General features: G+C 42.1%; 5 protein-coding genes across 9 annotated transcripts in view; all 5 read right to left on the bottom strand.

The window, feature by feature from the left end:
* Positions 1-12,263, bottom strand: part of LOC129862734 (ADP-ribose glycohydrolase MACROD2-like) — a 917,737-nt gene extending 905,474 nt beyond the window's left edge. The window contains exons 1-3 of the mRNA XM_055934653.1: positions 12,013-12,263; positions 9,582-9,689; positions 4,715-4,813 (exon numbers count right to left, since the gene is read on the bottom strand). Of these exons, the coding sequence (XP_055790628.1) occupies positions 4,715-4,813; positions 9,582-9,689; positions 12,013-12,049 (244 nt within the window). The 5' untranslated portion in view covers positions 12,050-12,263. The remainder of the gene's footprint in view (positions 1-4,714; positions 4,814-9,581; positions 9,690-12,012) is intronic.
* Positions 12,264-26,495: 14,232 nt separating this feature from the next.
* On the bottom strand, positions 26,496-33,527 carry LOC129862716 (ADP-ribosylation factor 4-like). 2 transcript variants are annotated; one of them, XM_055934621.1, is made up of 6 exons: positions 32,955-33,527; positions 32,680-32,760; positions 32,449-32,558; positions 32,009-32,080; positions 31,559-31,687; positions 26,496-27,893 (listed from the first exon to the last, which is right to left on the bottom strand). In XM_055934621.1, the coding sequence occupies exons 1-6, from the start codon at positions 33,019-33,021 to the stop codon at positions 27,807-27,809; spliced, it is 546 nt and encodes a 181-aa protein (XP_055790596.1). In that variant the 5' UTR covers positions 33,022-33,527; the 3' UTR covers positions 26,496-27,806. The 2 variants fall into 2 exon arrangements, with proteins under 2 accessions (XP_055790596.1, XP_055790603.1); XM_055934628.1 differs by having other exon boundaries at positions 26,496-28,183; positions 32,955-33,526.
* A 4,143-nt stretch (positions 33,528-37,670) lies between these two features.
* LOC129862701 (ADP-ribosylation factor 4-like) lies at positions 37,671-40,714 on the bottom strand. Of its 2 annotated transcripts, none has more exons than XM_055934605.1 (6): positions 40,139-40,711; positions 39,864-39,944; positions 39,633-39,742; positions 39,174-39,245; positions 38,724-38,852; positions 37,671-38,165 (listed from the first exon to the last, which is right to left on the bottom strand). In XM_055934605.1, the coding sequence occupies exons 1-6, from the start codon at positions 40,203-40,205 to the stop codon at positions 38,079-38,081; spliced, it is 546 nt and encodes a 181-aa protein (XP_055790580.1). In that variant the 5' UTR covers positions 40,206-40,711; the 3' UTR covers positions 37,671-38,078. The 2 variants fall into 2 exon arrangements, with proteins under 2 accessions (XP_055790580.1, XP_055790586.1); XM_055934611.1 differs by having other exon boundaries at positions 38,072-38,353; positions 40,139-40,714.
* A 4,142-nt stretch (positions 40,715-44,856) lies between these two features.
* On the bottom strand, positions 44,857-47,889 carry LOC129862688 (ADP-ribosylation factor 4-like). Of its 2 annotated transcripts, none has more exons than XM_055934583.1 (6): positions 47,325-47,887; positions 47,050-47,130; positions 46,819-46,928; positions 46,360-46,431; positions 45,910-46,038; positions 44,857-45,351 (listed from the first exon to the last, which is right to left on the bottom strand). In XM_055934583.1, exons 1-6 carry the CDS (start codon positions 47,389-47,391, stop codon positions 45,265-45,267), a joined length of 546 nt encoding a protein of 181 aa, XP_055790558.1. In that variant the 5' UTR covers positions 47,392-47,887; the 3' UTR covers positions 44,857-45,264. The 2 variants fall into 2 exon arrangements, with proteins under 2 accessions (XP_055790558.1, XP_055790566.1); XM_055934591.1 differs by having other exon boundaries at positions 45,258-45,539; positions 47,325-47,889.
* A 3,476-nt stretch (positions 47,890-51,365) lies between these two features.
* LOC129862675 (ADP-ribosylation factor 4-like) lies at positions 51,366-54,380 on the bottom strand. 2 transcript variants are annotated; one of them, XM_055934563.1, is made up of 6 exons: positions 53,834-54,368; positions 53,559-53,639; positions 53,328-53,437; positions 52,869-52,940; positions 52,419-52,547; positions 51,366-51,860 (listed from the first exon to the last, which is right to left on the bottom strand). In XM_055934563.1, exons 1-6 carry the CDS (start codon positions 53,898-53,900, stop codon positions 51,774-51,776), a joined length of 546 nt encoding a protein of 181 aa, XP_055790538.1. In that variant the 5' UTR covers positions 53,901-54,368; the 3' UTR covers positions 51,366-51,773. The 2 variants fall into 2 exon arrangements, with proteins under 2 accessions (XP_055790538.1, XP_055790547.1); XM_055934572.1 differs by having other exon boundaries at positions 51,767-52,048; positions 53,834-54,380.
* Between the last annotated feature and the right edge of the window lie 16,396 nt (positions 54,381-70,776).

Genomic DNA, 70,776 nt, shown 5'->3' with positions numbered 1-70,776 from the left:
CAGTTCGATTTATTGCCCCCATTATTGAAATGGTTGTTCTGGTTTAAATGGTTTAGGTAGTGTTTTTTATGATGTTTCCTAACCCTGACAGTCATTCTGAATGCAGGTTGCGCATGAATAAAAATGCAAACTGTTGGATATCCCAATGCTGGTTGGATTCCAATAGGAATTACACCACTTTGCAAGCCAGGATAATGTGACTTGCAGGCCTGATGTAAACCTGGAGTTTCCTAACACCACTGTGTTGGAGTAAAACTAGGCCATCAACTAGGCCAATAAGTAAGGTCTTAGGATACATGTAATGTATTGTCAGAGTTTAATTTGAATGATAAAATTAGCCCAGAAACTCACTTAGTGAAAGCCACAGGCTTAAAACGAACGACTTAAATAACCATGTCTCTGTCACTAACAAATACAGTCATGGGTGTTGACTCTAGAATTTACTCAAAAAGAAAAGGCACCCTAGGAAATATGCAAATTAGGATTTAGACCATAAAGTGTTAAAACAACTAGGGATGCACCGATATGACATTTTTGCCCGATACCGATATCCAATATTTTCCTTGCCAAAAAAAACCCGTACCGATATCCGATATTTAAAATTTTAGTGGCCTTTTAAGCAATCTAGTACAGTTAAATAGTTAACACACACATAGACGCAGTGGTCTAAGGCACTGCATCTCAGTGCAAGAGACGTCACTTCAGTCCCTGGTTTGAATCCAGGTTATATCACAACCGGCCGTGATTGGGAGTCCCATAGAGCGGCGCACAATTGACCCAGCGTTGTATGGGTTTGGCCAGTGTAGGCCGTCATTGTAAATACGAATTTGTTCTTAATTGACTTGCCTAGTTAAATAAAGGTTACACACACACACCACACTGACCAAAAAGTTATTTTGTCGGCCTTTACATATGTCCCCATTACCAGTAAAACATAATCAAAACCTATTTCTTCCTCTTACTTGCTGTGCTGTTTCGTTGTTCATTTGTTCAGTCGTTTCATTCTCAACCAGGATTTCATCATACATGCCAAGCAGTGAAGTTTCAGCTCTGTCTGTCCGTGGCCTTTCTTCCTCGGTGTGCACTATCATTGTGTCCGTTTCCATCCTGCCCAGCTGTGTATGTAACATTTCACGTAAACCTTGTTTCTTATCTGCATCGAAGTAGTGGTCCTTGTACTTAGCACCGAGCATGGTGGCGACACAGTAAACAGGCTCAGAGAGAATACCACTGAATTTCTTGTTCACAGCCTCGGGTACTTTTGTAAGTTTTAACCCCACGGTCTGTCTGCAGTTTTGTTGAGCAGGCGTTTCAATGCCGTGACAGAGGGTATCACGTCTGCTGCAGACGCAGTTGATGAGCTTATTTCTCGAGTCAGTTGTTCAAATAGCGCTAGGAGTGTGTTCATGTTTCCAAGTTTCAAACATGTTCTCAAATGCCATTGAAACGGCAGCAGCGGTATGAGAACCAGCACATTCTGGAGCATGCAATACGGCTTTCCTCAGTACAAAATCCTTGTCGACCCACTGTGCTGTCAGACTCAGCATGCTCATGGGGCTGACATAGCTGGTCCAAATGTCAGTCGTGACGCCCATAGCAAGCAGCATAATGAATTCCATTATCTTGGCGTTAATGGATTTAGCTTTGAGTTGTCTGGCTGAAATGTTCTTACTCTTTCAAATGACTGCTCAACTTGAACTTGTTTAGTTGTTGGAATTGTGTGCTTAGTATTTTTCTGCTTTTGTTCTGTGTTGCGCTGTATTTTCCGTAGCGTTTTTTACGTCATCTACTTACGTTATATAAGTATGCACATCAGCTTTGACATTGGTTTTGCACATCGGCGTTAAAGCGTTAAACTAGACATGGGGCCAATACTGATGTTGGCATTTTCAGCTAATATCGTCCGATTCCGATATGCTCACCGATAGATCGTTCATCCCTAAAATCAACACCCCAAAATGATTTACTGTAACACTACAGGTGTTAGTTTCTTACACTGAGAAAGTGTACCAGCGTCAGCATTAAGAAAAGTGAGTCCAGTTTACTCTAAATGTTATGTTTTACACTGGAGGTGTTGCGTATGACTCTACAGTGGAGCTATGCAAACACCACAATCAAGTTCATTTGAACACGTTAAGAGTTGAATGGGAAACACTGCAACAGAGTTACATCTCTAACACTTTCAAACGTGTTATTTTAACACCGTTCAGTGGGACTCATATGTTCACTGAAAATAGTGTACATTTTACACTGTCAGAGTTAAATGTACACCATTGAGTTTGCTGTGCAGACAGCACACACACACACAGAGCATACACACAGAGCATACACACAGAGCACACACACAGAGCACACACACAGAGCACACAGCACTATGTCACACAGACATGAAATGTTCTTCTGAAGTTTTTTAATTGTTAGTGAAATTAGAAAAGCCAGAAAGTCAGACAGTCAGACAGGCTAAATGTTTGTATTCCAAATAATGTTTTAGCCTTTGTTTATACAGGTTAGTCTCAAGAGAGACTTGTATGAGTTCAGACTGCATAAAACATTTTACGGAGTGTTTCTTGGTAGTCTTAAACAAATCTACTTTGAAACAAAAGTATACATCTCACTCACACACATGGTTATGCGCTTAAAAAATATATAACATTTTGTGTTTGCATCCCAATATTACACTTTATATACATCACAGAAGGCTGAAATATAACAAAACCATTTGACATAAATTCACTGGATTTTAGTTGGTAATTTTTAAATAATGTTTATTAGTTATGAAAATATTTATAGCATTCAACCCATGAGGCCACTAGGGGGCGATTTGGTAATTTGACTGCAGGAAAGGGGCTACATATTTTAGATGCAACACTTACAGCGTAAGCATTCTGTTTCTTCTTTCTAGGCTGATATAGAACAATAAACATTCCAGCTGGCCATATGCATTCATACATAAAAGACACAGGCAAACCGACACATCCCCTATGCTAATGTTCTGTGTTATTTGGGTCTTGTGAGTGTGAGTACAGATGCTGCTGGCTCCAATAGAGGTTATGTACCAAGATGCTAATGTGCATAAAAACAGCTGGTTACACAGGAGACAGTAATAACCATTGAGATCAAATCTATCAATCTCTCTCTACAGTAATAACAGAATCTTTAAGCACTGCCACTTCCATTGACATATTTTCTTCACATTTAAAATTACCACTAAACCTCTATGATGCCCCCGATGGTTATTCAAAAGTAATATCAATGACGGAACTGTTGAAACTAAGAATGGACTAGAAAGGACTCAAATATTCAGCCGACGGTAGAAGAGTGTGATATTGAAACACAGCGGTTTTGTATTTTGGCCTTTGCTGGAAATTAGTAAAGGTAGCCAATAAAACAACACTGGGGAAAAACACTGGGGAAAAACACTGGGGGAAAACACTGGGGGAAAAAAACTGGGGGAAAAAAACTGGGTGAAAACACTGGGGGAAAAACACTGGGGGAAAACACTGGGGGGAAACACTGGGGGGAAACACTGGGTGAAAACACTGGGTGAAAACACTGGGGGAAAACACTGGGGGAAAACACTGGGGGAAAACACTGGGGGAAAACCGCTAGACAAGGCTACATTTACTTCTGAAACAACGTTTGCTTGACATGATCGCAGTGTGAGGGTACGCGCTGCCGATAACTGTGGGTTCACTATCAAATTGCTCCATTATAAGGGATGGACCAACCATCCTCACAACAATCATTGGAACACAATCCTATCATCAAAAAATGCATGGGTCCCTATTCTGCTATTTAGTAAAATGTTTCATATTGTTCTGGCTCTCTGCCGTACAGTAAGTAGATGGTAAGTAACACAGGCGCTCTGCCATTGGTTGGTGTGAATAACAACAGACAAGGAAGTGAACTACTTACTATTCTGCTAATCTCTCAAACCACCTGTCAGAATAAAATACCAGTAAGAGAACACACACACACAATTAGCGAGCTTCTACAGTTAACGGGCTGTTCATTAACCAGACTACTAGTAACCACATTACTCTTGCCTCTACATTAAAAACATACGCTCATATCATTCACTGTATCCCACACAGGCCCACAAAAAGTGTGGCCCTCAAGGCAAGTCTTAGCAGCCAAATCCTGAAATAGGAATTATGTTTTCTCTCACCCCACAATGAACTACTGCAGAACTGCTCAAAGTCAATGATTCACCATATTTGTTTCTTCGACCCACAATCCACCAATCAATCCAGCAAGAGTCAGCACTTTACACCCACCAACACTAGAGGGCAGCAAACTCATAAATCACACTGCCTGCATGTTGTAAGTTAGTAGCTTGAAAAAACTTTCCCTAGATGATGAAAAACCACAGCTTTGCTGATTTCACACCCTCTGAACTGTTGAAAATTCATTTATAAAGCACCTTACCAGAAATAACAGACACAGAAAAAACATGGTTTTGCTTGTTTCACAGCTTCCTACATTAAACCAGTGTAACTCAATTTTAAAAGCACCTTACCAGCATTAACAAACACAGAAAAACTGTTTGCATGTCACGAGGTTGTAGTGTGAAACAACTGTTCACCATAGGCATGGCTTGTTTCATAAACATCAGCATTAAAGCAGTGCAAACACAGCAAAATGCCTTGCTAATAGCCATTGTTTGACAAACTCCTGCATCAAACCAATGTAAATGAATAACAAAGCATCGTACCTGCGTTAACTATGGCATCGACCTCGAGGATGGTGATGTCACCCTTGTAGAGAGATACTTTGTCTCTCAGAAGGTCCTTCTGCTCCTCTTCCTCTGTCACTAGAAACAACAAGAGCAGGGGTGTATTCATTTGCCACACCTTGCAGGTGCACAAGAGCATGGGTTTGTTCATTAGCTACACTGTACAGGTACTCTTAAAGACAGGACCAGAAATAAAGACAGATTACTCGTTTTTTAGCTTAGTTCTTCTTGTCACTGTCCTTGTGGAATACTGTACATCTGGAATGAGCCATATCGTTGTTGTCCTATAGACTAGTGCATTATTGAGGGTTTAAAAGAGTAAACTTACAGACACAGCCTGCCTGCCAGCAAGCCAGACAGACAAACACACAGACAAACACAGCCAGACACCCAAACACACTAACAGACTAACAGACATACAGTGCATTCGGAAAGTATTCAGACCCTTTCCCTTATTCCACATTTTGTGACGTTACAGCCTTATTCTAAAATGGATTAAATAAAAATGTTCCTCATCAATCTACACGCAGTACCCCATAATGACAAAGCGAAAACAGGTTTTTACAAATGTTTGCAAATGTATTAAAAATAAACAACAGAAATACCTTATTTACATAAGTATTCAGACCCTTTTCCATGAGACTCGAAATTGAGCTCAGGTGCATCCTGTTTCCATTGATCATCCTTGAGATGTTTCTACGACTTGATTGGTAAATTCAATTGATTGGACATGATTTGGAAAGGCACACAGCTATCTTTATAATATCCCACAGTTGACAGTGCATGTCAGAGTAAAAACCAAGCCATGAGGTCAAAGTAATCGTCCGTAGAGCTCCGAGACAGAATTATGTTGAGGTACAGATCTGGGGAATGGTACCAAAACATTTCTGCAGCATTGAAGGTTCCCAAGAACACAGTGACTTCCATCATTCTTAAATGGAAGAAGTTTGGAACCACCAAGACTCTTCCTAGAGCTGGCCACCCGGCCAAACTGAGCTATCGGGTGAGAAGGGTCTTGGTCAGCGAGGTGACCAAGAACCCGATGATCACTCTGACAGAGATCCAGAGTTCCTCTGTGGAGATGGATGAACCTTCCAAAAGGACAACAATCTCTGTAGCACCCCACCAATCAGGCCCTTATGGTAGAGTGGCCAGACGGAAGCCACTCCTCAGTCAAAGGCATATAAAGGACTCTCAGACCATGATACACAAGATTCTCTGGTCTGATGAAATCAAGATTTAACTCTTTGGCCTGAATGCCAAGTGCCACGTCTGGAGGTAACCTGGCACCATCCCTACGGTGAAGCATGGTGGTGGCAGCATCATGCTGTGGGGATGTTTTTCAGCAGGGACTAGGAGACTAGTCAGGATCGAGCGAAAGATGAACGGTGCAAAGTACAGAGCGATCCTTGATGAAAAGCTGCTCCAGAGCACTCAGGACCTCAGAATTCCAACAGGACAACAAACCTAAGCACACAGCCAAGACAACGGAGGAGTGGCTTGGGGACAAGTCTCTGAATGTCCTTGAGTGGCCCAGCCAGACTTCAACCTGATCGACATCTCTGGAGACCTGAAAATAGCTGTGCAGCGACGCTCCCCATCCAACCTGACAGAACTTGAGAGGATCTGCAGAGAAGAACGGGAGAAACTCCCCAAATACAGGTGTGCCAAGCTTGTAGCGTCATACCGAAGACTCAAGGCTGTAATCGCTGCCAAAGATCCTTATCCCTCTCTGTGATTTGAGCGGGCAGTGTGTGTGTGTGTGTGTGTGTGTGTGTGTGTGTGTGTGTGTGTGTGTGTGTGTGTGTGTGTGTGTGTGTGTGTGTGTGTGTGTGTGTGTGTGTGTGTGTGTGTGTGTGTATAACATGTATCTATCTATACAGGTACTGGCTGGCCTACCCTCCTAGACTTTGATTGTTTTTTGTAATATTATCCTATTTATGTATTCATTAATTTTACTACAGTAATGTTTTATTTTATGCACTTTTGAGATTATTCTTGTAATGAAAAGCACCTTACAAATGTAATATATTATTATTACCATTATTATGTGGCCAAACTAGTCTGTGTCAAAGTGTAGTCTAGTCAAGAGTTAAATTGTACAATCTGATATAAAAAGCTTAATCATCACAGGCATTGACAACTCGACGATAACATTTTATTTTCCAAGACAACGCTAACTTTATAAGCGAGTTGGGCAAACTGAAAAGATTACAGGCTTGGATTGATTCCTCTGTCCTTGTCTCTTCCCTTGAAGGGCAGCTGTCTTTTCCCATGAATTAAACATCACAGGGTTGATGGATGGGAGGGGTTGAGGGTAGCTGAATAATGTGACTAAAAACAAATAAAAGATAACTATTGTAAAATATGCTGTGTACATAAAATGTATATAGTATGTATAAGCTGGAAGTAGAAGCCTAAGTGTTGTTGTTCATTAGTTTACTCCAATTAGGGGTGGTAGGGTTAGGGGGGGGGGGGGGAACATACACTACCGTTCAAAAGTTTGGGGTCACTTAGAAATGTTCTTGTTTGTGAAAGAAAAGCATTTTTTTGTCCATTAAAATAACATCAAATTGATCAGAAATACAGTGTAGACATTGTTAATGTTGTAAATGATTATTGTAGCTGGAAACGGCAGATTTTTGATGGAATATCTACATAAGCGTACAGAGGCCCATTATCAGCAACCATCACTCCTGTGTTCCAATGGCACGTTGGAATTCTTGGAATTCTCTCAACCAACTTCATGAGGTAGTCACCTGGAATGCATTTCAATTAGCAGGTGTGCCTTGTTAAAAGTTAATTTGTGGAATTTCTTTCTTAATGCGTTTGAGCCAATCAGTTGTGTTGTGACAAGGTAGGGGTGGTATACAGAAGAGAGTCCTATTTGGTAAAAGACCAAGTCCATATTATGGCAAGAACAGCTCAAATAAGCAAAGAGAAACGACAGTCCATCATTACTTTAAGACATGAAGGTCAGTCAATAAAGAACATTTCAAGAACTTTGAAAGTTTCTTCAAGTGCACTCGCAAAAACCATCAAGCGCTATGATGAAACTGGCTCTCATGAGGACCGCCACAGGAAAGGAAGACCCAGAGTTACCTCTGCTGCAGAGGATAAGTTCATTAGAGTTACCAGCCTCTAAAATTGCAGCCCAAATAAATGCTTCACAGAGTTCAAGTAACAGAAACATCTCAACATCAACTGTTCAGAGGAGACTGCGTGAATCAGGCCTTCATGGTCAAATTGCTGCAACAACAAAAAACACTACTAAAAGGACACCAATATGAAGAAGAGTTGCTTGGGCGAGATGAGCACTTGTTGACTGCGAGATGAGGTGAGGTGAGCTAGGTTCCCAGATTTCTGCTGGGTAAATGGTATTTTTGTCTGATGAGAGCATTGTTACATGTTGCCAGCACTTCATGTATTTTCCTGTATTTATGGCAGTATACTACCTGCCGGTGGAAATCTGTCCTTTGGTCTGATGAGTCCAAATTTGAGATTTTTGGTTCCAACCGCCGTGTCTTTGTGAGATGCAGAGTAGTTAACAGATGATATCCGCATGTGTGGTTCCCACCGTGAAGAATAGAGGTGGTGGTGTGATGGTGTGGGGGTGCTTTGCTGGTGACACGGTCAGTGATTTATTTAGAATTCAAGGCACACTTAACTAGCATGGATACCAAAGCATTCTGCAGCAATACGCCATCCCATCTGGTTTGCGCTTAGTGGGACTATCAGTTGTTTTTCAACAGGACAATGACCCAACACACCTCCAGGCTGTGTAAGGGCTATTTGACCAAGAAGGAGATTGCTGCATCAGATGACCTGGCCTCCACAATTACCCGACCTCAACGCAATTGAGATGGTTTGGGATGAGTTGGACCGCGGACTGAAGGAAAAGCAGTCAACAAGTGCTCAGCATTTGTGGGAACTCCTTCAAGACTGTTGGAAAAGTATTCGAGGTGAAGCTGGTTGAGAGAATGCCAAGAGTGTGCAAAGCTGTCATCAAGGCAAATGGTGGCTATTTAGAAGATATATTTTGATATGTTTAACACTTTTTTGGTTACTACATGATTACATATGTGTTATTTCATAGTTTTGATGTCTTCATTGTTATTCTACAATGTATAAAATATTAAAAATAAAAAAAAAACTTGAATGAGTAGTTGTGTGAACTTTAGACTGGTACTGTATATTTTTTGTATATATTTACAAAAAAATATATATGGGAGGTTGGAAATGATGCAGACAATTACATTTATGGAAGCCACAAAAAAAACGAACAGCAGTGTGACACAGAGGCTAAGAGATATTTACATGTTAGTAATTTAGCAGACGCTGTTACTATTAATGGGAGTGCATTACACAGAGCGGCAAAGTTGCTTTGCTGGTTGTCATAAGCGTAAGATGGTGGCCTTGAAGGGTTATGTCAATCTTATGACAGTGTTATTAAGCTGTTATGTCATGAGCTGACAAGTAAAAGCATTACTTTAAAGGCTAGAGTTGAAGATTGAAATTGGGAAGTTGTTCCCTTTGAATGTCTCTTCAGGTGAACTAGCTTATTCATTGTTCAGATTCATTGCTTAGTCTGATTATTAGTCAGCAGTCTCCACATCAATAGGCTCAGCCTCTGGTGGGGATCTCTGGACCTGTTCCAATACTTTAGAAATGCATCCTTCCTTCCTTGAAGTAAGCACAGATTTTTTAGTGATTGGATAGGTGTAAGGTCACTTTCACCAATACTCTACCAATTCAGACTTGTGATCACTTAAAGAAAGTAAGGAAGGAAGGAAGGGAGGAAGGATTTCTGAACAATTCGAACAAGGCCTCTGAGTGTATCTCTCACCTTCTGTGCTCTGAGACTGTTTCCAGGTGTTGATTTGGTCCAGAGGTACATATTCAGACCGACGGTACTCCTTACGCCTCTCCTCCAATGACATATTCAACACTCTGTCTGAAGGGAAGAATAAATAGACCATTTTAGAACAAACTACTCCATTTTAGAACATAAGTCAATTTTAGAACAAACTACTCCATTTTAGAACATAAGTCAATTTTAGAACATAATAGTCAATTTTAAAACAAAAATGTCAATTTAAGTAACAAAGTAACAAACAACAAAAATTGTCACACAAACAAATGAGTGAGTGTGGAATATCATAGTAGGACAGTCTGGACATCCAGGCTCAGAATATTGTTACAGCACCAGAGAGAGGAGTTTGGCGATTGAGGCGAGATGTGCTGAGGTGAGCTAGGTTCCCAGATTTCTGCTGGGTAAATGGTATTTTTGTCTGATGAGAGCATTGTTACATGTTGCAAGCACTTCATGTATTTTCCTGTATTTATGGCAGTATACTACCTGCCAGTGATGTATACATTTTTTATGTTTTTTAAGTGAAAGCATTAATATAATGCAGGAAGTTGTGTTTGAAAAACAAAGTTTTCAAGTGAGTCTTGAAATAAGTGACATGATTTTCAGGTGTGGCTGAGCTAAGAATATTACAGTCGCTATATAACCCACTCCGTAAGCCACTCCACCTACAAAACAGAGCAGGAGAGAACTTTGACTACAGTTGGTGGGCGGCAGGTAGCCTAGCGGTTAACAGTAACCAAAGGTCGCTGATTCGAAATCTTCGAGCCGAAGAACAAATTCTTATTTTCAATGACTTGGATGACGCTGGGCCAATTGTGCGCTGCCCTATGGAACTCCCAATCACGGCAGGATGTGATACAGCCTAGATTCAAACCAGGGACTGTAGTGACGCCTCTTGCACTGAGATGCAGTGCCTGAGACCACTGCGCCACATGGGAGCCACCCCTTGAGCAAGGCACTAAACCCTACTTGCTCCTGTCAGTCGCTCTGAATAAGAGCGCTTGCTAATTGACTAAAATGTAAACGGAAAGTGCCTTATAGTAACATATTGTAAGCTAGAATGAGAGCATCTGTGACTAGGCCTAACACTTTATAATGGTGGGACTAGGCCTAACACTTTATAATGGTGTGACTGGGCCTAACACTTTATAATGGTGTGACTAGGCCTAACACTTTATAATGGTGTGAATGGGCCTAACACTTTATAATGGTGTGACTGGGCCTAACACGTTATAATGGTGTGACTAGACCTAACACGTTATAATGGTGTGACTAGGCCTAACACTTTATAACGGTGTGACTGGGCCTAACACTTTATAATGGTGTGACTAGACCTAACACTATAATGGTGTGACTGGGCCTAACACTTTATAATGGTGTGACTGGGCCTAACACTTTATAATGGTGTGACTAGACCTAACACTATAATGGTGTGACTGGGCCTAACACTTTATAATGGTGTGACTGGGCCTAACACTTTATAATGGTGTGACTGGGCCTAACACTTTATAATGGTGTGACTGGGCCTAACACTTTATAATGATACAGAATTCTTAGAGATGACGATTGTTTTGTAATAGCCTACTGGGCAGTGGGTTGTGTGTGGGCTACATCTTGCCTGGTTCACATTAGAGTAATAAATATATACACTATAGTTGGATAATCTACCGGACCTGAGGAAAGTGTTTAAGAATGGTTAGAAGAAAATAGACAAATAAAACACACTTAAGCCCATGATAAAATCCTGACAACATTGTAACTATAACAGTTATTATTACCTCTCTATATCTATGTAGCATCATATGTGTTATTCATAATGATAAAATAGTATCATAGGCAAAACATTGGGCTCATATTACACATAAGCTAACTGTTTACAATAGCCCCTTCATGCCATGATAGACTTAGCTACCTACCTACCTATTTATCTATCAGTCGGGCTCTGTCTTGAGAGCCATTGTCATTCATTCTAACAGGTGAACTTGCAGAAATACACGGCCTACTGGACAAGCCTCGAGTAGCTGCTGTATGCCTTGCTAAAGTCCCCAAACGCACCGTGTGTATATATGTGTGTAAACTAAACGTGGGTTACTGTTATGACAGCAGCCGTGTGGTAATTGTGCGTTTGTCTTATATGGTTCGGTACCAGGCTGAGGCACAGGCGCATCCTGCTTAGCGCAACATCTGTAGGCTTCGCGGGCTCGCATATGACGGGATGCTGGTGTATGTAGCCAGCCCTATAAAAAGTGCCTTATAATCAACAGCCGGTGCTCACCGATATCCTGAACTGTCAGATAGATAGTCTATGGCAGACGGTCAAGCTGTAAAGGCATGGGCGACATGGAGAGAGATGATGGTACAGATTCATTGTAATGGTCCCCAACCCCAAAAGAAGTCTTCTTACCTTTCTCTGTCTTCCAGTCCTTTTTCTTTCTGCTCATGGTGCCGTGGTGATAGGACTTGGAGTTCGTGTTTTTTGACTGTGGCAACCCCAGACTCGAAGCGTATGGTAGGACCGGTGAACTGAAAGAGAAAGTAAAACAACCCCGGAGCTAGCAGCTTAACCCACGACGTCTCTCTCACCTGTGAAACTGTCAAGATTTCTATGGACCCCAGTAATGCAGGCTCGATGCAACCTAGCCTGATGAGCCCCGTAAATTACGTTGTTGGAATCACGGCCAAGCGATTGGCTGTCGGAGACAAGGAAGTAGATGTGCGATAGGAGCGACTGATGTGGCAGTCAGAGTGATTGGCCACAATAGTGGAATTTGCTGTTCGCCTTCAAAATAAAGTCCCCCATTGAAACTGATCCAAACGGATACAAATAGTGGAATAATGCCATATTTGGAATAGACAATGCTAAACAAGTTTGGACTGTTGTTACATACCTTACAAATAAATACAATAATTAATTAATTTGACAATGAACTGTCAATGAAAAAAACAGTTATATGTATTAGACTGCATAATTGCAATGGGGGCATACATATATGCACCGTACAGCCTTACCAACTCTTTCCTTACTTAATTTGGAATTGTAATCTTTGGGTGTCACTGAGTAGTAGGCGGATGCCCCATTTCATGAGTGCAAACTTCATAGGTAAGGCTGTACAGTGCATATATGTAGGCCCCAAATGCAATTATCTAATACATCCACAGCAGTGGAGGCTGCTGAGGGGAGGACAGCTTATAATAATGGCTGGAACGGAGCAAATGGAATGGCATCAAACAAGTGTTTGATGTATTTGATACTATTGCATTGATTCTGCTCCAGCCATTGCCATGAGCCCATCCTCCCCAATTAAAGTTTTTTTTTTACTGTTTTTGTCTAATTAATTAATTATTGTAGTTATTTATACAACATACCAACCTTGTTTAGCATTATCTAGTCCAAATATAACATTATTCCACTATTTGTATCCATTCCAATCAGTTTCAATGAGGAACTATTATTTTGAATGCAAACCGCAAATTCCATTATTGTGGCAAATGCTTATTGTGGCTAGCTTCACACAGGTAAGCGCCATGAGGCAGGTTAGGTTGATTCGTCCTACTCCACCACTTGATGTGCGAGGTGGTCGGGTAGCAACGCCAGGCTGTACCTCTGTAAATCTGGACAGCAGGCTTGATGGGGATGGTGAGGATGGGGGCAGGGCCATAGCATAGATATGGAAAGAGGCCTCATCATTGTATCTGTGCCATCTGTACATTAAAAACTGTAATATCTTATGTTGCACCGAGTTGTGGCTGAACGATGACATGAATAACATACAGCTGGCGGGGTTTACGCTGCATTGGCAAGATAGAACAGCTGCCTCTGGTAAGATAAGTGGTGGCGGTCTGTATATATTTGTAAACAATAGCTGGTGCGCGAAATCTAATAGTAAGGAAGTCTCAAGGTTTTGCTCGTGATAAACTGTAGACCACACTATTTACCAAGAGAGTTTTCATCTATATTCTTCATAGCTGTCTATTTACCACCACAAACCGATGCTGGCATTAAGACCGCACTCAATGAGGTGTATACGGCCATAAGCAAACATGAAAATGCTCATCCAGATGTAGCGCTCCTAGTGGCCGGGGACTTTAATGCAGGGAAGCTTAAATCAGTTTTACCTCATTTCTATCAGCATGTTAAATGTGCAACCAGAGGAAGAAAAACCCTAGACCACCTTTACTCCACACACAGAGACGCATACAAAGCTCTCCCTCGCCCCCTATTTGGCAAATCTGACCATAATTCTATCCTCGTGATTCCTGCTTACAAGCAAAAACTAAAGCAGGAACTACCAGTGACTCAGTCAATAAAAAAGTGGTCAGATGATGCAGATGCTAAGCTACAGGACTGATTTGCTAGCACAGACTGGAATCAAATCAAATCAATTGTATTTATATAGCCCTTCTTACATCAGCTGATATCTCAAATGCTGTACAGAAACCCAGCCTAAAACCCCAAACAGCAAGCAATGCAGGTGTAGAAGCACGGTGGCTAGGAATAACTCCCTAGAAAGGCAAGAACCTAGGAAGAAACCTAGAGAGGAACCAGACTATGAGGGGTGGCCAGTCCTCTTCTGCCTGTGCCGGGTTGAGATTATAACAGAACGGCCAAGATGTTCAAATGTTCATAAATGACCAGCATGGTCAAATAATAATAATCACAGTAGTTGTCGAGGGTGCAGCAAGTCAGCACCTCAGGAGTAAATGTCAGTTGGCTTTTCATAGCCAATCATTAAGAGTATCTCTACCGCTCCTGCTGTCTCTAGAGAGTTGAAAACAGCAGGTCTGGGACAGGTAGCAGGTCAGGGTTCCATAGCCACAGGCAGAACAGTTGAAACTGAAGCAGCAGCACGACCAGGTGGACTGGGGACAGAAAGGAGTCATCATGCCAGGTAGTCCTGAGGCATGGTCCTAGGGCTCAGGCCCTCCGAGAGAGAGAAAGAAAGAAAGAGAGAAAGAGAGAATTAGAAAGAGCATACTTAAATTCACACAGGACACCGGATAAGACAGGAGAAGTACTCCAGATATAACAAACTGACCCTAGCCCCCCGACATATAAACTACTGCAGCATAAATATTGGAGGCTGAGACAGGAGGGGTCAGGAGACACTGTGGCCCCATCCGATGACACCCCCGGACAGGGCCAAACAGGAAGGATATAACCCCACCCACTTTGCCAAAGCACAGCCCCCACACCACTAGAGGGATATCTTCAACCACAAACTTACCATCCTGAGACAAGGCCGAGTATAGCCCACAAAGATCTCCGCCACGGCACAACCCAAGGGGGGCGCAACCCAGACAGGAAGATCACGTCAGTGACTCAACCCACTGACGCACACCTCCTAGGGACGGCATGAAAGAGCACCAGTAAGCCAGTGACTCAGCCCCTGTAATAGGGCTAGAGGCAGAGAATTCCAGTGGAGAGAGGGGAACCGGCCAGGCAGAGACAGGAAGGGTGGTTCGTTGCTCCAGAGCCGTTCCGTTCACCTTCACACTCCTGGGCCAGACTACACTCAATCATATGACCCACTGAAGAGATGAGTCTTCAGTAAAGACTTAAAGGTTGAGACCGAGTCTAAGTCTCTCTATTTTATTATTATTTATTTTTTTACCCCCTTTTCCCCCCAATTTCGTGGTATCCAATTGTTAGTAGTTACTATCTTGTCTCATCGCTACAACTCCCATACGGGCTCGGGAGAGACGAAGGTCGAAAGCCATGCGTCGTCCGAAACACAACCCAACCAAGCCGCACTGCTTCTTAACACAGCGCGCATCCAACCCGGAAGCCAGGCGCACCAATGTGTCGGAGGAAACACCGTGCACCTGGCGACCTGGTTAGCGTGCACTGCGCCTGGCCCGCCACAGGAGTCGCTAGTACGCGATGAGACAAGGATAACCCTACCGGCCAAACCCTCCCTAACCCGGACGACGCTAGGCCAATTGTGCATCTCTCACATGGGTAGGCAGACCATTCCATAAAAATGGAGCTCTATAGGAGAAAGCCCTGCCTCCAGCTGTTTGCTTAGAAATTCTAGGGACAATTAGGAGGCCTGCGTCTTGTGACCGTAGCGTACGTGTAGGTATGTACGGCAGGACCAAATCGGAAAGATAGGTAGGAGCAAGCCCATGTAATGCTTTGTAGGTTAGCAGTAAAACCTTGAAATCAGCCATTGCCTTAACAGGAAGCCAGTGTAGGGAGGCTTGCACTGGAGTAATATGATCAAATTTTTGGGTTCTGGTCAGGATTCCAGCAGCCATATTTAGCACTAACTGAAGTTTATTTAGTGCTTTATCCGGGTAGCCGGAAAGTAGAGCATTGCAGTAGTCTAACTTAGAAGTAACAAAAGCATGGATTCATTTTTCTGTATCATTTTTGGACAGAAAGTTTTTGATTTTGCAATGTTACGTAGATGGAAAAAAGCTGTCCTTGAAACAGTCTTGATATGTTCGTCAAAAGAGAGATCAGGGTCCAGAGTAACGCCGAGGTCCTTCACAGTTTTATTTGAGACGACTTTACAATCATCAAGATTAATTGTCAGATTCAACAGAAGATCTCGTTGTTTCTTGGGACCTAGAACAAGCATCTCTGTTTTGTCCGAGATTAAAAGTAGAAAGTTTGCAGCCATCCACTTCCTTATGTCTGAAACACAGGCTTCTAGCGAGGGCAATTTTGGGGCTTCACCATGTTTCATTGAAATGTACAGCTGTGTGTCATCCGCATAGCAGTGGAAGTTAACATTATGTTTTCGAATGACATCCCCAAGAGGTAAAATATATAATGAAAACAATAGTGGTACTAAAATGGAAACTTGAGGAACACCGAAATTTACAAGTGATTTGTCAGAGGACAAACCATTCACAGAGACAAACTGATATCTTTCCGACAGATAAGATCTAAACCAGGCCAGAACTTGTCCGTATAGACCAATTTGGGTTTCCAATCTCTCCAAAAGAATGTGGTGATCGATGGTATCAAAGGCAGCACTAATGTCTAGGAGCACGAGGACAGATGCAGAGCCTCGGTCTGACGCCATTAAAAGGTCATTTACCACCTTCACAAGTGCAGTCTCAGTGCTATGATGGGGTCTAAAACCAGACTGAAGCATTTCGTATACATTGTTTGTCTTCAGGAAGGCAGTGAGTTTTGAGAGGAATGGGAGATTCGATATAGGCCGATAGTTTTTTATATTTTCTGGGTCAAGGTTTGGCTTTTTCAAGAGAGGCTTTATTACTGCCACTTTTAGTGAGTTTGGTACACATCCGGTGGATAGAGAGCCGTTTATTATGTTCAACATAGGAGGGTCAAGCACAGGAAGCAGCTCTTTCAGTAGTTTAGTTGGAATAGGGTCCAGTATGCAGCTTGAAGGTTTAGAGGCCATGATTATTTTCATCATTGTGTCAAGAGATATAGTACTAAAACACTTAAGCGTCTCTTTTGATCCTAGGTCCTGACAGAGTTGTGCAGAATCAGGACAACTGAGCTTTGGAGGAATACGCAGATTTAAAGAGGAGTCCGTAATTTGCTTTCTAATGATCATGATCTTTTCCTCAAAGAAGTTCAGGAATTTATTACTGCTGAAGTGAAAGCCATCCTCACTTGGGGAATGCTGCTTTTTAGTTAGCTTTGCGACAGTATCAAAAATAAATTTCGGATTGTTCTTATTTTCCTCAATTAAGTTGGAAAAATAGGATGATCGAGCAGCAGTGAGGGCTCTTCGATACTGCACGGTACTGTCTTTCCAAGCTAGTCAGAAGACTTCCAGTTTGGTGTGGCGCCATTTCCGTTCCAGTTTTCTGGAAGCTTGCTTCAGAGCTTGGGTATTTTCTGTATACCAGGGAGCTAGTTTCTTATGACAAATGTTTTTAGTTCTTAGGGGTGCAACTGCATCTAGGGTATTGTGCAAGGTTAAATTAAGTTCCTCAGTTAGCTGGTTAACTGATTTTTGTCCTCTGACGTCCTTGGGTAGGCATAGGGAGTCTGGAAGGGCATCAAGGAATCTTTGTGTTGTCTGAAAATTTATAGCACGACTTTTGATGCTCCTTGGTTGGGGTCTGAGTAGATTATTTGTTGCGATTGCAAACGTCATAAAATGGTGGTCCGATAGTCCAGGATTATGAGGAAAAACATTAAGATCCACAACATTTATTCCATGGGACAAAACTAGGTCCAGAGTGTAACTGTGACAGTGAATAGGTCCAAGTCCAAGTGCATCGATGACGTCGTCCCAACAGTGACTGTACGTACATACCCCAACCAGAAGCCATGGATTACAGGCAACATCCGCACTGAGCTAAAAGGTAGAGCTTCCGCTTTCAAGGAGCTGGACTCTAACCCAGAAGCTTATAAGAAATCCCTCTATGCCCCCAAACGAACCATCAAACAGGCATAGCGTCAATACAGGACTAAGATTGAATCGTACTACACCGGCTCCGACGCTCGTTGGATGTGGCAGGGCTTGCAAACTATTACAGACTACAAAGGGAAGCACAGCCCAGAGCTGCCCATTGACACGAGCCTACCAGATTAGCTAAATTACTAATTTGCTCGCTTCCAGGCAAGCAACACTAAAGCATGCATGAGAGCATCAGCTGTTCCGGACGACTGTGTGATCACGCTCTCCATAGCCGATGTGAGTAAGACCTTTAAACAGGTCAACATTTACAAGGCCGCAGGGCCAGATGGATTACCAGGATGTGTACTCCGAGCATGCGCTGACAAACTGGCAAGTGTCTTCACTGACATTTTCAACCTGTCCCTGACTGAATCTGTAAAACAAACATGTTTCAAGCAGACCACCATAGTCCCTGTGCCCAAGAACACTAAGGTAATCTGCCTAAATGACTACCAACCCGTAGCACTCACATCTATAGCCATGAAGTGCTTTGAAAGGCTGGTCATGGTTTACATCAACACCATTATCCCAGAAAACCTAGACCCACTCCAATTTGCATACGGCCTCAACTGATCCACAGATGATGCAATCTCTATTGTACTCCACACTGCCCTTTCCCACCTGGACAAAAGGAAAACCTATGTGAGAATGCTATTCATTGACTACAGCTCAGCGTTCAACATCACTAAGCTAAGGACCCTGGTACTAAACACCTCCCTCTGCAACTGGATCCTGGTGGGCCGCCCCCAGGTGGTAACAACACATCTGCCACACTGATCCTGAACACGGGGGCCCCTCGGGTGCATGCTCAGTCCCCTCCTGTACTCCCTGTTCACTCATGACTGCATGGTCAGGCACGACTCCAACACCATCATTAAGTTTGCAGACGACACAACAGTGGTAGGCCTGATCACCGACAACGATGAGACAGCTTATAGGGAGGAGGTCAGAGACCTGGCCGTGTGGTCTCTCAACGTGATCAAGACAAAGGAGATGATTGTGGACTACAGGAAAAGGAGCACCGAGCACGCCCCCATTCTCATCGACGGGGCTGTAGTGGAGCAGGTTGAGAGCTTGAAGTTCCTTGGCGTCCACATCTCCAACAAACTATCATGGTCCAGTCACATCAAGACAGTCGTGAAGAGGTCACGACAAAGCCTATTCCTCCTCAGGAGACTAAAAAGATTTGGCATGGGTCCTCAGATCCTCAAAAAGTTCTACAGCTGCACCATCGAGAGCATCCTGACTGGTTGCATCACCTCCTGGTATGGCAGCTGCTCGGCCTCCTTGGCCACACTACAGAGGGTATTGTGTATGGTACATCACTGGGGCCAAGCTTCCTGCCATCCAGGACCTCTATACCAGGCGGTGTTGGTTGTCACTTTAACTCTACCTACATTCACATATTACCTCAATTACCTCGACTAACCTGTGCCCCCGCACACATTTTTACTTATCTGTTTTTTACTTAACACTTATTTTTCTTAAAACTGCATTGTTGGTTATTAAGGGCTTGTAAGTAAGCATTTCACTGTAAGGTCAACGTTGTATTCGGTGCATATAACAATGGCGGTGTTCTATTCTGGTTAGAGCCAGTTTGCACTGTTCTGTGAAGGAAGTAGTACACAGCGTTGTACGAGATCTTCAGTTTCTTAGCATTTATCACATGGAATAGCCTTCATTTCTCAGAACAAGAATAGACTGACGAGTTTCAGAAGAAAGTGCTTTATTTCTGGCCATTTTGAGCCTGTAATCGAATCCACAAATGCTGATGCTTCAGATACTCAACTAGTCTCAAGAAGGCCAGTTTTATTGCTTCTTTAATCAGAACAACACTTTTCAGCTGTGCTAACATAATTGCAAAGAGGTTTTCTAATGATCAATTAGCCTTTTAAAATAATCAACTTGGATTAGCTAACACAACGTGCCATTGGAACACAGGAGTGATGGTTGCTGATAATGGGCCTCTGTACGCCTATGTAGATATTCCATTAAAAAATCTGCCATTTCCAGCTACAATAGTCATTTACAACATTAACAATGTCAACACTGTATTTCTGATCAATTTAATGTTATTTTAATGGATGAAAAATATGCTTTTCTTTCACAAACAAGGACATTTCTAAGTGACCCCAAACTTTTGAATGGTAGTGTATATATATGTATACCAATCGTATTATAGAATAATAGTAGAATAATAGTGAAGACATCAAAACTAGGAAATAAAACATATGGAATCATATAGTTACCAATTTCTTTTTCAACAAATCAAACTATAGTTTTGATTTTAGATTCTTCAATGTAGCCACCCTTTGCCTTGATGACAGCTTTGCACACTCTTGGAATTCTCTCAACCAGCTTCATGATGTAGTCACCTGAAATGCATTTCAATGAACAGGTGTGCATAGTTAAAAGTTAATTTTGGGAATTTCTTTCCTTCTTAATGCGCTTGAGCCAACCACTTGTGTTGTGAAGGTAGGGGTGGTATACAAAAGATAGCCTTATTTAGTAAAAGACCAAGTCCATATTACGGCAAGAACAGCTCAAATAATCAAAGAGAAACGACAGTCCATCATTACTTTAAGGCATGAAGATCAGTAAATATGGAAAATGCATAGTATAGAAATGCAGTAAATGAACCTTGGCTACAGCCCTGCCTATGATATTATACTAAACAGAAATATAAACGCAACATGCAACATTTTCAAAGGTTTTATTGAGTTACAGTTCATATAAGGATATCAGCCAATTTAAATAAATAAATTAGGCCCTAATTTATGGATTTCACGAGATGTGGGAATACAGATAGGCATCTGTTGGTCACATATACCTTAAAAAATTAAGTTAGGGGCGTGGATCAGAAAACCAGTCAGTGTCTAGATTGACCACCATTTACCTCATGCAGCACAACACATCTCCTTTTCATAGAGTTGATCAGGCTGTTTGTTGATTGTGGCCTGTGGAATGTTGTCCCACTCTTCTTCAATGGCTGTGCGAAGTTGATGGATATTGTCAAGAAATGGAACACGCTGTTGTACATGTCCATCCTGAGCATCCCAAAAGTGCTCATTGGGTGATATGTCTGGTGAGTATGCAGGCCATGAAATAAGACCAAATTCTTATTTAAAATGACGGCCTACCCCGGCCAAACCCTCCCCTAACCTGAATGATGCTGGGCCAATTGTGCACCGACATATGGTACTCCAGACCACGGCCGGTTGTGATCCAGCCCGGGATCGAAGCAAGGATCAAACCAGGGTCTGTAGTGATGCCTCTAGCACTGAGATGCAGTGCCTTATACCTCTGGACCACTTGGGAACCACAAATGGGGCATGGGGCCGTGCATTATCATGCTGAAACATGAGGTGATTGTGGCAGATGAATGGCACGACAATGGGCCTCAGGATCTCGTCCCGGTATCTCTGTGCATTCAAATTGCCATTGATAAAATACCATAACCCCACCGCCACCATGGGGCACTCTGCTCACAATGTTGACATCAGCAAAACGCTCATCCACACAACGCCATACACGTGGTCTGCGGTTGTGAGCATGGTTGGACGTACTACCAAATTCTCTAAGATGACATTGGAGGCGGCTTATGGAATAGAAATTAACTTTAAATTATCTGGCAACAGCTCTGGTGGACATTCTTGCAGTCAGCATGCCAATTGCATGCTCCATCATCACTTTAGACATCTGTGGCAGTGTTGTGTGGCAAAATGCACATTTTAGATTGGCCTTTTATTTTCCCCAGCACAAGGTGCATCTGTGTAATGATCATGCTGTTGAATCAGCTTCTCAATATGCCACACCTGTCAGGTGGATGGATTATCTTTGGCAAAGGAGAAATGCTAACTAACAAGAATGTAAACAAATTTGTGCACAAAGTTTGAGAGTAATAAGCTTTTTGTGCCTATGGAACATTTCTGGGATCTTTTATTTCAGCTCATGAAACATGGGACCAACACTTTACATGTTGAGTTTATATTTGTTCATATTTCAGTGTAGTTAATTCACATAAAGATGTATCCCAGTAAGCAAAATTACGTTGAGATTTGGATCTGGTACGCTCCGGCCAAAACTTGTTTGGGGCGAAGCTCATTAGAATAATACCCAGCATGCTTTGCAAGTGTTTGTTTTTACATAAAAAAAATGGTCACTGTCACGTTCTGACCATAGTTCTTTTGTGTTTTCGTTGTTTTAGTGTTGGTCAGGACGTGAGCTGAGTGGGCATTCTATGTTGTGTGTCTAGTTTTCCCGTTTCTATGTTTGGCCTAATATAGTTCTCAATCAGAGGCAGGTGTTAGTCATTGTCTCTGATTGGGAACCATATTTAGGTAGCCTGTTTTGTGTTGGGTTTTGTGGGTGGTTGTCTTCTGTCTTTGTGTCTATGCACCAGATAGGACTGTTCCGGTTTTTCACATTTGTTGTTTTTGTATTTTGTAGTGTTCACGTTTTTTGTCGTTATTAAACATGATGAACACTAACCACGCTGCGCTTTGGTCCGATCCCTGCTACACCTCCTCCTCAGACGAAGAGGAGGAAATCTGCCGTTACAGTCACTTACCAGACGCTCTTATCCACACCAACTGACAGTCAGTGCATTGAACTAAGGTAGATAAACAACAACATCATATACTGAATAGATACTTATCTCTCCTCCCTAACAACGGGAGTCATGGTCCACAAAGCGGCATAGCGGGCTGTCTAGCTCCCACCTATGCTTTCTTTGGATTGGTGGATACATCTCATTATTTGAATACTATTTGAACATTTGATGAGGGTTGTTGACGTCAACCGCCTGTATTCAAGGAAGAGATGCTATGCTACTAGCCTCGTACCATGAATAGACATATTCATCTCGAGACAAGTCAAATCAAATCAAATCAAATTGTATTTGTCACATGCCCCGAATACAACAGGTGTAGACCTTACAGTGAAATGCTTACTTACAAGACCTTAACCAACAATGCAGTTTTAAGAAAATAACAAAAAAAGTTAAAGATCAGAATAACAAATGATTAATTAAAGAGCAGCAGTAAATAACAATAGCAGGGCTATATACAGGGGGTACCGGTATAGAGTCAATGTGCGGGGGCACCGGTGTTGAGCTAATTGGGGAAATATGTACATGTGGGTAGAGTTATTAAAGTGACTATGTGTAGATAATAACAGAGAGTAGCAGCAGCGTAGAAGAGGTGGGAGGGGAGGGGGGGGGCTGCGCAATGCAAATATTCTGGGTAGCCATTTGATTAGCTGTTCAGGAGTCTTATGGCTTGGGGGTAGAAGCTATTTAGGAGCCTCATGGACCTACAGTTGGTACTCCGGTACCGCTTGCTGTGCGGTAACAGAGAGAACAGTCTATGACTTGGGTGGCTGGAGTCTTTGACAATTTTTAGGGCCTTTCTCTGACACCGCCTGGTATAGAGATCCTGAATGGCAGGAAGCTTGGTCCCGGTGATGTACTGGGCCATACACACTACCCTCCGTAGGGCCTGCGGTCGGAGACCGAGCAGCTGCGATACCAGGCAGTAATGCAACCCGTCAGGATGCTCTCGATGGTGCAGCTGTAAAACATTTTGAGGCTCTGAGGACCAATGCCAAATCTTTTCAGTCTCCTGAGGGGGAATAGGTTTTGTAGTGCCCTCTACACAACTGTCTTGGTGTGCTTGGACCATGTTAGTTTGTTGGTGACGTGGACGCCAAAGAACTTGAAGCTTTCAACCTGCTCCACTACAGTCCTGTCGATGAGAATGGGGGCGTGCTCGGTCCACCTTTTCGTGTAGTCCACAATCATCTCCTTTGTCTTGATCACATTGAGGGAGAGTTTGTTGTCCTTGCACCACACGGTCAGGTCTCTGATCTCCTCCCTATAGGCTGTCTCGTCATTGTCGGTGATCATCTGCAAACTTAATGATGGTGTTGGAGCCGTGCCAGGCCGTGCAGTCATGAGTGAACAGGGAGTACAGGAGGGGACTGAGCACGCACCCTTGAGGGGCCCCCGTGTTGAGGATCAGCGTGGTGGATGTGTTGTTACCTACCCTTACCACCTGGGGGCGGCCCGTCAGGAAGTCCAGGATCCAGTTACAGAGGAGTAGTCCTTAGCTTACTGATGAGCTTTGAGGGCACTATGGTGTTGTACGCTGAGCTTTAGTCAATAAATAGCATTCTCACATAGGTGTTCCTTTTGTCCAGGTGTGAAATGGCAGTGCGGCGTGCAATAAAGATTGCATCATCTGTGGATCTGTTGGTGCGGTTTGCAAATTGGAGTGGGTCTAGGGTTTCTGGGATAATGGTGTTGATGTGAGCCATGACCAGCCTTTCAAAGCATTTCATTGCTACAGACGTGAGTGCTACGGGTCGGTAGTCATTTAGGCAGATTACCTTAGTGTTCTTGGGCACAGGGACTATGGTGGTCTGCTTGAAACATGTTGGTATTACAGACAGGGAGAGGTTGAAAATGTTAGTGGAGACACATGCCAGATGGTACACGTCCTGGTAATCCATCTGGCCCTGTTTAAAGGTCTTACTCACATTGGCTGCGGAGAGCGTGATCACACAGTCGTCCGGCTCAGCTGATGCTCTCATGCATGTTTCAATGTTACTTGCCCGGTTGCAAGCATAAAAGTTATTTAGCTAGTCAGGTAGGCTTGTGTCACTGAGTAGCTCTCGGCTGTGCTTCCCTTTGTAGTCTGTAATAGTTTGTAGGCCCTGCCACATCCGATGAGTGTCAGAGCCGGTGTAGTATGATTCAATCTTAGTCCTGTATTGATGCTTGGCCTGTTTGATGTTTCGTCGGAGGGCATAGCGGGATTTCTTAGAAGCTTCCGGGTTAGAGTCCCGCTCCTTGAAAGCATCAGCTCTACCCTTTAGCTGAGTGCGAATGTTGCCTGTAATCCATGGCTTCTGGTTGGGTACGAAGTCCTTGATGCACTTGTAAATGCACTGATAAAGCCAGTTACTGATGCGGTGTACTCCTCAAAGCCATTGGAAGAATCCCGGAACATATTCCAGTCTGTGCTAGCAAAACAGTGCTGTAGTTTAACATCTGCTTCATCTGACCACTTTTTTATAGACCGAGTCACTGGTGCGTCCTGCTTTAATTTGCTTGTAAGCAGGAATCAGGAGGATAGAATTATAGTCAGATTTGCCAAATGGGGGGCAAGGGAGAGCTTTGTATGCGTCTCTGTGTGTGGAGTAAAGGTGGTCTAGAATTGTTTTCCCTCTGGTGCATATTTTACATGCTGATAGAAATGAGGTAAAACTGATTTAAGTTTCCCTGCATTAAAGTCCCCGGCCACTAGGAGCGCCGCGTCTGGATGAGCGTTTTCCTGTTTGCTTATAGCTGTATACAGCTCATTGAGTGTGGTTTTAGTGCCAGCATCGGTCTGTGGTGGTATGTAGACAGCTACTAAAAATACAGATGAAAACTCTCTAGGTAGATAGTGTGGTCTACAGCTTATGATGAGATACTCTAACTCAGGCAAGCAAAACCTCAAGACTTCCTTAGATATCGTGCACCAGCTGTTGTATACATAAATGCGTAGGCTCCCGCCCCGTGTCTTACCAGAGGCTGCTGTTCTGTCGTGCCGATAGATTGTATAACCCACCAGCTGTATGTTCTTAATGTTGTTGTTCAGCCACGACTCGGTGAAACATAAGATATTACAGTTTTCAATGTCCCGTTGGTGGGATAAACATGCTTTCCGTTCGTCCCATTTATTTTCCAGCGATTGAACATTAGCTAGCAGGATGGAAGGCATGGGAGATTAGCCACTCATCTCCTGATCCTCACAAGGCACCCTGATCTCTTTCCGCGAAATATGTGTTTCCTTCTCCAGCGAATAACGGGGATCTAGGCCTGGTCAGGTATCAGTATTATATCCCTCCTGTCCGACTCATTAAAGAAAAACTTTTCATCCAGTTTGCGGTGAGCAAATGCAGTTCTGATGTCCAGAAGCTCTTTTCGGTCATAAGAGACGATAGCAGCAACATTATGTACAAAACAAGTTATTGTTGGTTAAGAGCCAATAAGACGGCAACCTTCCCCTCCGACGCAATCATTAGAAGAATTACTCCGATATAAAGTGTTTTTTCTCAAAGTTGTGGGGATGTCATGTGTCCTACTTATATCAGTAAACCCGTAACAACTTAAGCATCATGAATCTTCTATTCAATTAAATAAACCTCACGAAGCAAATAAGCCATACATTTTAGGTTTTGGTTAAATTAGACACTCATTGACCGCCATACAAAAAGTCCTTACTTGGTGGGCGAAAAAAATGAAAAACATCACCTGCTGGAGGGAGCTATATTTTGGGCTTCTCTCTTTACCTGTTCCTCTCTGGCTAAATCTGCCGGGTTATCTGATGGAAGCAGCTAGCGTTTGATCATGTGCAACTATGTCAACGATTTAAATTGGCTGATGCACATGTAGCGTGGTTCGTTCTGCGTTGTGTAATTCTTAATTAAGACGCTGACACAACTGATGGTCTGCTCGTTGAAATCTTTTTATTTGCCCTGCACACGAAGAGACAACACACACGTTACCCTTGGTGCAGTCACAGCTCTCCGGCACCTTGCTAGCCGAGGGTCAGGCAAAAGAGCGCCAAAAGGAATTAACAGGTGCTGCGTGCACACACTCGCTGCACAACAGCATATACAAGTAAAACTATACAGAACATAATTCTGACAAAATAAAAGACATACCTGCACACAAAGAGACAACACACACGTTACCCTTGGTGCAGTCACAGCTCTCCTGCACCTGCGCGAGCACATGGACACTCACTCAACCACTGTCACAAGTACTCAGAAGTTACAACAGATACCCCAGTCAGTGAGCTCTGTGAAACTTGTTAACATAAATTCCTACACTGTCCACACTATAACAAACGTATGGTTGCAAAACAGTACATTGTATAACCTTATGACGGTTTTATATTAAACAGTTTCGGAGCCAAGGACAACATACCTTGTCAGGCAAAAGGGTCAGGCAAAAGAGAACGATAAAATGGTATGGGAATACAGATAACCCGCGATGGGCCAAACCAAAATATACAAAACTTTTACAATCACTTGTATGTACAATATTGGTATGAAAAAGTGTTTGTACACCAAATAAAAACATTAGCTATGCAGCTGTAATTAAATAAAAAAAATACACTGAATTATTATTATTATTATTATCAGATTATTAACATCCCCTCTTGACCTGGCCTATTTGAATTGGTCCTTGTGTGCAATTTGGTGCATAATCTAGGGGAACAACATCACACTGCTACACACATTTTGAGAAGGAGACAGAGTTCAAACGTAAACTTTTTCTAATGTTCGCAAATATGTCCCCGTTCAGTTTTAGTCTTTGTCTCCATTACACAGAACCTTCAGTGACGACAAGGGAAACCACTGAAACAAAACCCACAAAGAAAACAACTGCAGATACATTTAAACACATTATTTTATTATAGGTAGTGAGGTATTGGAAGTCAGGAAATAAATACAGGGGTGTTGATAAAGAATCTGCTTACATTCATTCAGTGATAATTTAAAATATATATATTATATATACCTTTCCAAGTTACAATATGTGCAATACATTAAAGTGCATTACCCCCCAAAAAATGGAAACGTAAACTTTTCAGAAAGCCACTTCTAAGTTTTGTTCTGATTGTATGGTTGTTCTTGAGTAAACGTTGTGTCCTGGTCGTTCTTAAGGAGGGCTCGGCTCAGCTGTTACAGGGTGAAGCTGATCCTAGACCTGTACCTAGGGGTAACGTCGCCACAGAGCCAACTCAGCTAGTTAGCGCTTGGAAAGCTGGTCAGCCAACCAGTCCAGTCCCTCCAACAGACCTGAACCCTGGGTCGCACAGGTAGCCTGGACAAACCACTGAGGAGAGAGGACAAACATTCAGTCATTAAAACAGTCAGTCATTAACAGGTAGCCTGGACAAACCACTGAGGAGAGAGGACAAACATTCAGTCATTAAAACAGTTAGTCATTAACAGGTAGCCTGGACAAACCACTGAGGAGAGAGGACAAAAAGTCCGTCATTAACAGGTAGCCTGGACAAACCACTGAGGAGAGAGGACAAAAAGTCTGTCATTAACAGGTAGCCTGGACAACACTGAGGAGAGAGGACAAAAAGTCTGTCATTAACAGGTAGCCTGGACAAACCACTGAGATGACAAACAACCAGAGTGCATTATTTAGCAAATCTAGGCAGGGAATCTATCCGAGGCGCGTTGTAGAGTTTGACATTTAAAAGGATACATCAGGATTTTGGGAATGACGCCCAGAATCAGATGAACTCAGTTTTTCACAATTCCTGACATTTAATCCTAGTTAAAATTCCATGTTATAGGTCAGTTAGGATCACCACTTTATTTTAAGAATGTGAAATGTCAGAATAATATTAGAGAATGATTTATTTCAGCTTTTATTTCTTTCATCACATTCCCAGTGGGTCAGAAGTTTACATACACTCAAATACTATTAGGTAGCATTGTCTTTAAAGTGTTTCACTTGGGTCAAACGTTTTGGGTAGCCTTCCACAAGCTTCCCACAATAAGTTGGGTGAATTTTGGCCCATTCCTCCTGACAGAGCTGGTGTAACTGAGTCAGGTTTGTAGGCCTCCTTGCTCGCACACGCTTTTTCAGTTCTGCCTACACATTTTCTATAGGATTGAGGTCAGGGCTTTGTGATGGGTACTTCAATACCTTGACTTTGTTGTCCTTAAGCCATTTTGCCACAACTTTGGAAGTGTGCTTGGGGTCATTGTCCATTTGGAAGACCCATTTGTGACCAAGCTTTAACTTCCTGACTGATGTCTTGAGATCCTTCCTGACTGATGGCGACCCCATCTTGGGTTCGTGCTGTAGGGGAAATCTTTGTGGGCTATACTCAGCCTTGTCTCAGGATGGTAAGTTGGTGGTTGAAGTTATCCCTCTAGTGGTGTGGGGGCTGTGCTTTGGCAAAGTGGGTGGGGTTATATCCTGCCTGTTTGGCCCTGTCCGGAGGTATCGTCGGACGGGGCCACAGTGTCTCCCGACCCCTCCTGTCTCAGCCTCCAGTATTTATGCTGCAGTAGTTTATGTGTCGGGGGCTAGGGTCAGTCTGTTATATCTGGAGTATTTCTCCTGTCTTATCCGGTGTCCTGTGTGAATTTAAGTATGCTCTCTCTAATTCTGTCTCTCTCTTTTTCTCTCTTTCTTCCTTTCTCTCTCTCGGAGGGCCTGAGCCCTAGGGCCATGCCTCAGGACTACCTGGCCTGATGACTCCTTGCTGTCCCCAGTCCACCTGGTCATGCTGCTGCTTCAGTTTCAACTGTTCTGCCCTCAGCTATGGAACCCTAACCTTTTCCCGGACGTGCTACCTGTCCCAGACCTGCTGTTTTCAACTCTCTAGAGATAGCAGGAGCGGTAGAGATACTCTGAATGGTCGGCTATGAAAAGCCAACTGACATTTAGTCCTGAGGTGCTGACTTGCTGCACCCTCGACAACCACTGTGATTATTATTATTTGACCCTGCTGGTCATCTATGAACATTTGAACAGCTTGGCTATGTTTTGCTATAATCTCCACCCGGCACAGCCAGAAGAGGACTGGCCACCCCTCATAGCCTGGTTCCTCTCTAGGTTTCTTCCTAGGTTTTGGCCTTTCTAGGGAGTTTTTCCTAGCCACTGTGCTTCTACACCTGCATTGCTTGCTGTTTGGGGTTTTAGGCTGGGTTTCTGTACAGCACTTTGTGACATCTGTTGATGTAAGAAGGGCTTGATAAATACATTTGATTGATTTATTGAGATGTTGCTTCAATATTTCCACATAGTTTCCCTTCCTCATGATGCCATGTATTTTGTGAGGTGCACCAGTCCCTCCTGCAGCAAAGCACCCCCACAACATGATGCTGCCACTCCTGTGCTTCACGGTTGGGATGGTGTTCTTTGGCTTGCAAGCCTCCCCCTTTTTCCTCCAAACATAACGATTGTCATTATGGCCAAACAGTTCTATTTTTGTTTCATCAGACCAGAGGACATTTCTCCAAAAAGCACGACCTTTGTCCCCATGTGCAGTTGCAAACTGTAGTCTGGCTTTTTTATGGCGGTTTTGGAGCAGTGGCTTCTTCCTTGCTGAGCAGCCTTTCAGGTTATGTCGATATAGGACTCTTACTAACTTTAACTGTGGATATAGATACATTTGTACCTGTTTCCTCCAGCATCTTCACAAGGCCAGAACATCTTGGCCATGTTCTGTTATAATCTCCACCCGGCACAGCCAGAAGAGGACTGGCCACCCCTCATAGCCTGGTTCCTCTCTAGGTTTCTTCCTAGGTTTTGGCCTTTCTAGGGAGTTTTTCCTAGCCACCGTGCTTCTACACCTGCATTGCTTGCTGTTTGGGGTTTTAGGCTGGGTTTCTGTACAGCACTTCGAGATATTAGCTGATGTACGAAGGGCTATATAAAATAAACTTGATTTGATTTGATGATTTGATTTGCTGTTGTTCTGGGATTGATTTGCACTTTTCGCACCGAAGTACGTTCATCTCTAGGAGACAGAACGCGTCTCCTCCTGAGCGTTATGACGGCTGCGTGGTCCCATGGTGTTTATACTTGCGGACTATTGTTTGTACAGATGAATATGGTACCTTCAGGCGTTTGGGAATTGCTCCCAAGGACGAACCAGACTTGTTGAGGTCTACAAATTGTTTTCTGAGGTCTTGGCTGATTTCTGACACACTGGAATTGTGATACAGTGAATTATATGTTAAATAATCTGTCTGTAAACAATTGTTGTTAAAATTACTTGTGACATGCAAAAAGTAGATGTCCTAACTGACTTGTCAAAACTATGGTATGTCAACAAGAAATTTGTGGAGTGGTTGAAAAACGAGTTTTAATGACTCCAACCTAAGTGTATGTAAACTTCCAACTTCAACTGTATGTGTCTGCATGCAGTTTGAAGAAAGTTGCTCATTAGCATTAGCGCAATTGCTAACTAGTGTTAGCACAATGACTGAAAGTCTATGGTAACTGCTAGCATGGTGTCACGCCCTGACCTTAGTTATCTATGTTTTCTTTATTATTTTGGTTAGGTCAGGGTGTGACGAGGGTGGGTATGCTTGTTTTTTATTGTCTAGGGTTTTTTGTATGTCTAGGGGTGTTTGTAAGTCTAGGCATATGTATTTCTATGGTGGCCTGAATTGGTTCCCAATCAGAGGCAGCTGTTTGTTGTTGTCTCTGATTGGGGATCATATTTAGGTTGCCATTTTCCCTTTTGGTTTTGTGGGTTCTTGATCTATGTTTAGTTGCCTGTCTGCACTATCCATATTAACTTCACGGTTCGTTTTGTTATTTTGTTTGTTTTGTTCAGTGTTCGTTCTCTAATAAAGAAGAATGTACGTTTACCACGCTGCGCCTTGGTCTCCTCCCTACGACGGCCGTGACGCATGGTAACAGCTAGCATGCTAGAAGATACCATAGACGTCCAGTCATTGCGCTAATGCTAGTTAGAATTGGCTCGCGAAACCTTAGAGGTTCTAGATGGTCATACTTACAGGAGTATTCAGTTGAAGTTTCCTCAGTCCCAGTTTATTTGTGATGTCACTGACAGACATGGCGTTGGGAAGGTCCTGTTTGTTGGCGAACACCAGCAGAACTACATCTCTCAACTGGTCCTCTTCAAGCTGTGGGTCAACAGCAAAGAACACAGGGAATCAGAACAGCCACAGTACTGACTGAGTTATTACACTTTTCTCTGTAATGTTGCATCGTGTGTGGAGGATCAATAACACAGAACACAGGGAATCAGAACAGTCACATTAAACAGGTAAACACTCTCTCCTATCTCTATTAGAACAGTCATATGACTGTATTATTACATTCCTCGTAGGGAATCAGAAAGATCCCATTATACTGTTACTAAGCTCCTCTCCGGTGGCCAAGAGCAAACTTAAGAGTTGCTATAGGAAAGTGTGGAAAGATTAATGGAAGGACAGATGACTCACCATGTTCTGCAGTTCCTCTGAAGCATCATTTATCCTCTCAGGATCGTTGCTGTCTACCACAAATATAAGACCCTGGATGAAGACATTGGAACACAGACGCATTCTTTTAAGGAATGAGGAAAATTGGAATTGGAATTTGAGTTCATTTTCTGAATTGACTGGATTTGAAATGGATCCCATAGTTAAGGCTGTTAGGGTAAGAATACCTGAGTGTTTAAGTGAGGCTGTTAGGGTTAGTTGAGGTTTATTTGGGTTAGGCTTAGTTGAGGCTCTTAGGCTTAACTGAGGCTGTTGGGGTTAGGTGAGGCTGTTAGGGTTAGATAAGACTGCTAGGGTTAGTTGAGGCTGTCAGAGTTAGTTGAGGCTGTGAGGGTTAGTTGAGGCTGTTAGGGTTAGTTGAGGATGTTCAGGTTAGTTGAGAGTGTTAGGGTTTGTATTACCTGAGTGTTCTGGTAGTAATGCTTCCACAGAGGTCTGATGACGTGCTGACCACCTACATCCCACACCGTGAAGCTGATGTTCTTGTACTCAACCGTCTCCACATTGAACCCTATGGTGATCAGCACAAAAGACATTCAGCTATGCTCTGTCTAGCAGTCCTGGGTCAAATACATATGAGAAGCAAAAGTTGTCAATCATTGGATATAGCCTATATATCAATCAATGCTTACCAATAGTGGGGATAGTAGTGACAACTTCTCCAAGTTTTAGTTTGTACAGGACTGTGGTCTTCCCTGCAGCATCTAACCCAACTGTAGGAACAATATGGATCATTTTAAAACCTAAGTAATATGAATAATATGCATATAATATAGGCCTATGTAAAATCAATCAAAAAAAGTAAATGTTATAACACATTGTAACAAATACATTGTAACATTGTACAAACATTGCAACATTGTAATAATAACACAATGACATTAACAACATTGGAAATAAGTCTTACCCATCAGAATTCTCATCTGTTTTTTCTCGAAGAAACGAGAGAAGAGTTGCGAAACCATAACACCCATTATTGCTGAAAAAATATGTTTAGCTTTTTCAAATAATCCGAAAGGAATGAAATCTGCAGCAGCCTATCTCGCGCTTCAAACAATTCTGCAGGGGTAGACAGCAGCACACACTGATTTATACGATTGGTTTGCATTGCGCTGCTTATATAGTCTACTCAGCCACATGTGTAACGGGACACCAACACAGAGCACTGTCATTTCAGGCTGGTCACACAGGTACAACAGTCAACTGACTGCGACGATTCCTCTCTACACGTTTCATCCACGTCACTTTCACTTTGTTGACCTCTGAATACAGGATGTTGTAATGTTTCTCATGTGTAGAGATAGAATCTGATTGGTCTACAAGGCTGCTATTCATTCTCTGTTAACTAAATGTTGTCTGAAGAGAAACCGATGTCACACGAAGCAACCTGTACGCAAATGTTGTTGCTGGCAACAGAGTTGAGTCAATTTCAATCGCGTTTGAATTGCTTCGTGTATCTGCAAAGTTCCTTGAGATCATGGTACTTGCTACTTACCTCTGCAACAGGAATTGCTTCCAGGTAGCTTCGTGTGTGTGACGTCGCCTCCAAAGAGAAAGAGGTCTACTCCTGTGTGTGTGTGTGTGTGTGTGTGTGTTAGTTAGTGCGTGAATTTCTCAATGCTCTCTATTCAAGCAAATCAACAGAGAAAGAAGCTGTGATGAAATAAAGACAAACCATTTAGTATCTAGATCCTAGTGTCCTGTTTATTCACATAACAAATACTTTTTCGAAATCTAAAGGCACAGCCCAGATTGGTGCCAGTGTTTTAAGTAGTATTATTTTCAAGTTTTCATAGCAATCGGTAATCTGCATTTTTGGATGCCGATTATGGCCGATTACATTGCATTCCACGAGGAAACTGCGTGGCAGGCTGACCACCTGTTACGCGAGTGCAGCAAGGAGCCAAGGTAAATTGCTAGCTAGCATTAAACTTATCTTATAAAAAACAATCAATCTTCACATAATCACTAGTTAACTACACATGGTTGATGATATTACTAGGTTAACAAGCTTGTCCTGCCTGCGTTGCATATAATCAATGAGGTGTCTGTTAATTTATCATCGAATCACAGCCTGCTTCGCCAAACGGGGATGATTTAACAAAAGCGCATTCGCGAAAAAAGCACAATCGTTGCACGAATGTACCTAACCATAAACATCAATGCCTTTCTTAAAATCAATCCAAAGAAGTATATATTTTTAAACCTGCATAATTAGTTAAAGTAAATTTATGTTAGCAGGAAATATTCTCTTGCGTTCATTGCACTCAGAGTCAGGGTATATGCAACACTTTGGGCCGCCTGGCTCGTTGCAAACTAATTTGCCAGAATTTTACATAACTATGACATAACATTGAAGGTTGTGCAATGTAACAACAATATTTAGACTTATGGATGCCACCCGTTCGATAAAATACGGAACGGTTCCATATTTCACTGAAAGAATAAACGTTTTGTTTTCTAAATGGTCGTTTCTGGATTTGACCATATTAATGACCAAAGGCTTGTATTTCTGTGTTTATTATATTATAATTAAGTCTATAATTTGATATTTGATAGAGCAGTCTGACTGACCGGTGGTAGGCATTCATTCAAACTTTACTGCGTTTGCCAGCAGCTCTTAGCAATGCTTGAATCACAGCGCTGTTTATGACTTCAAGCCAATCAACTCCTGAAATTAGTCTGGCAATACTAAAGTGCCTATTAGAACATACAATAGTCAAAGGAATATGAAATACAAATGGTATAGAGAGAAATAGTCGACGCGTCATAATTCCTATAATAACTACAATCTAAAACTTCTTAACTGGGAATATTGAAGAACTGGGAATATTGAACCACCAGCTTTAATATGTTCTGAGCAAGGAACTTAAATGTTGACTTTTTGACATGGCAGATATTGCACTTTTAATTTCTTCTCCAACACTGTGTTTTTGCATTATTTAAACCCAATTGAGCATGTTTCATTATTTATTTGAGACAACGGTGATTTTATTTATGTATTATATTAAGTTAAAACAAAAGTGTTCGTTGTTCATTCAGTATTGTTGTAAATGTCATTATTACACACACACATATGTATATACACTGCTCAAAAAAATAAAGGGAACACTTAAACAACACAATGTAACTCCAAGTCAATCACACTTCTGTGAAATCAAACTGTCCACTTAGGAAGCAACACTGATTGACAATAAATTTCACATGCTGTTGTGCAAATGGAATAGACAAAAGGTGGAAATTATAGGCTATTAGCAAGACACCCCCAAAAAAGGAGTGATTCTGCAGGTGGCCTAGCAGGCCTGTCTCCTGCTAGCGCCTCCGTGCTCTGGACACTACGCTGACAGACACAGCAAACCTTTTTGTCACAGCTCGCATTGATGTGCCATCCTGGATGAACTGCACTACCTGAGCCACTTGTGTGGGTTGTAGACTCCGTCTCATGCTACCACTAGAGTGAGAGCACCGCCAGCATTCAAAAGTGACCAAAACATCAGCCAGGAAGCATAGGAACTGAGAAGTGGTCTGTGGTCACCACCTGCAGAATCACTCCTTTTTTGGGGGTGTCTTGCTAATTGCCTATAATTTCCACCTTTTGTCTATTCCATTTGCACAACAGCATGTGAAATTTATTGTCAATCAGTGTTGCTTCCTAAGTGGACAGTTTGATTTCACAGAGTGTGATTGACTTGGAGTTACATTGTGTTGTTTAAGTGTTCCCTTTATTTTTTTGAGCAGTGTATATATAAATCAGCCGTTTAATCCGTATCGGCTTTACTTGGACCTCCAATAATCGGTATCGGTATCGGCGTTGAAAAATCATAATCTGCCGATCTCTACTTCAAAGAACAAGTGATGGGTTTTGAGTGCTTCTCCCCTATTTGGAAAGTTGGTCTGCCTGCTCTTCAGTCTGAGAGAGATATGCTGAATGCTGGTTCGTGTCTCATTTCTCTGTCCATAAAAACTGTTTAAAACTGTGTAACACAATAGTGTCTTTTGAAAACCGTTTCATATATCACAAAGTCAATAGCCAATGGGGCTATGTATATATTTATGTTGTCGTTAATGTATTTATAGTCTATTTCGGCAAGTTAACCAAGGGTTTGCTGGCTTAGCTAGCCATGTTAATGACGAGGTAACTAGCACCGTCAGTGAACTGTAATGTCACCCTAGCTATTTCTGGCAGTTGATTTATTGGTAATTCAAGACATCTTTTTTATTTGTATGAATTTTTTTTATACCCCTTTTTCTCCCCAATTTAATGTTATCCAATTGGTAGTTACACTCATGTCCCATCACTGCAACTTCCGTACGGACTCTGGAGAGGCAAAGGTCGAGAGTTTTGGTGGTTCCAAAATTCTTCCATTTAAGAATGATGGAGGCCACTGTATTCTTGGGGACGTTCAATGCTGCAGACATTTTTTGGTACCCTTCCCAGATCTGTGCCTCGACACAATCCTGTCTCGGAGCTCTGCGGACAATTCCTTCGACCTCATGGCTTGGTTTTTGCTCTGACATGCTCTGTCAACTGTGAGACCTTATTTAGACAGGTGTGTGCCTTCCCAAATCATGTCCAATCAATTGAATTCACCACAGGTGGACTCCAATCAAGTTGTAGAAATATCTCAAGGATGATCAATGGAAACAGGATGCACCTGAGCTAAAATTTGAGTCTCATAGCAAAGGGTCTGAATACTTATGTCAATAAGGTATTCATTTAAATTTTTCTAAAAAATTTAAACCTCTTTTCGCTTCGTCATTATAGGGTATTGTGTGTAGATTGATGAGGATAATATTACATTTAAGAATAAGGCACTAACGTCACAAAATGTGGAAAAAGTCTAGGGGTCTGAATACTTTCCGAATGCACTGTACGTAGGCCTTCAAATAATTACCAAAACAACACTGTGGTGAGGCCATGTCTGTTACAGTTCAGGAAAACGGTACTAAATACTGTAGATTAGAAGCATGATTTCCTTTATTGGCCCAAAAAGACAAATGGGACTGAGAGATTATTCTCCCACACTGTAAAGGTTAATGCTCGGATAGTCCTCATTTTACATCTCCCTCAGTGAAATTGAAGCCCACTGTGTAGAGACGTCAATTCAACGTCTTTTCCACGTTGGTTCAGCATAATTTAATTGAAATGATGTGGAAACAATGTTGATTCAACCAGTGTGTGCCCAATGGGAGATATCTATCTCAGCACAATGCTGTTTCTTGGAAAATAAGACAGCAAGCACTGGGATCATGTAATGCTGTTGAAATTGAAGTATCTGAACTTCCAAGAGCTCACAACCTTATACTCTACAATCAATACTATCATGTTAAGGCTATATACTGTAGTTTAAACGTTTTTATATAACATACTGTTTATTTAATCAAGGAATGCTGTCATACATCCTCCATGCAATTTTGAGGCCCTACCTTTAGATGTCGACATTGCATTGTTAAAATGTTCGCAAATATATCCCCGACGAGTTTTAGTCTTGGTCTCCATTACACAGACCCTGCAGTGATGATGAGGGAAATTACAAAAAACAATTGTCTTCTATTTGTTGTTTCTGTATTGTTACTCTTCCATCTGCACAGTGACCTAACCCACAAAGAAAACGACTGCAGATACATTTAAACACATTATTTTATTAGAGGTAGTGAGGTATTGGAAATCAGGAAATAAATACAGGGGGTTTGATAAAGAATCTGCTTACATTCATTCAGTGATACAATTATTTTAACATAAAACATTTATAACTTTACATGTTACAATATGTGCAATACATTGGAAAAAATATTTTTCAAATGGAAACTTTTCAGAAAGGCACTTCTGATTGTATGGTTGTCCTTGAGTAAACGTTGTGTCCTGGTCGTTCTTAAGACGGGCTGAGCGCAGCTGTTACAGGGTGCTCCTAGACACTGATCTTCGGTCAGTACATTTCCCCCACTAATGGTTAAGGTTAGGATTGGGGAGGGGAAGCTGATCCTAGACCTGTACATAGGGGTAACTTCACCCCAGAGCCAACTCAGCTAGTTAGCGCTTGGAAAGCTGGTCAGCCAACCAGTCCAGTCCCTCCAACAGACCTGAACCCTGGGTCGCACAGGTAGCCTGGACAAACCACTGAGGAGAGAGGACAAACATTCAGTCATTAAAACAGTCAGTCATTAACAGGTAGCCTGGACAAACCACTGAGGAGAGAGGACAAACAGTCAGTCATTAAAACAGTCAGTCATTAAAAGGTAGCCTGGACAAACCACTGAGGAGAGAGGACAAAAAGTCCGTCATTAACAGGTAGCCTGGACAAACCACTGAGATGACAAACAATCAGAGTGCATTATTTACCAAATCTGGGCAGGGAATCTATCCGAGGCGCGTTGTAGAGTTGGACATTTAAAAGGATACATCAGGATTTTGGGAATGACGCCCTTTATCTACTTCCCCAGAGTCAGATGAACTCATGGACATCATTTTATGTCTCTGCATGCAGTTTGAAGAAAGATTCTCATTAGCATTAGCGCGATTGCTAAGTAGTGTTAGCTCAATGACTGGAAGTCTATGGTAACTGTTAGCATGGTAACAGCTAGCATGCTAGTGTATACTATAGACTCCTAGTCATTGCGCTAACGCTAGTTAGAGTTGGCTCGCGAAACCTTAGAGATTCTAGATGGTCATACTTACAGGAGTATTCAGTTGAAGTTTCCTCAGTCCCAGTTTATTTGTGATGTCACTGACAGACATGGCGTTGGGAAGGTCCTGTTTGTTGGCGAACACCAGCAGAACTACATCTCTCAACTGGTCCTCTTCAAGCTGTGGGTCAACAGCAAAGAACACAGGGAATCAGAACAGCCACAGTACTGACTGAGTTATTACACTTTTCTCTGTAATGTTGCATCGTGTGTGGAGGATCAATAACACAGAACACAGGGAATCAGAACAGTCACATTAAACAGGTAAACACTCTCTCCTATCTCTAATAGAACAGTCATATGACTGTATTATTACATTCCTCGTAGGGAATCAGAAAGATCCCATTATACTGTTACTAAGCTCCTCTCCGGTGGCCAAGAGCAAACTTAAGAGTTGCTATAGGAAAGTGTGGAAAGATTAATGGAAGGACAGATGACTCACCATGTTCTGCAGTTCCTCTGAAGAATCATTTATCCTCTCAGGATCGTTGCTGTCTACCACAAATATAAGACCCTGGATGAAGACATTGGAACACAGACGCATTCTTTTAAGGAATGAGGAAAATTGGAATTGGAATTTGAGTTCATTTTCTGAATTGACTGGATTTGAAATGGATCCCATAGTTAAGGCTGTTAGGGTAAGAATACCTGAGTGTTTAAGTGAGGCTGTTAGGGTTAGTTGAGGTTTATTTGGGTTAGGCTTAGTTGAGGCTCTTAGGCTTAACTGAGGCTGTTGGGGTTAGGTGAGGCTGTTAGGGTTAGTTGAGGCTGTTAGGGTTAGATAAGACTGCTAGGGTTAGTTGAGGCTGTCAGAGTTAGTTGAGGCTGTGAGGGTTAGTTGAGGCTGTTAGGGTTAGTTGAGGATGTTCAGGTTAGTTGAGAGTGTTAGGGTTTGTATTACCTGAGTGTTCTGGTAGTAATGCTTCCACAGAGGTCTGATGACGTGCTGACCACCTACATCCCACACCGTGAAGCTGATGTTCTTGTACTCAACCGTCTCCACATTGAACCCTATGGTGATCAGCACAAAAGACATTCAGCTATGCTCTGTCTAGCAGTCCTGGGTCAAATACATATGAGAAGCAAAAGTTGTCAATCATTGGATATAGCCTATATATCAATCAATGCTTACCAATAGTGGGGATAGTAGTGACAACTTCTCCAAGTTTTAGTTTGTACAGGACTGTGGTCTTCCCTGCAGCATCTAACCCAACTGTAGGAACAATATGGATCATTTTAAAACCTAAGTAATATGAATAATATGCATATAATATAGGCCTATGTAAAATCAATCAAAAAAAGTAAATGTTATAACACATTGTAACAAATACATTGTAACATTGTACAAACATTGCAACATTGTAATAATAACACAATGACATTAACAACATTGGAAATAAGTCTTACCCATCAGAATTCTCATCTGTTTTTTCTCGAAGAAACGAGAGAAGAGTTGCGAAACCATAACACCCATTATTGCTGAAAAAATATGTTTAGCTTTTTCAAATAATCCGAAAGGAATGAAATCTGCAGCAGCCTATCTCGCGCTTCAAACAATTCTGCAGGGGTAGACAGCAGCACACACTGATTTATACGATTGGTTTGCATTGCGCTGCTTATATAGTCTACTCAGCCACATGTGTAACGGGACACCAACACAGAGCACTGTCATTTCAGGCTGGTCACACAGGTACAACAGTCAACTGACTGCGACGATTCCTCTCTACACGTTTCATCCACGTCACTTTCACTTTGTTGACCTCTGAATACAGGATGTTGTAATGTTTCTCATGTGTAGAGATAGAATCTGATTGGTCTACAAGGCTGCTATTCATTCTCTGTTAACTAAATGTTGTCTGAAGAGAAACCGATGTCACACGAAGCAACCTGTACGCAAATGTTGTTGCTGGCAACAGAGTTGAGTCAATTTCAATCGCGTTTGAATTGCTTCGTGTATCTGCAAAGTTCCTTGAGATCATGGTACTTGCTACTTACCTCTGCAACAGGAATTGCTTCCAGGTAGCTTCGTGTGTGTGACGTCGCCTCCAAAGAGAAAGAGGTCTACTCCTGTGTGTGTGTGTGTGTGTGTGTGTGTGTTAGTTAGTGCGTGAATTTCTCAATGCTCTCTATTCAAGCAAATCAACAGAGAAAGAAGCTGTGATGAAATAAAGACAAACCATTTAGTATCTAGATCCTAGTGTCCTGTTTATTCACATAACAAATACTTTTTCGAAATCTAAAGGCACAGCCCAGATTGGTGCCAGTGTTTTAAGTAGTATTATTTTCAAGTTTTCATAGCAATCGGTAATCTGCATTTTTGGATGCCGATTATGGCCGATTACATTGCATTCCACGAGGAAACTGCGTGGCAGGCTGACCACCTGTTACGCGAGTGCAGCAAGGAGCCAAGGTAAATTGCTAGCTAGCATTAAACTTATCTTATAAAAAACAATCAATCTTCACATAATCACTAGTTAACTACACATGGTTGATGATATTACTAGGTTAACAAGCTTGTCCAGCCTGCGTTGCATATAATCAATGAGGTGTCTGTTAATTTATCATCGAATCACAGCCTGCTTCGCCAAACGGGGATGATTTAACAAAAGCGCATTCGCGAAAAAAGCACAATCGTTGCACGAATGTACCTAACCATAAACATCAATGCCTTTCTTAAAATCAATCCAAAGAAGTATATATTTTTAAACCTGCATAATTAGTTAAAGTAAATTTATGTTAGCAGGAAATATTCTCTTGCGTTCATTGCACTCAGAGTCAGGGTATATGCAACACTTTGGGCCGCCTGGCTCGTTGCAAACTAATTTGCCAGAATTTTACATAACTATGACATAACATTGAAGGTTGTGCAATGTAACAACAATATTTAGACTTATGGATGCCACCCGTTCGATAAAATACGGAACGGTTCCATATTTCACTGAAAGAATAAACGTTTTGTTTTCTAAATGGTCGTTTCTGGATTTGACCATATTAATGACCAAAGGCTTGTATTTCTGTGTTTATTATATTATAATTAAGTCTATAATTTGATATTTGATAGAGCAGTCTGACTGACCGGTGGTAGGCATTCATTCAAACTTTACTGCGTTTGCCAGCAGCTCTTAGCAATGCTTGAATCACAGCGCTGTTTATGACTTCAAGCCAATCAACTCCTGAAATTAGTCTGGCAATACTAAAGTGCCTATTAGAACATACAATAGTCAAAGGAATATGAAATACAAATGGTATAGAGAGAAATAGTCGACGCGTCATAATTCCTATAATAACTACAATCTAAAACTTCTTAACTGGGAATATTGAAGAACTGGGAATATTGAACCACCAGCTTTAATATGTTCTGAGCAAGGAACTTAAATGTTGACTTTTTGACATGGCAGATATTGCACTTTTAATTTCTTCTCCAACACTGTGTTTTTGCATTATTTAAACCCAATTGAGCATGTTTCATTATTTATTTGAGACAACGGTGATTTTATTTATGTATTATATTAAGTTAAAACAAAAGTGTTCGTTGTTCATTCAGTATTGTTGTAAATGTCATTATTACACACACACATATGTATATACACTGCTCAAAAAAATAAAGGGAACACTTAAACAACACAATGTAACTCCAAGTCAATCACACTTCTGTGAAATCAAACTGTCCACTTAGGAAGCAACACTGATTGACAATAAATTTCACATGCTGTTGTGCAAATGGAATAGACAAAAGGTGGAAATTATAGGCTATTAGCAAGACACCCCCAAAAAAGGAGTGATTCTGCAGGTGGCCTAGCAGGCCTGTCTCCTGCTAGCGCCTCCGTGCTCTGGACACTACGCTGACAGACACAGCAAACCTTTTTGTCACAGCTCGCATTGATGTGCCATCCTGGATGAACTGCACTACCTGAGCCACTTGTGTGGGTTGTAGACTCCGTCTCATGCTACCACTAGAGTGAGAGCACCGCCAGCATTCAAAAGTGACCAAAACATCAGCCAGGAAGCATAGGAACTGAGAAGTGGTCTGTGGTCACCACCTGCAGAATCACTCCTTTTTTGGGGGTGTCTTGCTAATTGCCTATAATTTCCACCTTTTGTCTATTCCATTTGCACAACAGCATGTGAAATTTATTGTCAATCAGTGTTGCTTCCTAAGTGGACAGTTTGATTTCACAGAGTGTGATTGACTTGGAGTTACATTGTGTTGTTTAAGTGTTCCCTTTATTTTTTTGAGCAGTGTATATATAAATCAGCCGTTTAATCCGTATCGGCTTTACTTGGACCTCCAATAATCGGTATCGGTATCGGCGTTGAAAAATCATAATCTGCCGATCTCTACTTCAAAGAACAAGTGATGGGTTTTGAGTGCTTCTCCCCTATTTGGAAAGTTGGTCTGCCTGCTCTTCAGTCTGAGAGAGATATGCTGAATGCTGGTTCGTGTCTCATTTCTCTGTCCATAAAAACTGTTTAAAACTGTGTAACACAATAGTGTCTTTTGAAAACCGTTTCATATATCACAAAGTCAATAGCCAATGGGGCTATGTATATATTTATGTTGTCGTTAATGTATTTATAGTCTATTTCGGCAAGTTAACCAAGGGTTTGCTGGCTTAGCTAGCCATGTTAATGACGAGGTAACTAGCACCGTCAGTGAACTGTAATGTCACCCTAGCTATTTCTGGCAGTTGATTTATTGGTAATTCAAGACATCTTTTTTATTTGTATGAATTTTTTTTATACCCCTTTTTCTCCCCAATTTAATGTTATCCAATTGGTAGTTACACTCATGTCCCATCACTGCAACTTCCGTACGGACTCTGGAGAGGCAAAGGTCGAGAGTTTTGGTGGTTCCAAAATTCTTCCATTTAAGAATGATGGAGGCCACTGTATTCTTGGGGACGTTCAATGCTGCAGACATTTTTTGGTACCCTTCCCAGATCTGTGCCTCGACACAATCCTGTCTCGGAGCTCTGCGGACAATTCCTTCGACCTCATGGCTTGGTTTTTGCTCTGACATGCTCTGTCAACTGTGAGACCTTATTTAGACAGGTGTGTGCCTTCCCAAATCATGTCCAATCAATTGAATTCACCACAGGTGGACTCCAATCAAGTTGTAGAAATATCTCAAGGATGATCAATGGAAACAGGATGCACCTGAGCTAAAATTTGAGTCTCATAGCAAAGGGTCTGAATACTTATGTCAATAAGGTATTCATTTAAATTTTTCTAAAAAATTTAAACCTCTTTTCGCTTCGTCATTATAGGGTATTGTGTGTAGATTGATGAGGATAATATTACATTTAAGAATAAGGCACTAACGTCACAAAATGTGGAAAAAGTCTAGGGGTCTGAATACTTTCCGAATGCACTGTACGTAGGCCTTCAAATAATTACCAAAACAACACTGTGGTGAGGCCATGTCTGTTACAGTTCAGGAAAACGGTACTAAATACTGTAGATTAGAAGCATGATTTCCTTTATTGGCCCAAAAAGACAAATGGGACTGAGAGATTATTCTCCCACACTGTAAAGGTTAATGCTCGGATAGTCCTCATTTTACATCTCCCTCAGTGAAATTGAAGCCCACTGTGTAGAGACGTCAATTCAACGTCTTTTCCACGTTGGTTCAGCATAATTTAATTGAAATGATGTGGAAACAATGTTGATTCAACCAGTGTGTGCCCAATGGGAGATATCTATCTCAGCACAATGCTGTTTCTTGGAAAATAAGACAGCAAGCACTGGGATCATGTAATGCTGTTGAAATTGAAGTATCTGAACTTCCAAGAGCTCACAACCTTATACTCTACAATCAATACTATCATGTTAAGGCTATATACTGTAGTTTAAACGTTTTTATATAACATACTGTTTATTTAATCAAGGAATGCTGTCATACATCCTCCATGCAATTTTGAGGCCCTACCTTTAGATGTCGACATTGCATTGTTAAAATGTTCGCAAATATATCCCCGACGAGTTTTAGTCTTGGTCTCCATTACACAGACCCTGCAGTGATGATGAGGGAAATTACAAAAAACAATTGTCTTCTATTTGTTGTTTCTGTATTGTTACTCTTCCATCTGCACAGTGACCTAACCCAGAAAGAAAACGACTGCAGATACATTTAAACACATTATTTTATTAGAGGTAGTGAGGTATTGGAAATCAGGAAATAAATACAGGGGGTTTGATAAAGAATCTGCTTACATTCATTCAGTGATACAATTATTTTAACATAAAACATTTATAACTTTACATGTTACAATATGTGCAATACATTGGAAAAAATATTTTTCAAATGGAAACTTTTCAGAAAGGCACTTCTGATTGTATGGTTGTCCTTGAGTAAACGTTGTGTCCTGGTCGTTCTTAAGACGGGCTGAGCGCAGCTGTTACAGGGTGCTCCTAGACACTGATCTTGGGTCAGTGCATTTCCCCCACTAATGGTTAAGGTTAGGATTGGGGAGGGGAAGCTGATCCTAGACCTGTACATAGGGGTAACTTCACCCCAGAGCCAACTCAGCTAGTTAGCGCTTGGAAAGCTGGTCAGCCAACCAGTCCAGTCCCTCCAACAGACCTGAACCCTGGGTCGCACAGGTAGCCTGGACAAACCACTGAGGAGAGAGGACAAACATTCAGTCATTAAAACAGTCAGTCATTAACAGGTAGCCTGGACAAACCACTGAGGAGAGAGGACAAACAGTCAGTCATTAAAACAGTCAGTCATTAAAAGGTAGCCTGGACAAACCACTGAGGAGAGAGGACAAAAAGTCCGTCATTAACAGGTAGCCTGGACAAACCACTGAGATGACAAACAATCAGAGTGCATTATTTACCAAATCTGGGCAGGGAATCTATCCGAGGCGCGTTGTAGAGTTGGACATTTAAAAGGATACATCAGGATTTTGGGAATGACGCCCTTTATCTACTTCCCCAGAGTCAGATGAACTCATGGACATCATTTTATGTCTCTGCATGCAGTTTGAAGAAAGTTTCTCATTAGCATTAGCGCGATTGCTAAGTAGTGTTAGCTCAATGACTGGAAGTCTATGGTAACTGTTAGCATGGTAACAGCTAGCATGCTAGTGTATACTATAGACTCCTAGTCATTGCGCTAACGCTAGTTAGAGTTGGCTCGCGAAACCTTAGAGATTCTAGATGGTCATACTTACAGGAGTATTCAGTTGAAGTTTCCTCAGTCCCAGTTTATTTGTGATGTCACTGACAGACATGGCGTTGGGAAGGTCCTGTTTGTTGGCGAACACCAGCAGAACTACATCTCTCAACTGGTCCTCTTCAAGCTGTGGGTCAACAGCAAAGAACACAGGGAATCAGAACAGCCACAGTACTGACTGAGTTATTACACTTTTCTCTGTAATGTTGCATCGTGTGTGGAGGATCAATAACACAGAACACAGGGAATCAGAACAGTCACATTAAACAGGTAAACACTCTCTCCTATCTCTAATAGAACAGTCATATGACTGTATTATTACATTCCTCGTAGGGAATCAGAAAGATCCCATTATACTGTTACTAAGCTCCTCTCCGGTGGCCAAGAGCAAACTTAAGAGTTGCTATAGGAAAGTGTGGAAAGATTAATGGAAGGACAGATGACTCACCATGTTCTGCAGTTCCTCTGAAGCATCATTTATCCTCTCAGGATCGTTGCTGTCTACCACAAATATAAGACCCTGGATGAAGACATTGGAACACAGACGCATTCTTTTAAGGAATGAGGAAAATTGGAATTGGAATTTGAGTTCATTTTCTGAATTGACTGGATTTGAAATGGATCCCATAGTTAAGGCTGTTAGGGTAAGAATACCTGAGTGTTTAAGTGAGGCTGTTAGGGTTAGTTGAGGTTTATTTGGGTTAGGCTTAGTTGAGGCTCTTAGGCTTAACTGAGGCTGTTGGGGTTAGGTGAGGCTGTTAGGGTTAGTTGAGGCTGTTAGGGTTAGATAAGACTGCTAGGGTTAGTTGAGGCTGTCAGAGTTAGTTGAGGCTGTGAGGGTTAGTTGAGGCTGTTAGGGTTAGTTGAGGATGTTCAGGTTAGTTGAGAGTGTTAGGGTTTGTATTACCTGAGTGTTCTGGTAGTAATGCTTCCACAGAGGTCTGATGACGTGCTGACCACCTACATCCCACACCGTGAAGCTGATGTTCTTGTACTCAACCGTCTCCACATTGAACCCTATGGTGATCAGCACAAAAGACATTCAGCTATGCTCTGTCTAGCAGTCCTGGGTCAAATACATATGAGAAGCAAAAGTTGTCAATCATTGGATATAGCCTATATATCAATCAATGCTTACCAATAGTGGGGATAGTAGTGACAACTTCTCCAAGTTTTAGTTTGTACAGGACTGTGGTCTTCCCTGCAGCATCTAACCCAACTGTAGGAACAATATGGATCATTTTAAAACCTAAGTAATATGAATAATATGCATATAATATAGGCCTATGTAAAATCAATCAAAAAAAGTAAATGTTATAACACATTGTAACAAATACATTGTAACATTGTACAAACATTGCAACATTGTAATAATAACACAATGACATTAACAACATTGGAAATAAGTCTTACCCATCAGAATTCTCATCTGTTTTTTCTCGAAGAAACGAGAGAAGAGTTGCGAAACCATAACACCCATTATTGCTGAAAAAATATGTTTAGCTTTTTCAAATAATCCGAAAGGAATGAAATCTGCAGCAGCCTATCTCGCGCTTCAAACAATTCTGCAGGGGTAGACAGCAGCACACACTGATTTATACGATTGGTTTGCATTGCGCTGCTTATATAGTCTACTCAGCCACATGTGTAACGGGACACCAACACAGAGCACTGTCATTTCAGGCTGGTCACACAGGTACAACAGTCAACTGACTGCGACGATTCCTCTCTACACGTTTCATCCACGTCACTTTCACTTTGTTGACCTCTGAATACAGGATGTTGTAATGTTTCTCATGTGTAGAGATAGAATCTGATTGGTCTACAAGACTGCTATTCATTCTCTGTTAACTAAATGTTGTCTGAAGAGAAACCGATGTCACACGAAGCAACCTGTACGCAAATGTTGTTGCTGGCAACAGAGTTGAGTCAATTTCAATCGCGTTTGAATTGCTTCGTGTATCTGCAAAGTTCCTTGAGATCATGGTACTTGCTACTTACCTCTGCAACAGGAATTGCTTCCAGGTAGCTTCGTGTGTGTGACGTCGCCTCCAAAGAGAAAGAGGTCTACTCCTGTGTGTGTGTGTGTGTGTGTGTGTGTGTGTGTTAGTTAGTGCGTGAATTTCTCAATGCTCTCTATTCAAGCAAATCAACAGAGAAAGAAGCTGTGATGAAATAAAGACAAACCATTTAGTATCTAGATCCTAGTGTCCTGTTTATTCACATAACAAATACTTTTTCGAAATCTAAAGGCACAGCCCAGATTGGTGCCAGTGTTTTAAGTAGTATTATTTTCAAGTTTTCATAGCAATCGGTAATCTGCATTTTTGGATGCCGATTATGGCCGATTACATTGCATTCCACGAGGAAACTGCGTGGCAGGCTGACCACCTGTTACGCGAGTGCAGCAAGGAGCCAAGGTAAATTGCTAGCTAGCATTAAACTTATCTTATAAAAAACAATCAATCTTCACATAATCACTAGTTAACTACACATGGTTGATGATATTACTAGGTTAACAAGCTTGTCCAGCCTGCGTTGCATATAATCAATGAGGTGTCTGTTAATTTATCATCGAATCACAGCCTGCTTCGCCAAACGGGGATGATTTAACAAAAGCGCATTCGCGAAAAAAGCACAATCGTTGCACGAATGTACCTAACCATAAACATCAATGCCTTTCTTAAAATCAATCCAAAGAAGTATATATTTTTAAACCTGCATAATTAGTTAAAGTAAATTTATGTTAGCAGGAAATATTCTCTTGCGTTCATTGCACTCAGAGTCAGGGTATATGCAACACTTTGGGCCGCCTGGCTCGTTGCAAACTAATTTGCCAGAATTTTACATAACTATGACATAACATTGAAGGTTGTGCAATGTAACAACAATATTTAGACTTATGGATGCCACCCGTTCGATAAAATACGGAACGGTTCCATATTTCACTGAAAGAATAAACGTTTTGTTTTCTAAATGGTCGTTTCTGGATTTGACCATATTAATGACCAAAGGCTTGTATTTCTGTGTTTATTATATTATAATTAAGTCTATAATTTGATATTTGATAGAGCAGTCTGACTGACCGGTGGTAGGCATTCATTCAAACTTTACTGCGTTTGCCAGCAGCTCTTAGCAATGCTTGAATCACAGCGCTGTTTATGACTTCAAGCCAATCAACTCCTGAAATTAGTCTGGCAATACTAAAGTGCCTATTAGAACATACAATAGTCAAAGGAATATGAAATACAAATGGTATAGAGAGAAATAGTCGACGCGTCATAATTCCTATAATAACTACAATCTAAAACTTCTTAACTGGGAATATTGAAGAACTGGGAATATTGAACCACCAGCTTTAATATGTTCTGAGCAAGCACTCCTTTTTTGGGGGTGTCTTGCTAATTGCCTATAATTTCCACCTTTTGTCTATTCCATTTGCACAACAGCATGTGAAATTTATTGTCAATCAGTGTTGCTTCCTAAGTGGACAGTTTGATTTCACAGAGTGTGATTGACTTGGAGTTACATTGTGTTGTTTAAGTGTTCCCTTTATTTTTTTGAGCAGTGTATATATAAATCAGCCGTTTAATCCGTATCGGCTTTACTTGGACCTCCAATAATCGGTATCGGTATCGGCGTTGAAAAATCATAATCTGCCGATCTCTACTTCAAAGAACAAGTGATGGGTTTTGAGTGCTTCTCCCCTATTTGGAAAGTTGGTCTGCCTGCTCTTCAGTCTGAGAGAGATATGCTGAATGCTGGTTCGTGTCTCATTTCTCTGTCCATAAAAACTGTTTAAAACTGTGTAACACAATAGTGTCTTTTGAAAACCGTTTCATATATCACAAAGTCAATAGCCAATGGGGCTATGTATATATTTATGTTGTCTTTAATGTATTTATAGTCTATTTCGGCAAGTTAACCAAGGGTTTGCTGGCTTAGCTAGCCATGTTAATGACGAGGTAACTAGCACCGTCAGTGAACTGTAATGTCACCCTAGCTATTTCTGGCAGTTGATTTATTGGTAATTCAAGACATCTTTTTTATTTGTATGAATTTTTTTTATACCCCTTTTTCTCCCCAATTTAATGTTATCCAATTGGTAGTTACACTCATGTCCCATCACTGCAACTTCCGTACGGACTCTGGAGAGGCAAAGGTCGAGAGTTTTGGTGGTTCCAAAATTCTTCCATTTAAGAATGATGGAGGCCACTGTATTCTTGGGGACGTTCAATGCTGCAGACATTTTTTGGTACCCTTCCCAGATCTGTGCCTCGACACAATCCTGTCTCGGAGCTCTGCGGACAATTCCTTCGACCTCATGGCTTGGTTTTTGCTCTGACATGCTCTGTCAACTGTGAGACCTTATTTAGACAGGTGTGTGCCTTCCCAAATCATGTCCAATCAATTGAATTCACCACAGGTGGACTCCAATCAAGTTGTAGAAATATCTCAAGGATGATCAATGGAAACAGGATGCACCTGAGCTAAAATTTGAGTCTCATAGCAAAGGGTCTGAATACTTATGTCAATAAGGTATTCATTTAAATTTTTCTAAAAAATTTAAACCTCTTTTCGCTTCGTCATTATAGGGTATTGTGTGTAGATTGATGAGGATAATATTACATTTAAGAATAAGGCACTAACGTCACAAAATGTGGAAAAAGTCTAGGGGTCTGAATACTTTCCGAATGCACTGTACGTAGGCCTTCAAATAATTACCAAAACAACACTGTGGTGAGGCCATGTCTGTTACAGTTCAGGAAAACCGTATTAAATACTGTAGATTAGAAGCATGATTTCCTTTATTGGCCCAAAAAGACAAATGGGACTGAGAGATTATTCTCCCACACTGTAAAGGTTAATGCTCGGATAGTCCTCATTTTACATCTCCCTCAGTGAAATTGAAGCCCACTGTGTAGAGACGTCAATTCAACGTCTTTTCCACGTTGGTTCAGCATAATTTAATTGAAATGATGTGGAAACAATGTTGACTCAACCAGTGTGTGCCCAATGGGAGATATCTATCTCAGCACAATGCTGTTTCTTGGAAAATAAGACAGCAAGCACTGGGATCGTGTAATGCTGTTGAAATTGAAGTATCTGAACTTCCAAGAGCTCACAACCTTATACTCTACAATCAATACTATCATGTTAAGGCTATATACTGTAGTTTAAACGTTTTTATATAACATACTGTTTATTTAATCAAGGAATGCTGTCATACATCCTCCATGCAATTTTGAGGCCCTACCTTTAGATGTCGACATTGCATTTTTTTAAATGTTCGCAAATATATCCCCGACGAGTTTTAGTCTTGGTCTCCATTACACAGACCCTGCAGTGATGATGAGGGAAATTACAAAAAACAATTGTCTTCTATTTGTTGTTTCTGTATTGTTACTCTTCCATCTGCACAGTGACCTAACCCAGAAAGAAAACGACTGCAGATACATTTAAACACATTATTTTATTAGAGGTAGTGAGGTATTGGAAATCAGGAAATAAATACAGGGGGTTTGATAAAGAATCTGCTTACATTCATTCAGTGATACAATTATTTTAACATAAAACATTTATAACTTTACATGTTACAATATGTGCAATACATTGGAAAAAATATTTTTCAAATGGAAACTTTTCAGAAAGGCACTTCTGATTGTATGGTTGTCCTTGAGTAAACGTTGTGTCCTGGTCGTTCTTAAGACGGGCTGAGCGCAGCTGTTACAGGGTGCTCCTAGACACTGATCTTGGGTCAGTACATTTCCCCCACTAATGGTTAAGGTTAGGATTGGGGAGGGGAAGCTGATCCTAGACCTGTACATAGGGGTAACTTCACCCCAGAGCCAACTCAGCTAGTTAGCGCTTGGAAAGCTGGTCAGCCAACCAGTCCAGTCCCTCCAACAGACCTGAACCCTGGGTCGCACAGGTAGCCTGGACAAACCACTGAGGAGAGAGGACAAACATTCAGTCATTAAAACAGTCAGTCATTAACAGGTAGCCTGGACAAACCACTGAGGAGAGAGGACAAACAGTCAGTCATTAAAACAGTCAGTCATTAAAAGGTAGCCTGGACAAACCACTGAGGAGAGAGGACAAAAAGTCCGTCATTAACAGGTAGCCTGGACAAACCACTGAGATGACAAACAATCAGAGTGCATTATTTACCAAATCTGGGCAGGGAATCTATCCGAGGCGCGTTGTAGAGTTGGACATTTAAAAGGATACATCAGGATTTTGGGAATGACGCCCTTTATCTACTTCCCCAGAGTCAGATGAACTCATGGACATCATTTTATGTCTCTGCATGCAGTTTGAAGAAAGATTCTCATTAGCATTAGCGCGATTGCTAAGTAGTGTTAGCTCAATGACTGGAAGTCTATGGTAACTGTTAGCATGGTAACAGCTAGCATGCTAGTGTATACTATAGACTCCTAGTCATTGCGCTAACGCTAGTTAGAGTTGGCTCGCGAAACCTTAGAGATTCTAGATGGTCATACTTACAGGAGTATTCAGTTGAAGTTTCCTCAGTCCCAGTTTATTTGTGATGTCACTGACAGACATGGCGTTGGGAAGGTCCTGTTTGTTGGCGAACACCAGCAGAACTACATCTCTCAACTGGTCCTCTTCAAGCTGTGGGTCAACAGCAAAGAACACAGGGAATCAGAACAGCCACAGTACTGACTGAGTTATTACACTTTTCTCTGTAATGTTGCATCGTGTGTGGAGGATCAATAACACAGAACACAGGGAATCAGAACAGTCACATTAAACAGGTAAACACTCTCTCCTATCTCTATTAGAACAGTCATATGACTGTATTATTACATTCCTCGTAGGGAATCAGAAAGATCCCATTATACTGTTACTAAGCTCCTCTCCGGTGGCCAAGAGCAAACTTAAGAGTTGCTATAGGAAAGTGTGGAAAGATTAATGGAAGGACAGATGACTCACCATGTTCTGCAGTTCCTCTGAAGCATCATTTATCCTCTCAGGATCGTTGCTGTCTACCACAAATATAAGACCCTGGATGAAGACATTGGAACACAGACGCATTCTTTTAAGGAATGAGGAAAATTGGAATTGGAATTTGAGTTCATTTTCTGAATTGACTGGATTTGAAATGGATCCCATAGTTAAGGCTGTTAGGGTAAGAATACCTGAGTGTTTAAGTGAGGCTGTTAGGGTTAGTTGAGGTTTATTTGGGTTAGGCTTAGTTGAGGCTCTTAGGCTTAACTGAGGATGTTGGGGTTAGGTGAGGCTGTTAGGGTTAGTTGAGGCTGTTAGGGTTAGATAAGACTGCTAGGGTTAGTTGAGGCTGTCAGAGTTAGTTGAGGGTGTGAGGGTTAGTTGAGGCTGTTAGGGTTAGTTGAGGATGTTCAGGTTAGTTGAGAGTGTTAGGGTTAGTATTACCTGAGTGTTCTGGTAGTAATGCTTCCACAGAGGTCTGATGACGTGCTGACCACCTACATCCCACACCGTGAAGCTGATGTTCTTGTACTCAACCGTCTCCACATTGAACCCTATGGTGATCAGCACAAAAGACATTCAGCTATGCTCTGTCTAGCAGTCCTGGGTCAAATACATATGAGAAGCAAAAGTTGTCAATCATTGGATATAGCCTATATATCAATCAATGCTTACCAATAGTGGGGATAGTAGTGACAACTTCTCCAAGTTTTAGTTTGTACAGGACTGTGGTCTTCCCTGCAGCATCTAACCCAACTGTAGGAACAATATGGATCATTTTAAAACCTAAGTAATATGAATAATATGCATATAATATAGGCCTATGTAAAATCAATCAAAAAAAGTAAATGTTATAACACATTGTAACAAATACATTGTAACATTGTACAAACATTGCAACATTGTAATAATAACACAATGACATTAACAACATTGGAAATAAGTCTTACCCATCAGAATTCTCATTTGTTTTTTCTCGAAGAAACGAGAGAAGAGTTGCGAAACCATAACACCCATTATTGCTGAAAAAATATGTTTAGCTTTTTCAAATAATCCGAAAGGAATGAAATCTGCAGCAGCCTATCTCGCGCTTCAAACAATTTTGCAGAGGTAGACAGCAGCACACACTGATTTATACGATTGGTTTGCATTGCGCTGCTTATATAGTCTACTCAGCCACATGTGTAACGGGACACCAACACAGAGCACTGTCATTTCAGGCTGGTCACACAGGTACAACAGTCAACTGACTGCGACGATTCCTCTCTACACGTTTCATCCACGTCACTTTCACTTTGTTGACCTCTGAATACAGGATGTTGTAATGTTTCTCATGTGTAGAGATAGAATCTGATTGGTCTACAAGGCTGCTATTCATTCTCTGTTAACTAAATGTTGTCTGAAGAGAAACCGATGTCACACGAAGCAACCTGTACGCAAATGTTGTTGCTGGCAACAGAGTTGCACCTGGGTTGCTTCTTGAGTCAATTTCAATCGCGTTTGAATTGCTTCGTGTATCTGCAAAGTTCCTTGAGATCATGGTACTTGCTACTTACCTCTGCAACAGGAATTGCTTCCAGGTAGCTTCGTGTGTGTGACGTCGCCTCCAAAGAGAAAGAGGTCTACTCCTGTGTGTGTGTGTGTGTGTGTGTGTGTGTGTGTGTGTGTGTGTGTGTGTGTGTGTGTGTGTGTGTGCGTGAATTTCTCAATTCAATTCAATTCAAGGGGCTTTATTAGCATGGGAAACATGTGTTAACATTGCCAAAGCAATGCTCTCTATTCAAGCAAATCAACAGAGAAAGAAACTGTGATGAAATAAAGACAAACCATTTAGTATCTAGATCCTAGTGTCCTGTTTATTCACATAACAAATACTTTCTCTCATTTTAGTTTCCAAACCCAGTGCCGTAACATCGCGAGACATCCGGGAACACTTAAACCCAGTGCCGTAACATCACGAGACATCCGGGAACACCGTCGAAACAGATCTGGCCGAGGTTTGGGGATTGAGAGGTAAATGGGAGAAGTGTAAAGTTCTTCCTTAGTTGTTAATTTTCTCGAAATCTAAAGGCACAGCCTAGATTGGTGCCAATGTCTTAAGTAGTAGAACATGTTATTACTCCAAACTCTTGAAAGTGACAAGCTGACATGTTTTTATTTTCGTCTTTAAGCTATTTTATATCGAACAAGTGCCTTTGATTTGATGGCCTCCACATTCGCAGTTTGTCGCGAGACAACCGTTAGACCTGATGACGCATGAGCTTAGTTAGCCAAAGTTGGTCTGTCATCGCCTACAAGCGTGATGGGCTAAAACTGCTTCTCCAATAGAAATCCCCAGTATCTTCATACTGTACGGTCTTTGATTATAGTCTATCTACAGGGTTTAGCTACATACAGTATGAGGACACTGAGGTTTGGATCTTAATTTTTGAAATAACAGAAACAGGTCATCAGCCAGGCGTCCCCATTGAATTTGTTGATCACTCTCACTCAATGTCTCATCAAAATGGCATAAATCATGGCAAAATGTATAGACTTCCAGGAAATAAGCTGTAAATCTGAAGAAGAAAAAATTGAAAGCTTATAGGATAGGTGTTTGTAGATCGACTGAGGTGAATGAAACTACAGCAACCAATGTGTTAATGGCTGGGGTAATTTTGTTTGTGTGACAAAGTGAAATTGTAGAGTTTCCATCAACCTCACTCTCGCTGCGTGCAATATAGATATTGAAGAACACCGCTGTTCTCAGGCATATAGTGGGTGAAACCATTCACTTCAGAAAAGGTGTGATGTTAATAACGTTTCCTTTCATTATGAGTGGTCGAATTCGTAAAATTATGTACTGCCATTGTAGTAAGGTTGGCAATATGAGAGGTCTTCAGTAACCTTTTTTGTATTATTTTCCTTGAAAGAACAAGTAATGGGTTTTCAGTGCTTCTCCCCTATTTGGAAAGTTGGTCTGCCTGCTCTTCAGTCTGAGAGATATGCTGAAAGCTGGTTCGTGTCTCATTTCTCTGTCCATAAAAACTGTTTAAAACTGTGTAACACAGTAGTGTTTTTTGAAAACCGTTTAAATATCCCAAAGTCAATAGCCAATGTAACTATGTATATATTTATGTTGTCGTTAAATGTATTTTCAAGTCTATTTCGGCAAGTTAACCAAGGGTTTGCTGGCTTAGCTAGCCATGTTAACGACGAGCTAACTAGCACCGTTAGTGAACTGTAATGTCACGCTAGCTATTGCTGGCAGTTGATTTATTGGTAATTCAAGACATCTTTTTTATTTGTATGACATTTTTTTATACCCCTTTTTCTCCCCAATTTAATGTTATCCAATTGGTAGTTACACTCATGTCCCATCACTGCAACTCCCGTACGTACGGACGGGATCTTTTTTATTTGTATTAAAAAAATTAAAAAAAAAAATTCTCCCCAATTTCGTGGTATCCAATTGGTAGTAACACTCGTAACACTGCAATTCCCGTACGGACTCTGAAATACAACCCAGTCGAGCCACAATGCCCTCTTAACCCGGAAGAAAGCTGCACCATTGTGTCAAAGGAAAGCTGGTGACCGTGTCAGTGTGCATTGCGCCCGGCCCACCACTTGAGTCGCTAGAGCGCGATGGGACAAGAACATCCCTGCCGGTCAAACCCTCCCCTAACCCGGACGACACTGGGCCAATTGTGCGCTGCCCCATGGGTCTCCCGGTCGCGGCCGGCTGCGACAGAGCCTGGATCTCTAGTGACACAGCTTGTACTGCGATGCAGTGCCTTAGACTACTGCGCCACTCGGGAGGTCCATGCAAGACTTCTTTAATTAAATATTAAGGGAATGTTATTTTCTTACTACCTTAAAAGGTTTATATAAAACGGGTTGTACTTGTTCCATGTATTTATGGATTAATGTCACTTCACATTGAAGGCATGTATTATTATTGTTGCTCCTATTGAAATATGTCCTACCTAGCCAGTGAACTTGTGGATGTGACCGTTAGGTCAATGCCTGTCATCACTGTTGGATAACTTTCACTGCAGGTATGTCTTACTGTATTTTTGTTATTTTCTTAACATAGCGCATTTATACTATACGATCACTTTGTGCATTCAGTCTGAGAGAGATGTTCTGTGAGAAGCCAGTGAACGTGTTTTTGTGACCGTCCTAATGCCTGTCATCACTGTTTGATGTATTTCACTGCAGATGAAAACCAAGTTAACCTGACGTGTGGGTGTCCATGTGCCGTTCTTCTGGGTGGCTATATGAAGTTGGTTACATTTGTTTTTGCTCTTATCCAAATTGTATGTGAATATAAAACATATGGAAAATCATCTTGCTCTTTCAAGTTTCAAAGTAGTTTTATGAATAATGTATAATGCATACAAACAAAACATACACAAACTCACCTTTTTATAAACATTTGTCTCTTCTAGTCTATTCTCTGAGCAGATAATGGAGTTGACCTTGGCCTAGGTCTATATAAACTGACAGACTAAAACATGGATAAAACAATCTTCCAGTAAATAGTCAATCAAAATCGATCTGTAACACTAAGAAGGTTGAGATAATATTCCTTATATTACAACATCAGATACAGTGCATTCGGAAAGTATTCAGAACCCTTGACTTTTTCCACATTTTGTTACGTTACAGCCTTATTCTAAAATTGATGAACATTTTTCCCCCTCAATCTACACACAATACCCCATAATGATAAAGGATAAAACCGTTTTTTCGATTTTTTTTGCAAATTTGTTAGATGTAAAAAACGAATATCACATTTACATAAGTATTCAGACCCTTTACTCAGTACTTTGTTGAAGCATACTTGGCAGTGATTACAGCCTCAAGTCTTCTTGAGTATGATGCTACAAGCTTGGCACACCTGTGTTTGGGGAGTTTCTCCATTTCTTCTCTGCAGATCCTCTCAAGCTCTGTCAGGTTTGATGGGGAGCGTCGCAGCACACCTATTTTCATGTCTCTCCAGAGATCTTAGATTGGGTTCACATCCGGGCTCTGGTTGGGCCACTCAAGGAAATTCAGAGACTTGTCCCGAAGCCACTCCTGCATTGTCCTGGCTGTGTGCTTAGGGTTGTTGTCCTTTTGGAAGGTGAACCTTCGCCCCAGTCTGAGGTCCTGAATGCTATGGAGCAGGTTTTCACAGCATGATGCTGCCACCACCATGTAGAGATGGTGCCAGGTTTCCTCCAGACGTGATGCATGGCATTCAGGCCAGATAGTTCAATCTTGGTTTCATCAGACCAGAGAATCTTGTTTCTCATGGTCAGAGTCCTTTAGGTGCCTTTTGGCAAACTCCAAGCAGGTTGTCATGTGTCTTTTACTGAGGAGTGGCTTCTATCTGCTCACTCTACCATAAAGGCCTGATTGGTCTAGTGCTGCATAAATGGTTGTCCTTCTGGAAGGTTCTCCCATCTCCACAGAGGAACTGTGGAGCTCTGTCAGAATGACAATCAGGTTTTTTGTCACCTCCCTGACCAAGGCCCCTCTCCCCTGATTTCTCAGTTTGGCCCAGGAGGCCAGCCCCAGGAAAAGTTTTGGTGGTTCCAAATGTAATCTATTTAAGAATGATGGAGGCCACTGTGTTCTTGGGGACCTTCAATTCTGCGGATAGTTTTTGGTACCCTTCCCCCCTGTGCCTCAACACAATCCTGTTTCGGAACTCTACAGATAATTCCTTCGACCTCATGGCTTGGTTTTTGCTCTGATATGCATTATGGGGTATTGTGTGTAGATTGATGAGTATAAAATTAAATGTAATCCATTTTAGAATAAGGCTGTAACGTTACAAAATGTGGAAAAAATCAAGGGGTCTGAATACTTTCCGAATCACTGTGCGTGGGCCTTTTAGTTAATAATTACCAAAACAACACTGTGGTGAGGCCATGTCTGTTACAGTTCAGGAAAACGGTACTAAATACTGTAGATTAGAAGCATGATTTCCTTTATTCCTTTATTGGCCCAAAAAGACAAATGAGACTGAGAGATTATTCTCCCACACTCTAAAGGTTAATCCTTGGTTAGTTCTCACACACTGGTTAATCCTCGGATCCTCTGATAGTCATCATTTTACATCTCCCTCAGTGAAATTGAAGCCCACTGTGCACAAACGTCAATTCAACGTCTTTTCCACGTTGGTTCAGCGTAATTTGATTGAAATGATGTGGAAACAATGTTGATTCAACCAGTGTGTGCCCAATGGGAGATATCTATCTCAGCACAATGCTGTTTCTTGGTCAATAAGACAGCAAGCACTGGGATCATGTAGTGCGGTTGAAATTGAAGTTGCTGAACTTCCAAGAGCTCACCCACATTCTTATACTCAACAATAAATACTATCATGTTAAGGCTATATACTGTAGTTTAAATGTTTTTATTGTGGTTAGTGCTTTTGGTCAGTATCCAAAAGGTTGCTAGATAGAATCCCCGAGCTGACAAGGTAATAATGTGTTGTTCTGCCCCTGAACAAGGCAGTTAACCCACTGTTCCTAGGCCGTCATTGTCAACAAGAATTTGTTCTTAACTGACTTGCCTAGTTAAATAAAGGTTACATACAAACGTACTGTTTATTTAATCAGGGTTCGCTGTCAGACATTCGCCATGAAATTATGAAATCCTACCACTAGATGTCAACATTGCATTGTTAATATACCCCGACAAAATGTCCAGTCCCTGATTTTTCTTTTTTCTTCTTCTTAATCATAATTGGCATAACATGCTTCTTTCATTTTCTTGAAAAAAACCCTCTTTTTACTTGCAGCAGGCCGAGCCAGCACAATACAAAATAACATAAAGGGGTTCCAGTGAGAGTTGGTGCCGTACAAGAGTTTCAATTCTATTTCAAATACTTGTTTCAATGTCTCACTATGGGATTCGCTCAACGGCTCACTGACGGCTCGAAGAACGAATCATACAACGTCTGTTGGAGACCGGCAGGTCGAGTGGTGCTAGCTGTTTGAATCTGTGCAGGCGCCCATCCTAGATCAGTTGTCTAAGAGGAAGGTAACCGCTCAGGGATTTCACCATGAGGCCAAGGGTTATTTTAAAACAATTACAGAGTTTAATGGCTGTAGTAGGAGATAACTGAAAATGGATCAACAACATTGTAGTTACTTCACAATACTAACATAAATTACGTAGTGAAAAGAAGAAAGCCTGTAACACAACATTTTCACAAGACATCAGAGTGAGAGTGATCAACAAAATCAACGGGGGCCTGCTGGAGGTCAGCGCCTCTGGACACCCCCACTGATGATGTGATTTTGTTATTCTAAAAAATTACTGAAGTCCAGACCTCTGTGTCCGCATACTGTATGTAGCTAAACCCTATTTACAGACTATAGTCAAAGACAGTACACTATGAAGATGCTCTACTGTGTAACTGTCGAGGTCTGTATGACAGGCAGTTGAGATCCAAACGGAGCTCTTCCCGTCCATAGTAGCGAGTTACACATTTGCTTGGATAAAGGCAGAGTATTGCGTAAGAGCGAAAACACATCTTTGTTATTTGGGTGCCTCCCTGCAAGGTGAGACCTCCATCTTGTTATCGGCTATCCCTTTGGATAGTTGAGGCTATTGTATTGGAAAATATAATAGCAAGGGTAAGAGCCCGGAAGCCCATATGGAAAATAATCATAAAAATCAAATAAGAATCTGGTATGGCAGAAGTAGATTATTTGTACAAAAATCTAATAAGTAATCTATTAAGGATCTGGTACGATTTTGTATGTTTTTCCTTATACAGTATGTCAGTGGTGTACTTGTATACAGTAACTGTCAAAAGTTTGGACACACCTACTCATTCAAGGGTTTTTCTTTATTTGTACTATTTTCTACATTGTAGAATAATAGTGAATACATCAAAACTATGAAATAACACATATGGAATCATGTAGTAAACAAAAAAGTGTTAAACAAATCAAAATATATTTTTGATTTTAAATTCTTCAAGGTAGCCACCCTTTGCCTTGATGACAGCTTTGCACACTCTTGATGTTATCTCAACCTACTTCACCTGGAATGCTTTTACAACAGTCTTGAAGGAGTTCCCACATATGCTGAGCACTTGTTGGCTGCTTTTCCTTCACTCTGTGGTCCAACTCATCCCAAACAATCTCAATTGGGTTGAGGTCAGGTGATTGTGGAGGCCAGATCATCTGATGCAGCACTCTATCACTCTCCTTCTTGGTCAAATAGCCCTTACACAACCTTGAGGTGTGTTGTGTCATTGTCCTGTTGAAAAATAAATTATAGTCCCACTAAGCGCAAACCAGATGGGATGGCGTATTGCTGCAGAATGCTGTGGTAGCCATGCTGGTTGTGTGCCTTGAATTCTAAATAAATCACAGACGGTGTCACCAGCAAAGCATCTCCACACCATCACACCTCTTCCTCCTCGCTTCACTGTGGGAACCACCGTGTCTCACAAAGACACGGCGGTTGGGACCAAAAATCGCAAATTTGGACTCATCAGACCACAGGACAGATTTCCACCGGTCTAATCTCCATTGCTCGTGTTTCTTGGCCCAAGCAAGTCTCTTCTTATTATTGGTGTCCTTTAGTAGTGTTTTCCTTGCAGGAATTCAACCATGAAGGCCTGATTCAAGCATTCTCCTCTGAACAGTTGATGTTGAGATATGTCTGTTACTTGAACTCTGTGAATTTTTATTTATTTATTTATTTCACCTTTATTTAACCAGGTAGGCAAGTTGAGAACACGTTCTCATTTACAATTGCGAACTGGCCAAGATAAAGCAAAGCAGTTCGACACATATAACAGCACATAGTTACACATGGAGTAAAACAAACATACAGTCAATTATACAGTGGAAAATAAGTCTATATACAATGTGAGCAAGTGAGGTGAGATAAGGGAGGTGAAGGCAAACAAAATATATATATAAATAAATAAAAGTATAAAAAAAGGCCATGGTGGCGAAGTAAATACAATATAGCAAATAAAAACACTGGAATGGTTGGTTTGCAGTGGAAGAATGTGCAAAGTAGAGATAGAAATAATGGGGTGCAAAGGAGCAAAATAAATAAATAAATACAGTAGGTAAAGAGGTAGTTGTTTGGGCTAAATTATAGATGGGCTATGTACAGGTGCAGTAATCTATGAGCTGCTCTGACAGCTGGTGCTTAAAGCTAGTGAGGGAGATAAGTGTTTCCAGTGTCAGAGATTTTTGTAGTTCGTTCCAGTCATTGGCAGCAGAGAACTGGAAGGAGAGGCGGCCAAAGGAAGAATTGGTTTTGGGGGTGACCAGAGAGATATACCTGCTGGAGCGCGTGCTACAGGTAGGTGTTGCTATGGTGACCAGCGAGCTGAGATAAGGGGGGACTTTACCTAGCAGGGTCTTGTAGATGACCTGGAGCCAGTGGGTTTGGCGACGAGTATGAAGCGAGGGCCAGCCAACGAGAGTGTACAGGTCGCAGTGGTGGGTAGTATATGGGGCTTTGGTGACAAAACGGATGGCACTGTGATAGACTGCATCCAATTTATTGAGTAAATATTTATTTGGGCTGCAATTTCTGAGGCTGGTAACTCTAATGAACTTATCCTCTGCAGCAGAGGTAACTCTGGGTCTTCCTTTTCTGTGGTGGTCCTCATGAGAGCCAATTTCATCATAGTGTTTGATAGTTTTTGCTAGTGCTCTTGAAGAAACTTTCAAAGTTCTTGACATTTTCCGTATTGACTGACCTTCATGTCATCAAGTAATGATGGACTGTCGTTTCTCTTTGCTTATTTGAGCAAATTATATTTTGATTTGTTTAATACTTTTTTGGTTACTACATGATTCCATATGTGTTATTTCATAGTTTTGATGTCTTCACTATTATTCTACAATGTAGAAAATAGTAAAAATAAAGAAAAACTCTTGAATGAGTAGGTGTGTCCAAATGTTTTACTGGTACTGTATGTGTTAACTTATATGCCTTATATGACATACACAATAATATTTTGTCTATGTCATGCCATGTCTTGGTTGGAAATGCACCACAATCATGTATTCAATTATATGAATTATATGTGTCATCTATGAATATTAAAAGTGTATGTTCTCCGAATGAGTTCTACCAATGTGTTATCATGAGAGTGATTGTTGAGAGAGATCCACTTAATAACTAAATAGATTCGCTGCTGCCATCAGTCATTCCTTTTCCTCCTCCTCCTCCTCCTGTCCTTTTCTCCGCTTCCTCCTCTCCTCCTTTTCTCAGCTTCCTCCTGTCTCCTATCCTCTTCCTCCTCTTCTCTCCTCCCCTTCCTCTCCTCCCCTCTCCTCCTCCTCCTTCTCTCCTCCCCTTCCTTCTGCTCATCCCCTCCCCCCCTTTTCATCCTCCACCTCTCCTCCTGTCCTCCTCTTCTCCTCTTCCTCCACTCCTGCTCCTGTCCTCCTCTTTCCCCCTCTCTTCCTTATCCTCCTGTTCTCCTCTCTTCTTCCTCCTCTTCTCTCCTCTCCTTCTCCCCCTCCTCCCCTCCTCGCGGTGGACTTTGCTCATTATTTCAATAAGTGTCACATTGCTTGCATCGATGATGTTAGACAGATGTATGCAAGTGCTTTAAAATGTGTATGTCCCATGTGTGTGACCTCAGAAGGCTTAGCTTACATGTATGTTTTTTATATAATACATGCAACATTTATATTATGTCTAAATGCTAACCACCCATATAAGTCAGATATTACAAGAATCTTCTATGAATCTTGTAAGTGTAATTTCTGCCATAGGTATTACTTACAAGTTCCAGGTAGAACAAAAAGGATTCTTGCTAAATTCATCTTTATACTTTCCATACGGGAGGGCTCGTTCCACCAGAGGTATGGCTACCTCTTGGGCTCTGTTCTAAGAGATCACCTTACAGGCGATTTGCATTACGGCATCTTGGGCCATCCCTCATACATTTATGAGGTATTTACCTGCTCGATGTCATTGCGCCTTCGTTGGCACATACTTCCATACATACGACCTCAGTTCGGTGATGGTAATACACCTTATTATGAAAGTTAGTTGCCAATCACCATGTAAAGTCCAAAAAAGAAAAAGAAGCCTGGAAGGAGGATAGATGACTAGAAACGATTCGGTTGACCATTTTATCTAGCTAGCGAAATAGGACAAATTAGCTAGCAACTGCAAGCTAGCTAGCTAAATTGCCATAAATGTTTAATGCTTTTCGACCTGTCCCCAAATTAATGTAATTGGTTCAGAGTTTGTTTTGATATTTCAACCTGTGTGTCGTGTAGGGGGGAGAAATCAATTTGCCCCCAATGTCGCATGCGGACGCACGTGGACGCATGTGCGCGTCCAGTGTGGGTATGGTGTTAGTAAGTAAAGAATAGGGTTGCAAAATTCCAGTAACTTTCCCCAAATTCCCTGGTTTTCCAGAAATTCACAGTTAGAAGATTCCTGGAATAAGGAGAAAATCTGGGAATCCTTTAACCAGGGTTTCTAGAAGATCTTGGGAAAGTTACCGTAATTTTGCATCCCTAGTTAAAAGTAGGGGATTCCTCTGATTACTGTAATTACCATAGTATAACTGTAACCCCAGGGACTGATTACTGTAATTACCATTGTATAACTGTAACCTCAGGGCCAGCTCTATCCCAAAGATTAGATTAGAGCTACTCGTTATCTGTACATAATAAATAACCTGACAGAGACCATTCATCGTCTCATGAGTTAAAGAAAACAACGGCTAATGTCTAGCAAACGTTTTTCAACTTAGTTCTACCTTTGTTGGTGTTTTGCAGGGCCAGTGGAACTTAACTTAACGGTTAAGTAAAACTGTCTATTGACTCTTTGAGGACAGATATGGGGAAGTTGTGTACTTGTATGATCACACTCAAGCTCCATATTCATAAAGCGTCGCAGAGTAGGAGTTCTGATCCAAGGTCAGTTTTGCCTTTTAGAGTATGGTGAATACGACTATATGGACAGCGTGGCCTGATCCTAGATAAGCACTCCTACTTTGAGACACTTAATGAATACGGGCCCATGACTTCATGTGTAGCGAATCATTTATCTAAGCTTGTGAGATCCGGCTGGTTGTACGAGGCTATACAAAAAATATTAAGAAAATGCAGCTAAGGAAAAGTCCATGTAGCTTAAATGTTCAAGTTGGCTGGACTTAAAATTAGGAAATTGTTGATCTGACATGGAATACTCCACCAACCCAATGATTTTTGCTCAATGTGAGTTGAATTATTTTTAGTTTGCTGAGACTGTGCTGACTCAAAATACATGTCTTATTAACATATTAACTAGTGAGCCATTCGACTAGTTGTATTTCACTTTATTTTTGTCAATTTACTTGTCAGGGACCAGTTTACAATAAAAATATATATTTCAGAGGATAAATAATATGCATTAAACCAGATATAGCAAAAAATAAGTTAGCAGGTTTGTTCTAACCATTATTGTGGATGTTGTACCTGTTTATCTGGTCTGTGGTTAGTCAGGACAGAATGTCTTTTATTGGATCATCACTGAAACTGGAAATAAGTCAAAGGAGACCCTAAGGACGACATTAACATACTGTAGCTCTCTAAGGTCTGCAATGACTGACATAACAAGAGGGAAACTGCTGATGCTCTACCACATTTCCTGGGGTCCAGCAAAATTAAGGCAGTTATACAATTTTAAAAACATTACAATACATTCACAACATATTTCACAACACAAAATCCATGTGTATAGTGCGTATGTTATTGTGTGTTTGTATGCATGTGTCTGTGCCTATGATTGTGTTACTTCACAGTCCCCGCTGTTCCATAAGGTGTATTTTTCTGTTTTTTCATCAAATTTTACTGCTTGAATGAGTTACTTGATGTGTTAATAGAGTTCCATGGCTCTATGTAGTACTGTGTGCCTCCCATAGTCTGTTCTGGACTTGGGGACTGTGAAGAGACTCTGGTGGCATGTCTTGTGGGTTATGCATGGGTGTCTGAGCTGTGTGCCAGTAGTTCAAACAGACAGCTCGGTGCATTCGACATGTCAATAGAAGTTAATCTCTCTTCCACTTTGAGTCAGGAGAGATTGACATGTATATTATTAATATTAGCCCTCTGTGTACATCCAAGAGCCAACCGTGCTGCCGGTTTGTGGCACCTGACCACACGACTGAACAGTAGTCCAGGTGCGACAAAACTTGGGCCTGTAAGAACTGCCTTGTTGATAGTGCTGTTAAACTCAGTTTTTCACAATTCCTGACATTTAATCCAAGTAAAAATTCCCTGTCTTAGGTCAGTTAGGAGCACCTCTTTATTTTAAGAATGTGAAATGTCAGAATAATAGTTGAGAGAATGCTTTATTTCAACTTGTTTTTCTTTCATTACATTCCCAGTGGGTCAGCAGTTTACATACACTCAATTAGTATTTGGTACCATTGCCTTTAAATTGTTTAACTTGGGTCAAATGTTTCAGTTAGCCTTCTACAAGTTTCACACAATAAGTTGGGTGAAATTTGGCCCATTTCTCTTGACAGAGCTGGTGTAACTGAGTCAGGTTTGTAGGCTTCCTTGCTCACACACGCTTTTTCAGTTCTGCCCATACCTTTTCTACAGGATTGAGGTCAGGGCTTTGTGATGGCCACTCCAATACCTTGACTTTGTTGTCCTTCAGCCATTTTTCCACAACTTTGGAAGTATGCTTGGGGTCATTGTCCAATTGGAAGACCCATTTACAACCAAGCTTTAACTTCCTGACTGATGTCTTGAGATGTTGCTTCAATATATCCACATCATTTTCCTTCCTCGTGATGCCATCTATTTCGTGAATTCCACCAGTCCCTCCTGCAGCAAAGCACTCCCACAACATGATGCTGCCACCCCCGTGCTTCACAGTTGGCATGGTGTTCTTCGGCTTGCAAGCCTCCCCTTTTTCCTCCAAACATAACGATGGTCATTTTGGCCAAACAGTTCCATTTTTGTTTCATCAGACCAGAGGACATTTATCCAAAAAGTATGATCTTTGTCCCCATGTGCAGTTGCAAAAGTCTGGCTTTTTTATGGCGGTTTTGGAGCAGTGGCTTCTTCCTTGCTGAGCGGCCTTTCAGGTTATGTCGATATCTGCCTCGTTTTACTGTGGATATAGATACTTTTGTACCTGTTTGCTCCAGCATCTTCACAAGGTCCTTTGCTGTTGTTCTGGGATTGATTTGCACTTTTCGCACCAAAGTACGTTCATCTCTAGGAGACAGAACGTGTCTCCTTCCTGAGCGGTATGACGGGTGCGTGGTCCCATGGTGATTATACTTGTTGTTTGTACAGATGAACGAGGTACCTTCAGGCGTTTGGAAATTGCTCCCAAGGATGAACCAGACTTGTGGAGGTCTACAATTTATATTCTGAGGTCTTGGCTGATTTCTTTTGATTTTCGCATGATGTCAAGCAAAGAGGCATTGAGTTCGAAGGTAGGCCTTGAAATACATCCACAGGTACACCTCCAATTGACACAAATGATGTCAATTAGCCTATCAGAAGCTTCTAAAGCCATGACATAATTTTCTGGAATTTTCCAAGCTGTTTAATAGCACAGTCAACTTAGTGTATGTAAACTTCGGACACACTGGAATTGTGATACAGTGAATTATAAGTGAAATAATCTGTCTGTAAACAATTGTTGGAAAAGTTACTTGTGTCATGCACAAAGTAGATGTCTTAACTGACTTTCCAGAACGATAGTTTGTTAACAAGACATTTGTGGAGTGGTTGAAAACGAGTTTTAATGATTCCAACCTAAGTGTATGTAGTCTTCCGACTTCAACTGTACACGTTATTCAAACATTTCATCCAAACTGCTCCTGGCGTCAACAAGCTGATATCAGCTGATATCTCAAAGTGCTGTACAGAAACCCAGCCTAAAACCCCAAACAATGCAGGTGTAGAAGCACGTTCTATTTCTATATTTCTATTTTTGACGCTTGATGAGCTGCAAGTCCTGCCTCTCCCATCTCCTCATTGGTTTTTAGGAGCATATACCCATGTGGGTGATTGAAAGATGAACTGGGGTCCACACTCCAGTCCAGTTGGTGGTGGTAATGAACCTTGAAGTTGGTTTTCAACCGCCATATATAGTCCAAAGAAGAGATTACTATAAACTAACTAGGTTTACCCTTTTATCTGTGGAGTGATTGTCGGAGTAGAGGACCTTGTGCATTTCAGGTAAAATGACAACCCAATGTTTAAATCCCAGGACAAATTAGCTAGCAACAGCAAGCTAGCAAGCTAAATTGCCATGAATGTTTAATGCGTTTTGACCTGTCCCCAAATAAATATGGTAGGTTCAGTTCGTTTTTAAATTTCAACCTGTGTGTCCTGATCGCGTCTGGTGTGGATGGACAAATTCGTCGCACACACCTGGTTTAGTCAGCATGTTAGTCATGCATTTCACATATGGGTCGCCGTGGGAATGAAACCCACAACCCTGGCGGTGCATATTCAGAGGTGGAAACTTTCCGTGGGAATAAATGGGAATATATTGGAATATATGGGAATTTATGGAAATATATGCAAATTAATATTAATACCATTTAAATGTAGATGTTTTTTGCATTTGATATATTTACCATATCATTGTAAAGGTTTTCTTCCAGGGGTGAAGGAGAGGACCAAAGTGCAGCGCGGCTAGTGTTAAACATGTTTAATACAAACACAAGTGAAACACTACAAACAACCTACAAAATAACAAATGTGCAAAACCGATACAGACCTATCTGGTGCAGAACACAAACACAGAGACAGGTAACAAACACCCACCAAATCCCAACACAAAACAAGCCTCCTATATATGATTCTCAATCAGAGACAACGATTACCATCTGCCTCTGATTGAGAACCCACACTAGGCTGACATAGAAACAGACAAACTAGACACACAACATAGAATTCCCACCCAGCTCACGTCCTGACCAACTAAACACACACAAAACAGGTCAGGAACGTGACAGAACCCCCCCCCCCCCTCAAGGTGCGAACTCAGGGCGCACCCCTAAAACTCAAGGGGATGGGCTGGGTGGGCATCTGTCCGCGGTGGCGGCTCCGGCGGTGGACGAGGACACCACTCCACCACTGTCTTTGTCCCCCTCCTTAGCGTCCTTTGAGTGGCGACCCTCGCCCCCGACCATGGTCCAGGAACCTTCACCAAGGCCCCTCCTAAATAGAGGAGACAACTCAGGACAGAGAGGTAGCTCAGGACAGAGAGGTAGCTCAGGACAGAGAAATCGCTCCGGACAGAGAGGTAGCTTAGGACAGAGGGACAACTCTGGACTAATGGCAGCTCCGGACTGAGTGGCAGCTCCGGACTGGGTGGCAGCTCCGGACTGGAGGGCAGCTCATGACTGGAGGGCAGCTCATGACTGGAGGGCAGCTCATGACTGGAGGGCAGCTCATGACTGGAGGGCAGCTCATGACTGGAGGGCAGCTCATGACTGGAGGGCAGCTCATGACTGGAGGGCGGCTCATGACTGGAGGGCGGCTCCTGACTGGCTGGCGGCTCCTGACTGGCTGGCGGCTCCTGACTGGCTGGCGGCTCTGGCGGCTCCTGACTGGCTGGCGGCTCTGGCGGCTCCTGACTGGCTGGCGGCTCTGGCGGCTCCTGACTGGCTGGCGGCTCTGGCGGCTCCTGACTGGCTGGCGGCTCTGGCGGCTCCTGACTGGCTGGCGGCTCTGGCGGCTCCTGACTGGCTGGCGGCTCTGGCGGCTCCTGACTGGCTGGCGGCTCTGGCGGCTCCTGACTGGCTGGCGGCTCTGGCGGCTCCTGACTGGCTGGCGGCTCTGGCGGCTCCTGACTGGCTGGCGGCTCTGGCGGCTCCTGACTGGCTGGCGGCTCTGGCGGCTCCTGACTGGCTGGCGGCTCTGGCGGCTCCTGACTGGCTGGCGGCTCTGGCGGCTCCTGACTGGCTGGCGGCTCTGGCGGCTCCTGACTGGCTGGCGGCTCTGGCGGCTCCTGACTGGCTGGCGGCTCTGGCGGCTCCTGACTGGCTGGCGGCTCTGGCGGCTCCTGACTGGCTGGCGGCTCTGGCGGCTCCTGACTGGCTGGCGGCTCTGGCGGCTCCTGACTGGCTGGCGGCTCTGGCGGCTCCTGACTGGCTGGCGGCTCTGGCGGCTCCTGACTGGCTGGCGGCTCTGGCGGCTCCTGACTGGCTGGCGTCTCTGGCGGCTCCTGACTGGCTGGCGTCTCTGGCGGCTCCTGACTGGCTGGCGTCTCTGGCGGCTCCTGACTGGCTGGCGTCCCTGGCGGCTCCTGACTGGCTGGCGTCCCTGGCGGCTCCTGACTGGCTGGCGTCTCTGGCGGCTCCTGACTGACGGACGGCTCTGGCGGCTCCTGACTGACGGACGGCTCTAATGGCTCGGGACAGACGGGCGGCTCTAATGGCTCGTGGCAGACGGATGGCTCAGACGGTGCTGGGCAGACGGATGGCTCAGATGGCGCTGGGCAGACGGGCAGTTCAGGCACCGCTGGGCAGACGGCAGACTCTGGCCGGCTGAGACGCACTATAGGCCTGATGCGTGCTGCCGGAACTGGAACTACCGGGCTGAGGGCACGCACCTCAGGGCGAGTGCGGGGAGGAGGAACAGGGCTCTGGAGATGCACTGGAAGCCTGGTGCGTGGTGTAGGCACTGGTGGTACTGGGCTGGGGCGGGAAGGTGGCGCCGGATATACGGGACCGTGAAGGAGGACATGCGCTCTTGAGCACCGAGCCTCTCCAACCTTACCAGGTTGAATGGTCCCTGTAGCCCTGCCAGTGCGGCGAGGTGGAACAACCCGCACTGGGCTATGCAGGCGAACCGGAGACACCACCTGTAAGGCTGGTGCCATGTACGCCGGCCCGAGGAGACGTACTGGAGGCCAGATACGTTGGGCCGGCTTCATGACATCCAGC

This window comes from Salvelinus fontinalis, chromosome 1 (assembly GCF_029448725.1).
Source record: "Salvelinus fontinalis isolate EN_2023a chromosome 1, ASM2944872v1, whole genome shotgun sequence".
Classification (NCBI taxonomy): Eukaryota; Metazoa; Chordata; class Actinopteri; order Salmoniformes; family Salmonidae; genus Salvelinus; species Salvelinus fontinalis.
This window is presented reverse-complemented; position numbering and strand designations above follow the sequence as displayed.

Excerpts from the sequence above, each read along its gene's own strand:
- LOC129862716 (XM_055934621.1), bottom strand. The coding sequence starts at position 33,021 with ATGGGTGTTATGGTTTCGCAACTCTTCTCTCGTTTCTTCGAGAAAAAA. Across the intron at positions 32,559-32,679 it reads CACTACTATCCCCACTATTG|GGTTCAATGTGGAGACGGTT; the intron begins GTAAGCATTGAT and ends TGATCACCATAG. Across the intron at positions 32,081-32,448 it reads ATTACTACCAGAACACTCAG|GGTCTTATATTTGTGGTAGA; the intron begins GTAATACAAACC and ends GTCTTCATCCAG.
- LOC129862701 (XM_055934605.1), bottom strand. The coding sequence starts at position 40,205 with ATGGGTGTTATGGTTTCGCAACTCTTCTCTCGTTTCTTCGAGAAAAAA. Across the intron at positions 39,945-40,138 it reads ACAGATGAGAATTCTGATGG|TTGGGTTAGATGCTGCAGGG; the intron begins GTAAGACTTATT and ends TTGTTCCTACAG. Across the intron at positions 38,853-39,173 it reads CAGAGGAACTGCAGAACATG|CTTGAAGAGGACCAGTTGAG; the intron begins GTGAGTCATCTG and ends GTTGACCCACAG.
- LOC129862688 (XM_055934583.1), bottom strand. The coding sequence starts at position 47,391 with ATGGGTGTTATGGTTTCGCAACTCTTCTCTCGTTTCTTCGAGAAAAAA. Across the intron at positions 47,131-47,324 it reads ACAGATGAGAATTCTGATGG|TTGGGTTAGATGCTGCAGGG; the intron begins GTAAGACTTATT and ends TTGTTCCTACAG. Across the intron at positions 45,352-45,909 it reads AACTTCAACTGAATACTCCT|TGGTTTGTCCAGGCTACCTG; the intron begins GTAAGTATGACC and ends CTCTCTCCTCAG.
- LOC129862675 (XM_055934563.1), bottom strand. The coding sequence starts at position 53,900 with ATGGGTGTTATGGTTTCGCAACTCTTCTCTCGTTTCTTCGAGAAAAAA. Across the intron at positions 53,438-53,558 it reads CACTACTATCCCCACTATTG|GGTTCAATGTGGAGACGGTT; the intron begins GTAAGCATTGAT and ends TGATCACCATAG. Across the intron at positions 51,861-52,418 it reads AACTTCAACTGAATACTCCT|TGGTTTGTCCAGGCTACCTG; the intron begins GTAAGTATGACC and ends CTCTCTCCTCAG.